Consider the following 72,089-nt stretch of genomic DNA (forward strand, 5'->3'; position numbering starts at 1 on the left):
AATCTCGAAGCAATTTGAGTGTTCCATCATCATTAGGAGGACTTGAACGTTACAATTAACTATCAGTTTTGCGTCGGATTCGAAAATCTAGAGTCACAGGAGGATGACCATATAAAGCCCGAGGCAGCAATAGACCCTTGGAGACAAGTCGGCTGAAGGACAATATATTGAATCACGACGCAATTTGAGTGTTCCATCGTCATTAGGAGGCCCTGACGTTACAATTAACTATCTGTCTTGCGTCGGATTCGACAAACTAGACTCACAGGAGAACGACAAAAATGTGCCCGAGGCAGCAATAGACCCTTGGAGACAAGTCAGCTGGAGTACGATGTGTTGTATCTCGACGCAATTTGAGTGTTCCATCGTCATTAGGAGGCCCTGACGTTACAAATAACTATCTGTTTTGCGTCGGATTCGACAAACTAGACTCACAGGAGAACGACAAAAATGTGCCCGGGCAGCAATAGACCCTTGGAGACAAGTCGGCTGGAGGACGATGTATTGAATCTCGACGCAATCTGAGAGTTCCATCGTCATTAGGAGGACCTGAACGTTTTAATTAACTAACAGTTTTGCGTCGGACTCGCGAATGTAGAGTCACAGGAGAACGACCATAAGGTGCTCGAGGCAGCAATAGACCCTTGGAGACAAGTAGGCTAAAGGACGATGTATTGAATCTCGACGCAATTTGAGTGTTCCATCGTCATTAGGAGGCCCTGATCGTTACAATTAACTATCAATTTTGCGTCGGATTCGATAATCTAGACTCAAAGTATCACGATCAGAAGGCGCCCGAGGCAACAATAGACCCTTGGAGACATGTCGGCTGAAGGACGAAGTATTGAATCTCGACGCAATTTGAGTGGTCCATCGTCATTAGGAGACCCTGAACGTTACAATTAACTATCAGTTTCGCTTCGGATACGAAAATCTGGACTAACAGGAGACTGACCATATGGTGCCCGAGGCAGCAACGTCCCCTTGGAGACAAGTCGCCTGGAGGACGATGTATTGAATCTCGAAGCAATTTGAGTGATCCATTGCCATTAGGAGGCCTTGAACGTTACAATTAACTATCAGTTTTGCGTCGGACTCGGAAATCTAGACTCACAGGAGGACGACAATAGGTGCCCGAGGCAGCAATAGACCCTCGGAGACAAGTCGGCTGGAGGACGATGTATTGAATCGCGACGCAATGTGAGTGTTCCATCGTCATTAGGAGACCCTGAACGTTACAATTAACTATCAGTTTCGCTTCGGATACGAAAATCTGGACTAACAGGAGACTGACAATATGATGCCCGAGGCAGCAATATTGCCTTGGAGACAAGTCGGCTGCAGGAAGATGTATTGAATCTCGAAGCAATTTGAGTGTTCCATCGTCATTAGGAGGACTTGAACGTTACAAGTAACTATCAGTTTTGCGTCGGATTCGAAAATCTAGAGTCACAGGAGAACGACCATAAGGTGCCCGAGGCAGCAATAGACCCTTGGAGACAAGTCGGCTGAAGGACAATGTATTGAATCTCGACGCAATTTGAGTGTTCCATCGTCATTAGGAGGCCCTGACGTTACAATTAACTATCAGTTTGACGTCGGATTCGACAATCTAGACTCACAGGAGAACAACCATAAGGTGCCCGAGGCAGCAATATCCCCATGGAGACAAGTCGGCTGCTGGACGATGTATTGAATCTTAACGCAAATTGAGTGTTCCATCGTCATTAGGAGGCCCTGAACGTAATTAACTATCAGCTATGGGTCGGATTCGAAAATCTAGACTCACAGGAGAACGACCACAAGGGATCCTGAGGTAGCAATAGACCCTTGGAGACAAGTCGGCTGGAGGCCGATGTATTGCATCTCGACGCAATTTGAGTGTTCCATCGTCATTAGGATTCCTGGTCTTTACAATTAACCATCTGTTTTGCGTCGGATTCGAAAATCTAGACTCACAGGAGAACGACCATGAGGTGCCCGAGGCAGCAATAGACCCTTGGAGACAAGTCGGCTGGAGGAAGATGTATTGAATCTCGAAGCAATTTGAGTGTTCCATCGTCATTAGGAGGACTTGAACGTTACAATTAACTATCAGTTTTGCGTCGGATTCGAAAATCTACACTCACAGGAGAACGACTATAAGGTGCCCGTGACAGCAATATCCCCTTGGAGACAAAACGGCTGGAGGACGGTGTATTGAATCTCGACGCAATTTGAGAGTTCCATCGTCATTAGGAGGCGCTGAACGTTACAAATAATTATCAGTTTTGCGTCGGATTCAAAAATCTAGAGTCACAGGAGAACGACCATAAGGTGCCCGAGGCAGCAATATCCCCTTGGAGACAAGTAGGCTATAGGATGATGTATTCAATCTGAATGCAATTTGAGTGTTCCATCGTCATTAGGAGGCCATGAACGTTACAATTAACCATCAGTTTTGCGTCGGATCCGAAAATCGAGACACACAGGAGAACGACCATAAGGTGCCCGAGGCAGCAATATCCCCTTGGAGACAAGTCGGCTGGACGACGATGTATTGAATCTTGACGCAATTTGAGTGTTCCATCGTCATTAGGAGGCCCTGTACGTAATTAACTATCAGTTATGCGTCGGATTCGAAAATCTAGACTCACAGGATAACGACCATAAGGTGCCCGAGGCAGCAATAGACCCTTGGGGACAAGTCGGCTGAAGGACAATGTATTGAATCTCGACGCAATTATAGAGTTCCATCGTCATTAGGAGGCCCTGACGTTACAATTAACTATCAGTTTGGCGTCGAATTCGACAAACTACACTCACAGGAGAACGTCAATAAGGTGCCCGAGGAAGCAATAGACCCTTGGAGACAAGTCGGCTGGAGGACGATGTATTGTATCTCGACGCAATTTGAGAGTTCCATCGTCATTAGGAGGACCTGAACGTTTAAATTATCTATCAGTTTTGCGTCGGATTCCATAATCTAAACTCACAGGATAACGACCATAAGGTGCCCGAGGCAGCAATAGACACTTGGAGACAAGTCGGCTGGAGGACGATGTATTGAATCTCGACGCAATTTGAGTGTTGCATCGTCATTAGGAGGCCCTCAACGTTACATTTAACTATCAGTTTCGCGTCGGGTACGAAAATCTAGACTCACAGGAGACGGACCATATGGGGCCCGAGGCAGCAATATCCCCTTGGAAATATGTCGGCTTGAGGACGATGTATTGAATCTCGACGCAATTTGAGAGTTCCATCGTCATTAGGAGGACCTGAACGTTTAAATTATCTATCAGTTTTGCGTCGGACTAGAGAATCTAGAGTCACAGGAGAACGACCATAAGGTGCTCGAGGCAGCAATAGACCCTTGGAGACAAGTCGGCTGAAGGACGACGTATTGAATCTCGACGCAGTTTGAGTGTTCCATCGTCATTAGGAGGCCCTGAACGTTACAATTAACTATCAGTTTCGCTTCGGATATAAAAATCTAGACTAACAGGAGACTGACCATATGGTGATCGAGGCAGCAATATCCCCTTGGAGACAAGTCGGCTGGAGAGCGATATATTGAATCTCGTTGCATTTTGAGTGTTCCGTTGTCATTAGGAGGCCATGATCGTTGCAATTAACCATCAGTTTTGCGTCGGATCCGAAAATCGAGACACACAGGAGAACGACCATAAGGTGCCCGAGGCAGCAATATGCCCTTGGAGACGAGTCGGCTGGAAGACGATGTATTGATGCCTCGACGCAATTTGCGTGTTCCATCTTCATCAGGAGGCCTTGAACGTTACAATTAACTATCAGTTTTGCGTCGGATTCGAAAATGTAGACTCACAGGAGAACGACCATAAGGTGCCCGAGGTAGCAATATCCCCTTGGAGACAAGTCGGCTGGACGACGATGTATTGAATCTTGACGCAATTTGAGTGTTCCATCGTCATTAGGAGGCCCTGTACGTAATTAACTATCAGTTATGTGTCGGATTCGAAAATCTAGACTCACAGGAGAACGACCAAAAGATGCCCGAGGCAGCAATAGACCCACGGAGAAAAGTCGGCTGGAGGCCGAAGTATTAAATCTCGACGTAATTTGAGTGTTCCATCGTCAATAGGAGGCCCTGATCGTTACAATTAACTATCAGTTTTGCTACGGATTCGAAAGTCTAGACTCACAGGAGACGGAACATAAGGTGCCCGAGGCAGCAGTAGACCCTTGGAGACAAGTCGGCTGATGGATAATGTATTGAGTCGCGGGGCAATTTGAGTGTTCCATCGTCATTAGGAGACCCTGAACGTTACAATTAACCATCAGTTTCGCTTCGGATACGAAAATCTAGACTAACAGGAGACTGACCATATGGTGCCCGAGGCAGCAATATAGCCTTGGAGACAAGTCGGCTGGAGGAAGATGTATTGAATCTCGAAGCAATTTGAGTGTTCCATCGTCATTAGGAGGACTTGAACGTTACAATTAACTATCAGTTTTGCGTCGGATTCGAAAATCTAGAGTCACAGGAGAACGACAATAAGGTGCCCGAGGCAACAATAGACCCTTGGAGACAAGTCGGCTGGACGACGATGTATTGAATCTCGACGCAATTTGAGTGTTGCATCGTCATTAGGAGGCCCTGAACGTTACAATTAACTATCAGTTTCGTGGCGGGTACGAAAATCTAGACTCACATGAGACGGACCATATGGGGCCCGAGGCAGCAATATCCCCTTGGAGATATGTCGGCTTGAGGACGATGTATTGAACCTCGACGCAATTTGAGAGTTCCATCGTCTTTAGGAGGACCTGAACGTTTAAATTATCTATCAGTTTTGCGTCGGACTCGAGAATCTAGAGTCACAGGAGAACGACCATAAGGTGCTCGAGGCAGCAATTGACCCTTGGAGACAAGTCGGCTGAAGGACGACGTATTGAATCTCGACGCAATTAGAGTGTTCCATCGTCATTAGGAGGCCCTGAACGTTACAATTAACTATCAGTTTCGCATCGGATATAAAAATCTAGACTAACAGGAGACTGACCATATGGTGATCGAGGCAGCAATATCCCCTTGGAGAAGTCGGCTGGAGAGCGATGAATCTCGTTGCATTTTGAGTGTTCCGTCGTCATTAGGAGGCCTTGAACGTTACAATTAGCTATCATTTTTTCGTCGGATTCGAAAATCTAGACTCACAGGAAAACGACCGCAAGGTGCCCGAGGCAGCAATATCCCCATGGAGACAAGTCGGCTGGAGGACGATGTATTGAATCTTAACGCAATTTGAGTGTTCCATCGTCATTAGGAGGCCCTGAACGTAATTAACTATCAGTTATGCGTCGGATTCGAAAATCTAGACTCACAGGAGAACGACCACAAGGTTCCTGAGGCAGCAATAGACCCTTGGAGACAAGTCGGCTGGAGGCCGATGTATTGAATCTCGACGCAATTTGAGTGTTCCTTCGTCATTAGGATTCCCTGATCTTTACAATTAACTATCAGTTTTGCGTCGAATTCGAAAATCTAGACTCACAGGAGAACGATCATGAGGTGCCCGAGGCAGCAATAGACCCTTGGAGACAAGTCGGCTGGACGACGATGTATTGAATCTCGACGCAATGTGAGTGTTCCATCGTCATTAGGAGGCCCTGAACGTTACAAATAACTATCAGTTTGGCGTCGGACTCGAAAATCTAGACTCACAGGAGAACGACCATTATGTGCCCGTGGCAGCAATATCCCCTTGGAGACAAGTCGGCTGGAGGACGGTGTATTGAATCTCGACGCAATTTGAGTGTCCCATCGTCATTAGGAGGCCCTGATCGTTACAATTAACTATCAGTTTGGCTACGGATTCGAAAGTCTAGACTCACAGGAGACGGAACATAAGGTGCCCGAGGCAGCAGTAGACCCTTGGAGACAAGTCGGCTGATGGATAATGTATTGAATCGCGGGGCAATTTGAGTGTTCCATCGTCATTAGGAGGCCCTGAACGTTACAATTGACTATCAGTTTTGCGTCGGATTCGAAAATGTAAACTCAGAGGAGAACGATCTTAAGGTGCCCGAGGCAGCAATAGATCCTTGGAGACAAGTCAGCTGGAGTACGATGTATTGAATCTCGACGCAATTTGATTGTTCCATCGTCAGTAGGAGGCCCTGAACGTTACAATTAACGATCAGTATAGCGTCGGATTCAAAAATCTAGACTCACAGGAGCCGGATTGTATGGTGCCCGAGGCAGCAAAATCCCCTTGGAGACAAGTCGGCTGGAGGACGATGTATTGAATCTCGACGCAATTTGAGTGTTCCATCGTCATTAGGAAGCCCTTAACGGTACAATTAACTATCAGTTATGCGTCGGATTCGAAAATCTTGACTCACAGGAGTACGACCAAAAGACGCCCGAAGCAACAATAGACCCTTGGAGACAAGTCGGTTGCAGGACGATGAATTGAATCGCGACGCAATTTGAATGTTCCATCGTCATTCGTAGGCCCTAAACGTTGGAATTAAGTATCAGTTTGGCGTCGGATTCGATAATCTAGACTCACAGGAGAACGATCATGAGGTGCCCGAGGCAGCAGTAGATCCTTGAAGACAAGTCGGCTGAAGGACGACGTATTCAATCTTTACGCAATTTGAGTGTTCCATCGTCATTAGGAGGCCCTGAACGTTACAATTAACTATCAGTTTCGCTTCGGATATAAAAATCTAGACTAACAGGAGACTGACCATATGGTGATCGAGGCAGCAATATCCCCTTGGAGACAAGTCGGCTGGAGACCGATATACTGAATCTCGTCGCATTTTGAATGTTCCATCGTCATTAGGAGGCCTTGAACGTTACAATTAACTATCAGTTTTGCGTCGGATTCGAAAATCTACACTCACAGAAGAACGACCGTAAGGTGCCCGAGGCAGCAATAACCCCATGGAGACAAGTCGGCTGGAGGACGATGTATTGAATCTTAACGCAATTTGAGTGTTCCATCGTCATTAGGAGGCCCTGAACGTAATTAACTATCAGTTATGCGTCGGATTCGAAAATCTAGACTCACAGGAGAACGACCACAAGGTTCCTGAGGCAGCAATAGACCCTTGGAGACAAGTCGGCTGGAGGCCGATGTATTGAATCTCGACGCAGTTTGAGTGTTTCATCGTCATTAGGATTCCCTGATCTTTACAATTAACAATCAGTTTTGCTTCGGATTCGAAAATCTAGACTCACAGGAGAACGACCATGAAGTGCCCGAGGCAGCAATAGACCCTTGGAGACAAGTCGGCTGGACGACGCTGTATTGAATCTCGACGCAATGTGAGTGTTCCATCGTCATTAGGAGGCCCTGAACGTTACAAATAACTATCAGGTTTGCGTCGGACTCGAAAATCTAGACTCACAGGAGAACGACCATAAGGTGCCCGTGGCAGCAATATCCCCTTGGAGACAAGTCGGCTGGAGGACGGTGTATTGAATCTCGACGCAATTTGAGAGTTCCATCGTCATTAGGAGGCGCTGAACGTTACAAATAATTATCAGTTTTGCGTCGGATTCAAAAATCTAGAGTCACAGCAGAACGACCATAAGGTGCCCGAGGCAGCAATATTCCCTTGGAGACAAGTAGGCTATAGGACGATGTATTCAATCTCGATGCAATTTGAGTGTTCCATCGTCATTAGGAGGCCATGAACGTTACAATTAACCATCAGTTTTGCGTCGGATCCGAAAATCGAGACACACAGGAGAACGACCATAAGGTGCCCGAGGCAGCAATATGCCCTTGGAGACGAGTCGGCTGGAAGACGATGTATTGAACCTCGACAGAATTTGATTGTTCCATCGCCATTAGGAGGCCTTGAACGTTACAATTAACTATCAGTTTTGCGTCGGATTCGAAAATGTAGCCTCAGAGGAGAACGATCCTAAGGTGCCCAAGGCAGCAATAGATCCTTGGAGACAAGTCGGCTGGAGGATGATGTATTGAATCTCGACGCAAATTGATTGTTCCATCGTCATTAGGAGGCCCTGAACGTGACAATTAACGATCAGTTTCGCGTCGGATTCTAAAATCTAGACTCACAGGAGCCGGATTATATGGTGTCCGAGGCAGCAAAATCCCCTTGGGGACAAGTCGGCTGGAGGACGATGTATTGAATCTCGACGCAATTTTCGTGTTCCATCGTCGTTAGGAAGCCCTTAGCGGTACAATTGACTATCAGTTTTGCGTCGGATTCGAAAATGTAGACTCAGAGGAGAACGATCTTAAGGTGCCCGATGCAGCAATGGATCCTTGGAGACAAGTCGGCTGGCGGACGATGTATTGAATCTCGACGCAATTTGATTGTTTCATCGTCATTCGTAGGCCCTAAAAGTTGGAATTAAGTATCAGTTTGGCGTCGGATTCAATAATCTAGACTCACAGGAGAACGATCATGAGATGCCCGAGGCAGCAGTAGATCCTTGAAGACAAGTCGGCTGGACGACGATGTATTGAATCACGACGCCATGTGAGTGTTCCATCGTCATTAGGAGGCCCTGAACGTTCCAATTAACTATCAGATTCGCTTCGGATACGAAAATCTAGACTAACAGGAGACTGACCATTTTGTGCCCGAGCCAGCAATATCCCCTTGGAGACAAGTCGGCTGGAGGACGATGTATTGAATCTTGACGCAATTTGAGTGTTTCATCGTCATTAGGAGGCCCTGAACGTAATTAACTATCAGTTATGCGTCGGATTCGAAAATCTAGACTCACCGGAGAACGACCACAAGGTTCCTGAAGCAGCAATAGACCCTTGGAGAAAAGTCGGCTGGAGGTCGAAGTATTGAATCTCGACGCAATTTGAGTGTTCCATCGACATTGGTAGTCCCTGAACGTTACAATTAACTATCAGTTTCGCGTCGAATTCGAAAATCTAGACTCACAGGAGAACTACCATAAGGTGCCCGAGACAGCGATAACCCCTTGGAGACAAGTCGGCTGGAGGACGATGTATTGAATCTCGACGCAATTTGAGTGTTCCATCGTCATTAGGAGGCCATGAACGTTACAATTAACCATCTGTCTTGCGTCGGATTCGAAAATGAAGCCTCACAGGAAACGGACCATATGGTGGCCGAGGCAGCAATATTGCCTTGGAGACAAGTCGGCTGGTGGAAGATGTATTGAATCTCGAAGCAATTTGAGTGTTCCATCGTCATTAGGAGGACTTGAACGTTACAATTAACTATCAGTTTTGCGTCGGATTCGAAAATCTAGAGTCACAGGAGAACGACCATAAGGTGCACGAGGCAGCAATTGACCCTTGGAGACAAGTCGGCTGAAGGACAATGTATTGAATCTCGACGCAATTTGAGTGTTCCATCGTCATTAGGAGGCCCTTACGTTACAATTAACTATCAGTTTGGCGTCGGATTCGACAATCTAGACTCACAGGAGAACGACAATAAGGTGCCCGAGGCAGCAATATCCCCTTGGAGACATGTCGGCTGGAGGACGATGTATTGAATCTTGACGCAATTTGAGTGTTCCATCGTCATTAGGGGGCCCTGTACGTAATTAACTATCAGTTATGTGTCGGATTCGAAAATCTAGACTCACAGGGGAACGACCAAAAGGTGCCCGAGGGAGCAATAGACCCATGGAGAAATGTCGGCTGGAGGCCGATGTATTAAATCTCGACAGAATTTGAGTGTTCCATCGTCATTAGGAGGCCCTGATCGTTACAATAAACTATCAGTCCTGCTACGTATTCGAAAATCTAGACTCACAGGAGACGGAACATAAGGTGCCCGAGGCAGCAGTAGACCCTTGGAGACAAGTCGGCTGAAGGACAATGTATTGCATCTCGACGCAATTTGAGTGTTCCATCGTCATTAGGAGGTCCTGAACGTTACAATTAACTATCAGTTTTGCGTCGGATTCGACAATGTAGACTCACAGGAGATCGACAAAAAGGTGCCCGAGGCAGCAATAGACCCTTGGAGACAAGTCGGCTTGAGGACGATGTATTGACTCTCGACGCAATTTGAGTGTTCCTTCGTCATTAGGAGGCCCTGAGCGTTACAATTAACTATCAGTTTTGCGTCGGATTCCATAATGTAGACTCACAGGAGAACGACCAAAAGGCGCCCGAGACAACAATCGACCGTTGGAGACAAGTCGGCTGGAGGACGATGTATAGAATCTCGACGCAATTTGAGTGTTCCATCGTCATTAGGAAGCCCTGAACGGTACAATTAACTATCAGTTATGCGTCGGATTCGAAAAATCTTGACTCACAGGAGGACGACCAAAAGACGCCCGAAGCAACAATAGACCCTTGGAGACAAGTCGGCTGGAGGACGATGAATTGAATCGCGACGCAATTTGAATGTTCCATCGTCATTCGTAGGCCCTAAACGTTGGAATTAAGTATCAGTTTGGAGTCGGATTCGATAATCTAGACTGACAGGAGAACGTCCATGAGGTGCCCGAGGCAGCAGTAGACCCTTGAAGACAAGTCGGCTGGACGACGATGTATTGAATCTCGACGCAATGTGAGTGTTCCATCGTCATTAGGAGGCCCTGAACGTTACAATTAACTATCAGATTCGCTTCGGATACGAAAATCTAGAATAACAGGAGACTGACCATATGGTGCCGGAAGCAGCAATATCCCCTTGGAGGCAAGTCGGCTGGAGGACGATGTATTGAATCTATAAGCAATTTGAGTGTTCCGTCGTCATTAGGAGGCCTTGAACGTTACAAATAAATATCAGTTTTGCGTCGGATTCAAATATCTAGAGTCACAGGAGAACGAACATAAGGTGCCCGAGGCAGCAATATCCCCTTGGAGACAAGTCGGCTGGAGGACGCTGTATTCAGTCTCGATGCAATTTGAGTGTTCCATCGTCATTAGGAGGCCATGAACGTTACAATTAACCATCAGTTTTGCGTCGGATCCGAAAATCGAGACAAACAGGAGAACGACCCTGAGGTGCCCGAAGCAGCAATATGCCCTGGGAGACGAGTCGGCTGGAGGACGATGTATTTAATCTCGGCGCAATTTGAGTGTTCCATCGTCATTAGGAGGCCCTGAAAGTCACAATTAATTATCAGTTTTGCGTCGGATTCGACAATCTAGACTCACAGGAGAACGACAATAAGGTGCCCGAGGCAGCAATAGACCCTTGGAGACAAGTTGGCTTGAGGACGATGTATTGAATCTCGACGCAATTTGAGTGTTCCTTCGTAATTAGGAGGCCCTGAACGTTACAATTAATTATCAGTTATGCGTCGGATTCGAAAATGTAGACAAAGAGGAGAACGATCTTAAGGTGCCCGAGGCAGCAATAGATTCTTGGAGACAAGTCGGCTGGAAGACGATGTATTGATTCTCGACGCAAATTGATTGTTCCATCGTCATTAGGAAGCCCTGAACGGTACAATTAACTATCAGTTATGCGTCGGATTCGAAAATCTTGACTCACAGGAGGACGACCAAAAGGCACCCGAAGCAACAATAGACCCTTGGAGACAAGTCGGTTGGAGGACGATGAATTGAATCGCGACGCAATTTGAATGTTCCATCGTCATTCGTAGGCCCTGAACGTTAGAATTAAGTATCAGTTTTGCGTCGGATTCGATAATCTAGACTCACAGGAGAACGACAATAAGGTGCCCGAGGCTGCAATAGACCCTTGGAGACAAGTCGGCTGAAGGACGATGTATTGAATCTCGACGCGATTTGAGTGTTCGATCGCCATTAGGAGGCCCTGAACGTTACAATTAACTATCAGTTTTGCGTCGGATTCCATAATCTAAACTCACTGGATAACGACTATGAGGTGCCCGAGGCAGCAATAAACACTTGGAGGCAAGTCGCCTGCAGGACGATGTATTGAATCTCGACGCAATTTGAGTGTTCCATCGTCATTAGGAGGCCCTGAACGTTACAATTAACTATCAGTTTCGCTTCGGATACGAAAATCTAGAGTAACAAGAGACTGACAATATGGTGCCCGAGGCAGCAATATCCCCTTGGAGACAAGTCGGCTGAAGGACGATGTATTGAATCTCGTCGTAATTTGAGTGTTCCATCGTCATTAGGAGGCCCTGAATGTTACAATTATCTATCAGTTTCGCGTCGGATACGAAAATCTAGACTCACAGGAGACGGACCATATGGTGCCCGAGGCAGCATTATCCCCTTGGAGACAAGTCGGCTGGAGGCTGATGTATTGAATCTCGTCGCAATTTGAGTGTTCCATCGTCATTAGGAGGCCCTGAAAATTACAATTAACTATCAGTTTTGCGTCGGATTCGATAATCTAGGCTCACAGGATTACGACCAAAAGGCGCCCGAGGCAACAGTAGACCCTTAGAGACAAGTCGGCTGGAGGACTCCTATGAGTCTAGATACATAGGACGATGTATTGAATCTCGACGCAATTTGAGTGATCCATCGTCATTAGGAGGCCCTGTACGTTACAATTAACTATCAGTTTCACTTCGGATACGAAAATCTAGACTAACAGCAGACTGACCATATGGTGCCCAAGGCAGCAATATCCCTTTGGAGACAAGTCGGCAGGAGGACGATGTATTGAATCTTGACGCAATTTGAGTGTTCCATCGTCATTAGGAGGCCCTGAACGTTACAATTAACTATCAGTTTCGCGTCGGAGACGAAAATCTAGACTCACAGGAGACGGACCATATGGTGCCCGAGGCAGAAATATCCCCTTGGAGACAAGTCGGCTGGAGGACGATGTATTGAATCTAGACTAACAGGGGAACGACCATAAGGTGCCCGAGACAGCAATAGTCCCTTGGAGACCAGTCGGCTGAAGGACGATGTATTGAATCTCGACGCAATTTGAGTGTTCCATCGTCATTAGGAGGCCCTGAACGTTACAATTAACTATCAGTTTCGCGTCGGATACGAAAATCTAGACTCATAGGAGTTCTCCAGCCGACTTGTCTCTAAGGGTCTACTGTTGCCTCGGGCGCCTTTTGGTCGTAATCCTGTGAGCCTAGATTATCGAATCCGACGCAAAACTGATAGTTAATTGTAATTTTCAAGGCCTCCTAGTAGACGGACCATATGGTGCCCGAGGCAGAAATATCCCCTTGGAGACAAGTCGGCTGGAGGACGATGTATTGAATCTCGAAGCAATTTGAGTATTCCATCGTCATTAGGAGGCTCTGACCGTTACAATTTACTGTCAGTTTTGCGTCGTATTCGAAAATCTAGAGTCACAGGAGAACGACCATAAGGTGCCCGAGGCAGCAATATCCCCTTGGAGACAAGTCGGCTGGAGGACGATGTATTGAATCTCGACGCAATTTGAGTGTTCCATCGTCATTAGGAGGCCATGAACGTTACAATTAACCATCTGTTTTGCGTCGGATTCGAAAATCAAGACTCACAGGAGAACGACGAAAAGGCGCCCGAGGCAACAATAGACCCTTGGAGACAAGTCGGTTGGAGGACGATGCATTGAATCGCGACGCAATTCGGGTGTTCCATCGTTATTCGTAGGCCCTAAACGTTTCAATTAAGGATCAGATTTGCGTCGGACTCGAAAATCTAGACTCACAGGAGAACGACCACACGGTGCCCGTGGCAGCAATAGACCCTTAGAGACAAGTCGGCTGAAGGACGATGTTATGAATCTCGACGCAATTTGAGTGTTCCATCGTCATTAGGAGGCCCTGAACGTTACAATTAACTATCAGTTTCGCGTCGGATACGAAAATCTAGACCCACAGGAGACGGACCATATGGTGCCCGAGGCAGCAATATCCCCTTGGAGACAAGTCGGCTGGAGGACGATGTATCGAATTTCGAAGCAATTTGAGTGTTCCATCGTCATTAGGAGGCTCTGAACGTTACAATTTACTATCAGTTTTGCGTCGTATTCGAAAATCTAGAGTCACAGGAGAACGACCATAACGTGCCCGAGGCAGCAATATCCCCTTGGAGACAAGTCGGCTGGAGGACGATGTATTGAATCTCGACGCAATTTGAGTGTTCCATCGTCATTAGGAGGCCGAGAACGTTACAATTAACCATCTGTTTTGCGTCGGATTCGAAAATCAAGACTCACAGGAGACGGACCATATGGTGCCCGAGGCAGCAATATTCCCTTGGAGGCAAGTCGGCTGGAGGAAGATGTATTGAATCTCGAAGCAATTTGAGTGTTCCATCTTCATTAGGAGGACTTGAACGTTACAATAAACTATCAGTTTAGAGTCCGATTCGAAAATCTTGAGTCACAGGAGAACGACCATAAGGTGCCCGAGACAGCAATAGTCCCTTGGAGACCAGTCGGCTGAAGGACGATGTATTGAATCTCGACGCAATTTGCGTGTTCCATCGTCATTAGGAGTCCATGAACCAAGACAAGTCGGCTGGACGACGATGTATTGAATCTCGACGCAATGTGGTGTTCCATCGTCATTAGGAGGCCCTGAACGTTACAATTAACTATCAGATTTGCGTCGGATTCGAAAATCTAGAGTCACAGGAGAACGACCATAAGGTGCCAGAGGCAGCAATAGACCCTTGGAGACAAGTCGGCTGAAGGACGATGTATTGAATCTCGATGCAATTTGAGTGTTCCATCGTCATTAGGAGGCCCTAAACGTTACAATTAACTATCAGTTTCGCGTCGGATACGAAAATCTAGACCCACAGGAGGCGGAACATATGGTGCCCGAGGCAGCAATAGACACTAGGAGGCAAGTCGCCTGGAGGACGATGTATTGAATCTCGACGCAATTTGAGTGTTCCATCGTCATTAGGAGGCCCTGAACGTTACAATTAACTATCAGTTTCGCTTCGGATACGACAATCTAGACTATTAGGAGACTGTCCATATGGCGCCCGAGGCAGCAATATCCCCTTGGAGACAAGTCGGCTGGAGGCTGATGTACTGAATCTCATCGCAATTTGAGTGTTCCATCGTCATTAGGAGGCCCTGAAAGTTACAATTAACTATCAGTTTTGCGTCGGATTCGAGAATCTAGATTCACAGGATTACGACCAACAGGCGCCGGAGGCAACAGTAGACCCTTGGTGACAAATCGGCTGGAGGACTATGTATTGAATTGCGACGGAATTTGAGTGTTCCATCGTCATTAGGAGGCCCTGAACGTTACAATTAACTATCAGTTTCGCTTCGGATACGAAAATCTAGACTAACAGCAGACTGACCATATGGTGCCCAAGGCAGCAATATCCCTTTGGAGACAAGACGGCTGGAGGACGATGTATTGAATCTTGACGCAATTTGAGTGTTCCATCGTCATTAGGAGGCCCTGAACGTTACAATTAACTATCAGTTTCGCGTCGGATACGAAAATCTAGACTCATAGGAGTCCTCCAGCCGACTTGTCTCTAAGGGTCTACTGTTGCCTCGGGCGCCTTTTGGTCGTAATTCTGTGAGCCTAGATTATCGAATCCGACGCAAAACTGATAGTTAATTGTAATTTTCTAGGCCTCCTAGGAGACGGACCATATGGTGCCCGAGGCAGAAATATCCCCTTGGAGACAAGTCGGCTGGAGGACGATGTATTGAATCTCGAAGCAATTTGAGTATTCCATCGTCATTAGGAGGCTCTGACCGTTACAATTTACTATCAGTTTTGCGTCGTATTCGAAAATCTAGAGTCACAGGAGAACGACCATAAGGTGCCCGAGGCAGCAATATCCCCTTGGAGACAAGTCGGCTGGAGGACGATGTATTGAATCTCGACGCAATTTGAGTGTTCCATCGTCATTAGGAGGCCATGAACGTTACAATTAACCATCTGTTTTGCGTCGGATTCGAAAATCAAGACTCACAGGAGAACGACGAAAAGGCGCCCGAGGCAACAATAGACCCTTGGAGACAAGTCGGTTGGAGGACGATGCATTGAATCGCGACGCAATTCGGGTGTTCCATCGTTATTCGTAGGCCCTAAACGTTTCAATTAAGTATCAGATTTGCGTCGGACTCGAAAATCTAGACTCACAGGTGAACGACCACACGGTGCCCGTGGCAGCAATAGACCCTTAGAGACAAGTCGGCTGAAGGACGATGTTATGAATCTCGACGCAATTTGAGTGTTCCATCGTCATTAGGAGGCCCTGAACGTTACAATTAACTATCAGTTTCGCGTCGGATACGAAAATCTAGACCCACAGGAGACGGACCATATGGTGCCCGAGGCAGCAATATCCCCTTGGAGACAAGTCGGCTGGAGGACGATGTATCGAATTTCGAAGCAATTTGAGTGTTCCATCGTCATTAGGAGGCTCTGAACGTTACAATTTACTATCAGTTTTGCGTCGTATTCGAAAATCTAGAGTCACAGGAGAACGACCATAACGTGCCCGAGGCAGCAATATCCCCTTGGAGACAAGTCGGCTGGAGGACGATGTATTGAATCTCGACGCAATTTGAGTGTTCCATCGTCATTAGGAGGCCGAGAACGTTACAATTAACCATCTGTTTTGCGTCGGATTCGAAAATCAAGACTCACAGGAGACGGAACATATGGTGCCCGAGGCAGCAATATTCCCTTGGAGGCAAGTCGGCTGGAGGAAGATGTATTGAATCTCGAAGCAATTTGAGTGTTCCATCTTCATTAGGAGGACTTGAACGTTACAATAAACTATCAGTTTAGAGTCCGATTCGAAAATCTTGAGTCACAGGAGAACGACCATAAGGTGCCCGAGACAGCAATAGTCCCTTGGAGACCAGTCGGCTGAAGGACGATGTATTGAATCTCGACGCAATTTGCGTGTTCCATCGTCATTAGGAGTCCATGAACCAAGACAAGTCGGCTGGACGACGATGTATTGAATCTCGACGCAATGTGGTGTTCCATCGTCATTAGGAGGCCCTGAACGTTACAATTAACTATCAGATTTGCGTCGGATTCGAAAATCTAGAGTCACAGGAGAACGACCATAAGGTGCCAGAGGCAGCAATAGACCCTTGGAGACAAGTCGGCTGAAGGACGATGTATTGAATCTCGATGCAATTTGAGTGTTCCATCGTCATTAGGAGGCCCTAAACGTTACAATTAACTATCAGTTTCGCGTCGGATACGAAAATCTAGACCCACAGGAGGGGGTACATATGGTGCCCGAGGCAGCAATAGACACTAGGAGGCAAGTCGCCTGGAGGACGATGTATTGAATCTCGACGCAATTTGAGTGTTCCATCGTCATTAGGAGGCCCTGAACGTTACAATTAACTATCAGTTTCGCTTCGGATACGACAATCTAGACTATCAGGAGACTGTCCATATGGCGCCCGAGGCAGCAATATCCCCTTGGAGACAAGTCGGCTGGAGGCTGATGTACTGAATCTCATCGCAATTTGAGTGTTCCATCGTCATTAGGAGGCCCTGAAAGTTACAATTAACTATCAGTTTTGCGTCGGATTCGAGAATCTAGATTCACAGGATTACGACCATCAGGCGCCGGAGGCAACAGTAGACCCTTGGTGACAAATCGGCTGGAGGACTATGTATTGAATTGCGACGGAATTTGAGTGTTCCATCGTCATTAGGAGGCCCTGAACGTTACAATTAACTATCAGTTTCGCTTCGGATACGAAAATCTAGACTAACAGCAGACTGACCATATGGTGCCCAAGGCAGCAATATCCCTTTGGAGACAAGACGGCTGGAGGACGATGTATTGAATCTTGACGCAATTTGAGTGTTCCATCGTCATTAGGAGGCCCTGAACGTTACAATTAACTATCAGTTTCGCGTCGGATACGAAAATCTAGACTCACAGGAGACGGACCATATGGTGCCCGAGGCAGAAATATCCCCTTGGAGACAAGTCGGCTGGAGGACGATGTATTGAATCTCGAAGCAATTTGAGTATTCCATCGTAATTAGGAGGCTCTGACCGTTACAATTTACTATCAGTTTTGCGTCGTATTCGAAAATCTAGAGTCACAGGAGAACGACCATAAGGTGCCCGAGGCAACAATAGACCCTTGGAGACAAGTCGGTTGGAGGACGATGTATTGAATCGCGACGCAATTCGGGTGTTCCATCGTTATTCGTAGGCCCTAAACGTTTCAATTAAGTATCAGTTTTGGGTCGGATTCGATAATCTAGGCTCACAGGAGAACGACCATGAGATGCCCGAGGCAGCAATAAACACTTGAAGACAATCCGGCTGGACGACGATGTATTGAATCTCGACGCAATGTGGTGTTCCATCGCCATTAGGAGGCCCTGACCGTTACAATTTACTATCAGATTTGCGTCGGACTCGAAAATCTAGACTCACAGGAGAACGACCACACGGTGCCCGTGGCAGCAATAGACCCTTGCAGACAAGTCGGCTGAAGGACGATGTATTGAATCTCGACGCAATTTGAGTGTTCCATCGTCATTAGGAGGCCCTGAACGTTACAATTAACTATCAGTTTCGCGTCGGATACGAAAATCTAGACCCACAGGAGACGGACCATATGGTGCCCGAGGCAGCATAATCCCCTTGGAGACAAGTCGGCTGGAGGACGATGTATCGAATCTCGAAGCAATTTGAGTGTTCCATCGTCATTAGGAGGCTCTGAACGTTACAATTTACTATCATTTTTGCGTCGTATTCGAAAATCTAGAGTCACAGGAGAACGACCATAACGTGCCCGAGGCAGCAATATCCCCTTGGAGACAAGTCGGCTGGAGGACGATGTATTGAATCTCGACGCAATTTGAGCGTTCCATCGTCATTAGGAGGCCCAGAACGTTACAATTAACCATCTGTTTTGCGCCGGATTCGAAAATCAAGACTCACAGGAGACGGACCATATGGTGCCCGAGCAGCAATAGACCCTTGGAGTCAAGTCGGCTGAAGGACAATGTATTGATTCTCGACGCAATTTGAGTGTTCCATCGTCTTTAGGAGGCCCTGACGTTACAATTAACTATCAGTTTTGCGTCGGATACGACATTCTAGACTCACAGGAGAACGACAATGAGGTGCCCGAGGCAGCAATAGACACTTGGGGAGAAGTCGGCTGGAGGACGATGTATTGTTTCTCGACGCAATTTGAGTGTTCCACCGTAATTAGGTAGCCCTGAACGTTAAAATTAATTATCGTTTTTGCGTCGGATTCGAAAATCTAGAGTCACAGTTTAACGACCATAATGTGCTCGAGGCAGCAATAGTCCCTTGGAGACAAGTCGACTGAAGGACGATGTATTGAATCTGGACGCAATTTGAGTGTTCCATCGCCATTAGGAGGCCCTGAACGTTACAATTAACTATCAGTTTCGCTTCGGATACGAAAAACTAGACTAACAGGAGACTGGCCCTATGGTGCCGACTCAGAAATATCCCCTTGGAGACAAGTCGGCTGGAGGCCGATGTATTGAATCTCGTCGCAGTTTGAGTGTTCCATCGTCATTAGGAGGCCCTGAAAGTTACAATTAACTATCAGTTTTGCGGCGTATTCGATAATCTAAACCCACAGGATAACGACCAAAAGGCGCCCGAGGCAACAGTAGACCCTAGGAGACAAGTCGGCTGGAGGACTATGTATTGAATCTTGACGCAATTTGAGTGTTCCATCGACATTAGGAGGCCCTGAACGTAATTAACTATCAGTTATGCGTCGGATTCGAAAATCTAGACTCACAGGAGAACGGCCACAAGGTGCCCGAGGCAGCAATAAACCCTTGGACAAAAGTCGGCTGGAGGCCGAAGTATTGAATCTCGATGCAATTTGAGTGTTCCGTCGTCATTAGGAGGCCCTGAACATTACAATTAACCATCAGTTTTGCTACGGATTCGAAAATCTAGACTCACAGGAGACGGACCATAAGGTGCACGAGGCAGCAGTAGATCCTTGGAGACACGTCGGCTGAAGGACAATGCATTGAATCTAGATGCAATTTGAGTGTTCCATCGTCATTAGGAGGTCCTGAACGTTACAATTAACTATTAGTTTTGCGTCGGATTCGACAATCAAGACTCTCAGGAGAACGACAATAAGGTGCCCGAGGCAGCGATAGACCCTTGGAGACAAGTCGGCTGTAGGACGATGTATTGAATCTCGACGCAATTTGAGTGTTCCATCGTCATTAGGAAGTCCTGAACCTTACAATTAACTATCAGTGTTGCGTCGGAATCGAAATTCTAGACTCACAGGAGACGGACCATATGGTGACCGAGGCAGCAATATCTCCTTGTAGACAAGTAGGCTGGAGGACGGAGTATTGAATCTCGACGCAATTTGAATGTTCCATCGTCATTAGGAGGCCCTGAACGTCACAATTAACTATGAGTTTTGCGTCGGATTCGAAAATCTAGACTCACAGGCAGCAATCGACCCTTGGAGACAAATCGGCTGGAGAACGATGTATTGAATTGCGATGCAATTTGAGTGTTTCATCGTCATTAGGAGGCCCTGAACATTACAATTAACCATCAGTTTTGCGTCGGATTCGAAAATCTAGACTCACAGGAGATGGACCATATGGTGCCCGAGGCAGAAATATCCCCTTGGAGACAAATCGGCTGGAGAACGATGTATTGAATTGCGATGCAATTTGAGTGTTCCATCGTCGTTAGGAGGCCCTGAAAATTACAATTAACTATCAGTTTTGCGTCGGATTCGATAATCTAGTCTCACAGGATTACGACCAAAAGGCGCCCGAGGCAACAGTAGACCCTTGGAGACAAGTCGGCTGGAGGACTATGTATTGAATTGCGACGGAATTTGAGCGTTCCATCGTCATTAGAAGGCCCTGAACGATACAATTAACTGTCAGTTTTGCGTCGGATTCGAAAATCTAGACTCACAGGAGAACGACCATAAGGTGCCCGAGACAGCAATAGTCCCTTGCAGACCAGTCGGCTGAAGGACGATGTATTGAATCTCGACGCAATTTGAGTGTTCCATCGTCATTAGGAGGCCCTGAACGTTACAATTAACTATCAGTTTCGCTTCTGATACGAAAATCTAGACTAAAGGCAGAGTGACCATGTGGTGCCCAAGGCAGCAATATCGGTTTGGAGACAAGACGGCTGGAGGACGATGTATTGAATCTTGACGCAATTTGAGTGTTCCATCGTCATTAGGAGGCCCTGAACGTTACAATTAACTATCAGTTTCGCGTCGGATACGAGAATCTAGACTCACAGGAGACGGACCATATGGTGCCCGAGGCAGAAATATCCCCTTGGAGACAAGTCGGCTGGAGGACGATGAATCGAATCTCGAAGCAATTTGAGTATTCCATCGTCATTAGGAGGCTCTGACTGTTACAATTTACTATCAGTCTTGCGTCGTATTCGAAAATCTAGAGTCACAGGAGAACGACCATAAGGTGCCCGAGGCAGCATTATCCCCTTGGAGACAAGTCGGCTGGAGGTCGATGTATTGAATCTCGACGCAATTTGAGTGTTCCATCGTCATTAGGAGGCCATGAACGTTACAATTAACCATCTGTTTTGCGTCGGATTCGAAAATCAAGACCCACAGGAGAACGACGAAAAGGCGCCCGAGGCAACAATAGACCCTTGGAGACAAGTCGGTTGGAGGACGATGTATTGAATCGCGACGCAGTTCGAATGTTCCATCGTGATTCGTAGGCCCTAAACGTTTCAATTAAGTATCAGTTTTGCGTCGGAATCGATAATCTAGACTCACAGGAGAACGACCATGAGGTGCCCGAGGTAGCAATAGACCCTTGAAGAAAAGTCGGCTGGACGACGATGTATTGAATATCGACGCAATGTGGTGTTCCATCGTCATTAGGAGGCCCTCAACGTTACAAGTAACTATCAGATTTGCGTCGGATTCGAAAATCTAGAGTCACAGGAGAACGACCATAAGGTGCCAGAGGCAGCAATATCCCCTTGGAGACAAGTCGGCTGGAGGACGATGTATTGAATCTCGACGAAATTTGAGTGTTCCATCGTCATTAGGAGGCCCTGAACGTTACAATTAACTATCAGTTTTGCGTCGGATTCCATAATGTAAACTCACAGGATAACGACCATAAGGTGCCCGAGGCAGCAATAGACACTAGGAGGCAAGTCGCCTGGAGGACGATGTATTGAATTTCGACGCAATTTGAGTCTTCCATCGTCATTAGGAGACCCTGAAAGTAACAATTAACTATCAGTTTTGCGTCGGATTCGATAATCTAGACTCACAGGATTACGACCAAAAGGCGCCCGAGGCAACAGTAAACCCTTGGAGACAAGTTGGCTCGAGGACTATGTATTGAATTGCGACGGAATTTGAGCGTTCCATCGTCATTAGAAGGCCCTGAACGATACAATTAACTGTCAGTTTTGCGTCGGATTCGAAAATCAAGACTCACAGGAGACGGACCATATGGTGCCCGAGGCAGCAATAGTCCCTTGGAGACAAGTCGACTGATGGACGATGTATTGAATCTGGACGCAATTTGAGTGTTCCATCGTCATTAGGAGGCCCTGAACGTTACAATTAACTATCAGTTTCGCTTCGGATACGAAAATCTAGACTAACAGGAGACTGACCATATGGTGCCGACTGAGCAATAACCCCTTGGAGAGAAGTCGGCTGGAGGCCGATGTATTGAATCTCGTCGCAGTTTGAGTGTTCCATCGTCATTAGGAGGCCCTGAAAGTTACAATTAACTATCAGTTTTGCGGCGTATTCGATAATCTAAACCCACAGGATAACGACCAAAAGGCGCCCGAGGCAACAATAGGCCCTAGGAGACAAGTCGGCTGGAGGACTATGTATCGAATTGCGACGGAATTTGGGCGTTCCATCATCATTAAAAGGCCCAGAACATTACAGTTAACTATCAGTTTTGCGTCGGATTCGAAAATCTAGACTCACAGTAGAACGACCATAAGGTGCCCGAGACAGCAATAGACCCTTGGAGACAAGTCGGCTGATGGACGACGTATTGTATCTCGATGCAATTTGAGTGGTCCATCGTCATTAGGAGGCCCTGAACGTTACAATTAACTATCAGTTTCGCTTCGGATACGAAAATCTAGACTAACAGGAGACTGACCATATGGTGCCCGAGGCAGCAATAGCCCCTTGGAGACAAGTCAGCTGGAGGACGATGTATTGAATCTCGACGAAATTTGAGTGTTCCATCGTCATTAGGAGGCCCTAAACGTTACAATTAACTATCAGTTTTGCGTCGGATTCCATAATGTAAACTCACAGGATAACGACCATAAGGTACCCGAGGCAGCAATAGACACTAGGAGGCAAGTCGCCTGGAGGACGATGTATTGAATCTCGACGCAATTTGAGTCTTCCATCGACATTAGGAGGCCCTGAACGTTACAATTAACTATCAGTTTCGCTTCGGATACGAAAATCTAGACTAACAGGAGACTGACCATATGGTGCCCGAGGCAGCAATATCCCCATGGAGACAAGCCGGCTCGAGGCTGATGTATTGAATCTCGTCGCAATTTGTGTGTTCCATCGTCATTAGGAGACCCTGAAAGTAACAATTAACTATCAGTTTTGCGTCGGATTCGATAATCTAGACTCACAGGATTACGACCAAAAGGCGCCCGAGGCAACAGTAGACCCTTGGAGACAAGTCGGCTCGAGGACTATGTATTGAATTGCGACGGAATTTGAGCGTTCCATCGTCATTAGAAGGCCCTGAACGATACAATTAACTGTCAGTTTTGCGTCGGATTCGAAAATCAAGACTCACAGGAGACGGACCATATGGTGCCCGAGGCAGCAATAGACCCTTGGAGACAAGTCGGCTAAAGGACGACGTATTGTATCTCGACGCAATTTGAGTGGTCCATCGTCATTAGGAGGCCCTGAACGTTACAATTAACTATCAGTTTCGCTTCGCATACGAAAATCTAGACTAACAGGAGACTGACCATATGGTGCCCGAGGCAGCAATAGCCCCTTGGAGACAAGTCAGCTGGAGGACGATGTATTGAATCTCGACGCAATTTGCGTGTTCCATCGTCATTAGGAGGCCATGATCGTTACAATTAACCATCTGATTTGCGTTGGATTCGAAAATCTAGACTCACAGGAGACGGACCATACGGTGCCCGAGGCAGCAATAGGCCCTTGGAGACAAGTCGGCTGGTGTACGATGTATTGAATCTCGACGCAATTTGCGTGTTCCATCGTCATTAGGAGGCCATGAACGTTACAATTAAACATCTGTTTTGCGTTGGATTCGAAAATCTAGACTCACAGGAGACGGACCATAAGGTGCCCGAGGCAGCAATGGGCCCTTGGAGAAGGGTCGGCTGGAGGACGATGTATTGAATCTTGACGCAATTTGAGTGTTCCATCGACATTAGGAGGCCCTGAACGTAATTAACTATCAGTTATGCGTCGGAGTCGAAAATCTAGACTCACAGGAGAACGGCCACAAGGTGCCCGAGGCAGCAATAAACCCTTGGACAAAGGTCGGCCGGAGGCCGAAGTATTGAATCTCGATGCAATTTGAGTGTTCCGTCGTCATTAGGAGGCCCTTAACGTTACAATTAACTATAAGTTTTGCGTCGTATTCCATAATCTAGTCTCACAGGAGAACGACCAAAAGGCGCCCGAGGCAACAATAAACCCTTGGAGACAAGTCGGCTGGAGGACGATGTTGTGAATCGCGGGGCCATTTGAGTATTCCATCGTCATTAGGAGGCCCTGAACGTTACAATTAACTATCAGTTTAGCGACGGATTCGAAAATGTAGACTCACAGGAGAACGATCTTAAGGTGCCGGAGGCAGCAATACATCCATGGAGACAAGTCGGCTGGAGGACGATGTATTGTATCTCGACGCAATTTGAGTGTTCCATCGTCATTAGGAGGCCATAAACGTTACAATTAATTATCTGTTTTGCGTCGGAATCAAAAATCAAGACTCACAGGAGACGGACCATATGGTGCCCGACGCTGAAATATCCACTTGGAGAAAAGTTGGCTAGAGGAAGATGTATTGAAACTCGAAGCAACTTGTGTGTTCCATCGTCATTAGGAGCCCCTGAACGTTACAATTAACTATCAATTTTGCGTCGGATTCGAAAATCTAGAGTCACAGGAGAACGACCATAAGGTGCCCAAGGCAGCAATAGTCCCTTGGAGACAAGTCGGCTCAAGGACAATGTATTGAATCTCGACGCAATTTGAGTGTTTCATATTCATTAGGAGGCCATGAAGTTACAATTAACTATCAGTTTCGCGTCGGATACGAAAATCTAGACTCACAGGAGACGGACCATATGATGCCCGAGGCAGCAATAGACACTAGGAGGCAAGTCGCCTGGAGGACGATGTATTGAATTTCGACGCAATTTGAGTCTTCCATCGTCATTAGGAGACCCTGAAAGTAACAATTAACTATCAGTTTTGCGTCGGATTCGATAATCTAGACTCACAGGATTACGACCAAAAGGCGCCCGAGGCAACAGTAGACCCTTGGAGACAAGTTGGCTCGAGGACTATGTATTGAATTGCGACGGAATTTGAGCGTTCCATCGTTATTAGAAGGCCCTGAACGATACAATTAACTGTCAGTTTTGCGTCGGATTCGAAAATCAAGACTCACAGGAGACGGACCATATGGTGCCCGAGGCAGCAATAGTCCCTTGGAGACAAGTCGACTGATGGACGATGTATTGAATCTGGACGCAATTTGAGTGTTCCATCGTCATTAGGAGGCCCTGAACGTTACAATTAACTATCAGTTTCGCTTCGGATACGAAAATCTAGACTAACAGGAGACTGACCATATGGTGCCGACTGAGCAATAACCCCTTGGAGAGAAGTCGGCTGGAGGCCGATGTATTGAATCTCGTCGCAGTTTGAGTGTTCCATCGTCATTAGGAGGCCCTGAAAGTTACAATTAACTATCAGTTTTGCGGCGTATTCGATAATCTAAACCCACAGGATAACGACCAAAAGGCGCCCGAGGCAACAATAGGCCCTAGGAGGCAAGTCGGCTGGAGGACTATGTATCGAATTGCGACGGAATTTGGGCGTTCCATCGTCATTAAAAGGCCCAGAACATTACAGTTAACTATCAGTTTTGCGTCGGATTCGAAAATCTAGACTCACAGTAGAACGACCATAAGGTGCCCGAGACAGCAATAGACCCTTGGAGACAAGTCGGCTGATGGACGACGTATTGTATCTCGATGCAATTTGAGTGGTCCATCGTCATTAGGAGGCTCTGAACGTTACAATTAACTATCAGTTTCGCTTCGGATACGAAAATCTAGACTAACAGGAGACTGACCATATGGTGCCCGAGGCAGCAATAGCCCCTTGGAGACAAGTCAGCTGGAGGACGATGTATTGAATCTCGACGAAATTTGAGTGTTCCATCGTCATTAGGAGGCCCTAAACGTTACAATTAACTATCAGTTTTGCGTCGGATTCCATAATGTAAACTCACATGATAACGACCATAAGGTACCCGAGGCAGCAATAGACACTAGGAGGCAAGTCGCCTGGAGGACGATGTATTGAATCTCGACGCAATTTGAGTCTTCCATCGTCATTAGGAGGCCCTGAACGTTACAATTAACTATCAGTTTCGCTTCGGATACGAAAATCTAGACTAACAGGAGACTGACCATATGGTGCCCGAGGCAGCAATATCCCCATGGAGACAAGCCGGCTCGAGGCTGATGTATTGAATCTCGTCGCAATTTGTGTGTTCCATCGTCATTAGGAGACCCTGAAAGTAACAATTAACTATCAGTTTTGCGTCGGATTCGATAATCTAGACTCACAGGATTACGACCAAAAGGCGCCCGAGGCAACAGTAGACCCTTGGAGACAAGTCGGCTCGAGGACTATGTATTGAATTGCGACGGAATTTGAGCGTTCCATCGTCATTAGAAGGCCCTGAACGATACAATTAACTGTCAGTTTTGCGTCGGATTCGAAAATCAAGACTCACAGGAGACGGACCATATGGTGCCCGAGGCAGCAATAGTCCCTTGGAGACAAGTCGACTGATGGACGATGTATTGAATCTGGACGCAATTTGAGTGTTCCATCGCCATTAGGAGGCCCTGAACGTTACAATTAACTATCAGTTTCGCTTCGCATACGAAAATCTAGACTAACAGGAGACTGACCATATGGTGCCGACTCAGCAATAACCCCTTGGAGAGAAGTCGGCTGGAGGCCGATGTATTGAATCTCGTCGCAGTTTGAGTGTTCCATCGTCATTAGGAGGCCCTGAAAGTTACAATTAACTATCAGTTTTGCGGCGTATTCGATAATCTAAACCCACAGGATAACGACCAAAAGGCGCCGGAGGCAACAATAGGCCCTAGGAGACAAGTCGGCTGGAGGACTATGTATCGAATTGCGACGGAATTTGGGCGTTCCATCGTCATTAAAAGGCCCAGAACATTACAGTTAACTATCAGTTTTGCGTCGGATTCGAAAATCTAGACTCACAGTAGAACGACCATAAGGTGCCCGAGACAGCAATAGACCCTTGGAGACAAGTCGGCTAAAGGACGACGTATTGTATCTCGACGCAATTTGAGTGGTCCATCGTCATTAGGAGGCCCTGAACGTTACAATTAACTATCAGTTTCGCTTCGGATACGAAAATCTAGACTAACAGGAGACTGACCATATGGTGCCCGAGGCAGCAATAGCCCCTTGGAGACAAGTCAGCTGGAGGACGATGTATTGAATCTCGACGCAATTTGCGTGTTCCATCGTCATTAGGAGGCCATGATCGTTACAATTAACCATCTGATTTGCGTTGGATTCGAAAATCTAGACTCACAGGAGACGGACCATAAGGTGCCCGAGGCAGCAATAGGCCCTTGGAGACAAGTCGGCTGGTGTACGATGTATTGAATCTCGACGCAATTTGCGTGTTCCATCGTCATTAGGAGGCCATGAACGTTACAATTAACCATCTGTTTTGCGTTGGATTCGAAAATCTAGACTCACAGGAGACGGACCATAAGGTGCCCGAGGCAGCAATGGGCCCTTGGAGAAGGGTCGGCTGGAGGACGATGTATTGAATCTTGACGCAATTTGAGTGTTCCATCGACATTAGGAGGCCCTGAACGTAATTAACTATCAGTTATGCGTCGGATTCGAAAATCTAGACTCACAGGAGAACGGCCACAAGGTGCCCGAGGCAGCAATAAACCCTTGGACAAAGGTCGGCCGGAGGCCGAAGTATTGAATCTCGATGCAATTTGAGTGTTCCGTCGTCATTAGGAGGCCCTTAACGTTACAATTAACTATAAGTTTTGCGTCGTATTCCATAATCTAGTCTCACAGGAGAACGACCAAAAGGCGCCCGAGGCAACAATAAACCCTTGGAGACAAGTCGGCTGGAGGACGATGTTGTGAATCGCGGGGCCATTTGAGTATTCCATCGTCATTAGGAGGCCCTGAACGTTACAATTAACTATCAGTTTAGCGACGGATTCGAAAATGTAGACTCACAGGAGAACGATCTTAAGGTGCCGGAGGCAGCAATACATCCATGGAGACAAGTCGGCTGGAGGACGATGTTTGTATCTCGACGCAATTTGAGTGTTCCATCGTCATTAGGAGGCCATAAACGTTACAATTAATTATCTGTTTTGCGTCGGAATCAAAAATCAAGACTCACAGGAGACGGACCATATGGTGCCCGAGGCTGCAATATCCACTTGGAGAAAAGTTGGCTAGAGGAAGATGTATTGAAACTCGAAGCAACTTGTGTGTTCCATCGTCATTAGGAGCCCCTGAACGTTACAATTAACTATCAATTTTGCGTCGGATTCGATAATCTAGAGTCACAGGAGAACGACCATAAGGTGCCCAAGGCAGCAATAGTCCCTTGGAGACAAGTCGGCTCAAGGACAATGTATTGAATCTCGACGCAATTTGAGTGTTTCATATTCATTAGGAGGCCATGAAGTTACAATTAACTATCGGTTTCGCGTCGGATACGAAAATCTAGACTCACAGGAGACGGACCATATGGTGCCCGAGGCAGCAATATTCCCTTGGAGACAAGTCGGCTGGAGGACGGTGTATTGAATCTCGACGCAATTTGTGTGTCCCATCGTCATTAGGAGGCCCTGAACGTTACAGTTAGCTATCAGATTTGCGTCGGATTCGATAATCTAGACTCACAGGAGAACGACCATACGGTGCCCGAGACAGCAATATCCCCTTGGAGACAAGTCGGCTGGAGGACGATGTATTGAATCTCGACGCAATTTGAGTGTTCCATCCATTAGGAGGCCCTGAACGTTACAATTAACTATCAGTTTCGCGTCGGATACGAAAATCTAGACTCACAGGAGAAGGACCGTATGGTGCCCGAGGCAGCAATATCCCCTTGGAGACAAGTCGGCTGGAGGACGGTGTATTGTATCTCGACGTAATTTGAGAGTTCCATCGTCATTAGGAGGCCCTGAACGTTACAATTAACTATCATTTTCACGTCGTATTCGAAAATCTAGAGTCACAGGAGAACGACCATAAGGTGCCCGAGGCAGCAATATCCCCTTGGAGACAAGTCGGCTGGAGGACGATGTATTCAATCTCGACGCAATTTGAGTCTTCCATCATCATTAGGAGGCCATTAACGTTACAATTAACCATCACTTTTGCGTCGGATTCGAAAATCTAGACTCACAGGAGAGCGACCATAAGGTGCCCGAGGCAGCAATATCCCCTTGGAGACAAGTCGGCTGGACGACGATGTATTGAATCTTGACGCAATTTGAGTGTTCCAGCGTCATTAGGAGGCCCTGAACGTAACTACCTATCAGTTATGCGTCGGATTCGAAAATCTAGACTCACAGGAGAACGACCACAAGGTGCCCGAGGCAGCAATAGACCCTTGGAGAAAAGTCGGCTGGAGGCCGAAGTATTGATTCTCGACGCAATTTGAGTGATCCATCGTCATTAGGAGGCCCTAATCGTTACAATTAACTATCAGTTTTGCGTCGGATTCGAAAACCTAGACACACAGGAGTCGGACCATATGGTGCCCGAGGCAGCAATATCCCCCTGGAGACAATTCGGCTGGGGGACGATGTATTGAATCTCGACGCAATTTGAGTGTTCCATCGTCATTAGGAGGCCCTGAACGTCGCATTTAACTATCAGTTTTGCGTCGGATTCGAAAAACTAGACTCACAGGAGACGGACCATAAGGTGCCCGAGGCAGCAATATCCCCTTGGAGACCATTCGGCTGGAGGACGATGTATTCAATCTCGACGCAATTTGAGTGTTCCATTGTCATTAGGAGGCCCTGATCGTTACACTTAATTATCAGTTTTGCGTCGGATTCGAAAATCTAGACTCACAGGAGACGGACCATATTGTGCCCGAGGCAGCAATATCCCCTTGGAGACAAGTCGGCTGGACGACGATGTATTGAATCTTGTCGCAATTTGAGTGTTCCAGCGTCATTAGGAGGCCCTGGACGTAATTAACTATCAGTTATGCGTCGGATTCGAGAATCTAGACTCACAGGAGAACGACCACAAGGTGCCCGAGGCAGCAATAGACCCTTGGAGACAAGTCGGCTGGACGACGATGTATTGAATCTCGACGCAATGTGAGTGTTCCATCGTCATTAGGAGGCCCTAAATGTTACAATTAACTATCAGTTTCGCGTCGGATACGAAAATCTAGACTCACAGGAGACGGACCATATGGTGCCCGAGGCAGCAATATCCCCTTGGAGACAAGTCGGCTGGAGGACGGTGTATTGAATCTCGACGCAATTTGAGAGTTCCATCGTCATTAGGAGGCCCTGAACGTTACAATTAACTATCATTTTCACGTCGTATTCGAAAATCAAGAGTCACAGGAGAACGACCATAAGGTGCCCGAGGCAGCAATATTCCCTTGGAGACAAGTCGGCTGGAGGACGATGTATTCAATCTCGACGCAATTTGAGTCTTCCATCATCATTAGGAGGCCATGAACGTTACAATTAACCATCAGTTTTGCGTCGGATTCGAAAATCTAGACTCACTGGAGAACGACCATTAGGTGCCCGAGGCAGCAATATCCCCTTGGAGACAAGTCGGCTGGAGGACGAATTTTTGAACCTCGACGCAATTTGAGTGTTCCATCGTTATTAGGAGGCCTTGAACGTTACAAATAACTGTCAGTTTTGCGTCGGATTCGAAAATCTAGACTCACAGGAGAACGAGCATAAGGTGCCCGAGACAGCAATATCCCCTTGGAGACAAGTCGGCTGGACGACGATGTATTGAATCTCGACGCAATTTGAGAGTTCCATCGTCATTAGGATCCCCTTAACGTTACAATTAACTATCATTTTTACGTCGTATTCGAAAATCTAGAGTCACAGGAGAACGACCATAAGGTGCCCGAGGCAGCAATTCCCCTCGGAGACAAGTCGGCTGGAGGACGATGTATTCATTCTCGACGCAATATGAGTCTTCCATCATCATTAGGAGGCCATGAACGTTACAATTAACCATCAGTTTTGCGTCGGATTCGAAAATCTAGACTCACAGGAGAACGACCATGAGGTGCCCGACGCAGCAATATCCCCTTGGAGACAAGTCGGCTGGAGGACGAAATATTGAACCTCAGCGCAATTTGAGTGTTCCATCGTCATTAGGAGGTCTTGAACGCTACAATTAACTATCAGTTTTGCGTCGGATTCGAATATCTAGACTCACAGGAGAACGACCACAAGGTGCCCGAGGCAGCAATAGACCGTTGGAGAAAAGTCAGCTGGAGGCCGAAATATTGAATCTCGACGCAATGTGAGTGTTCCATCGTCATTAGGAGGCCCTGATCGTTACAATTAACTATCAGTTTTGTGTCGGATTCGAAAATCTTGACACACAGGAGACGGACCATATGGTGCCCGAGGCAGCAATATCCCCCTGGGGACAAGTCGGCTGGAGGACGATGTATTGAATCTCGACAAAATTTGAGTGTTCCATCGTCATTAGGAAGCTCTGAACGTTATAATTAACTATCAGTTATGCGTCGGATTCGAAAATCTAGACTCACAGGAGGACGACCAAAAGACGCCAGAAGCAACAATAGATCCTTGGAGGGAAGTCGGTTGGAGGACGATGTATTGAATCTCGAAGCAATTTGAGTGTTCCATCGTCATTAGGAGGCCCCGAACGTTACAATTAACCATCAGTTACACGAAAATCTAGATTCACAGGAGACGCACCATATGGTGCCCGAGGCAGCAATATCCCCCTGGAGACAATTCGGCTGGAGGACGATGTATTGAATCTCGACGCAATTTGAGTCTTCCATCGTCATTAGGAGGCCATGAACGTCACCATTAACTATCAGTTTTGCATCGGATTCGAAAATTTAGACTCACAGGAGAACGACCATAAGGTGCCCGAGGCAGCAATTCCCCTCGGAGACAAGTCGGCTGGAGGACGATGTATTCATTCTCGACGCAATATGAGTCTTCCATCATCATTAGGAGGCCATGAACGTTACAATTAACCATCAGTTTTGCGTCGGATTCGAAAATCTAGACTCACAGGAGAACGACCATGAGGTGCCCGACGCAGCAATATCCCCTTGGAGACAAGTCGGCTGGAGGACGAAATATTGAACCTCAGCGCAATTTGAGTGTTCCATCGTCATTAGGAGGTCTTGAACGCTACAATTAACTATCAGTTTTGCGTCGGATTCGAATATCTAGACTCACAGGAGAACGACCACAAGGTGCCCGAGGCAGCAATAGACCCTTGGAGACAAGTCGGCTGGACGATGATGTATTGAATCTCGACGCAATATGAGTGTTCCATCGTCATTAGGAGGCCCTAAACGTTACATTTAACTATCAGTTTCGCGTCGATTACGAAAATCTAGACTCACAGGAGACGGACCATATGGTGCCTGAGGCAGCAATATCCCCTTAGAGACAAGTCGGCTGGAGGACGGTGTATTGAATCTCGACGCAATTTGAGAGTTCCAACGTCATTAGGAGGCCCTGAAAGTTACAATTAACTATCATTTTCACGTCGTATTCGAAAATCTAGAGTCACAGGAGAACGACCATAAGGTGCCCGAGGCAGCAATATCCCCTTGGAGACAAGTCGACTGGAGGACGATGTATTCAATCTCGACGCAATTTGAGTCTTCCATCATCATTAGGAGGCCATGAACGTTACAATTAACCATCAGTTTTGCGTCGGATTCGAAAATCTAGCCTCACAGGAGAACAACCATAAGGTGCCCGAGGCAGCAATATCCCCTTGGAGACAAGTCGGCTGGAGGACGAAATATTGAACCTCGACGCAATTTGGGTGTTCCATCGTCATTAGGAGGCCTTGAACGTTACAATTAACTATCAGTTTTGCGTCGGATTCGAAAATCTAGACTCACAGGATATCGACCACAAGGTGCCCGAAGCAGCAATAGACCCTTGGAGAAAAGTCAGCTGGAGGCCGAAGTATTGAATCTCGACGCAATTTGAGTGTTCCATCGTCATTAGGAGGCCCTGGTCGTTACAATTAACTATCAGTTTTGCGTCGGATTCGAAAATGTAGTCACACAGGAGACGGACCATATGGTGCCCGAGGCAGCAATATCCCCCTGGAGACAATTCGGCTGGGGGACGATGTATTCAATCTCGACGCAATTTGAGTCTTCCATCATCATTAGGAGGCCATGAACGTTACAAATAACCATCAGTTTTGCGTCGGATTCGAAAATCTAGACTCACAGGAGAACGACCATAAGGTGCCCGAGGCAGCTATATCCCCTTGGAGACAAGTCGGCTGGAGGACGAAATATTGAACCTCGACGCAATTTGAGTGTTCCATCGTCATTAGGAGGCCTTGAACGTTACAATTAACTATCAGTTTTGCGTCGGATTCGAAAATCTAGACTCACAGGAGAACGACCACAAGGTGCCCGAGGCACCAATAGACCCTTGGAGAAAAGTCAGATGGAGGCCGAAGTATTGAATCTCGACGCAATTTGAGTGTTCCATCGTCATTAGGAGGCCCTGAACGTTACAATTAGCTATCAGTTCTGCGTCGGATTCGAAAATCTAGTCGCACAGGAGACGGACCATATGGTGCCCGAGGCAGCAATATCCCCCTGGAGACAATTCGGCTGGGGGACGATGTATTCAATCTCGACGCAATTTGAGTCTTCCATCATCATTAGGGGGCCATGAACGTTTCAATTAACCATCAGTTTTGCGTCGGATTCGAAAATCTAGACTCACAGGAGAACGACCATAAGGTGCCCGAGGCAGCAATATCCCCTTTGAGACGGCTGGAGGACGAAATATTGAACCTCGACGCAATTTGAGTGTTCCATCGTCATTAGGAGGCCTTGAACGTTACAATTAACTATCAGTTTTGCGTCGGATTCGAAAATCTAGACTCACAGGAGAACGACCACAAGGTGCCCGAGGCAGCAATAGACCCCTGGAGAAAAGTCAGCTGGAGGCCGAAGTATTGAATCTCGACGCAATTTGAGTGTTCCATCGTCATTAGGAGGCCCTGATCGTTACAATTAACTATCAGTTTTGCGTCGGATTCGAAAATCTAGACACACAGGAGACGGACCATATGGTGCCCGAGGCAGCAATATCCCCCTGGAGACAATTCGGCTGGGGGACGATGTATTGAATCTCGACGCAATTTGAGTGTTCCATAGTCATTAGGAGGCCCTGAACGTTACAGTTAACTATCAGTTTTGCGTCGGATTCGAAAATCTAGATTCACAGGAGAACGACCATATGGTGCCCGAGACAGCAATATCCCCTTGGAGACAAGTCGGCTGGACGACGATGTACTGAATCTCGACGCAATTTGAGTGTTCCATCGTCATTAGGAGGCCCTGAACGTTACAATTAACGATCAGTATCGCGTCGTATTCGAAAATTCAGAGTCACAGGAGAACGACCATAAGGTGCCCGAGGCAGCAATATCCCCTTGGAGACAAGTCGGCTGGAGGACGATGTATTCAATCTCGACGCAATTTGAGTCTTCCATCATCATTAGGAGGCCATGAACGTTACAATTAAGCATCAGTTTTGCGTCGGATTCGAAAACCTAGACTCACAGGAGAACGACCATAAGGTGCCCGAGGCCGCAATATCCCCTTGGAGACAAGTCGGCTGGTGGACGAAATATTGAATCTTGACGCAATTTGAGTGTTCCAGCGTCATTAGGAGGCCCTGAACGTAATTAACTATCAGTTATGCGTCGGATTCGAAAATCTAGACTCACAGGAGAACGACCACAAGGTGCCCGAGGCAGCAATAGACCCTAGGAGAAAAGTCGGCTGGAGGCCGAAGTATTGAATCTCGACGCAATTAGGGTGTTCCATCGTCATTAGGATTCCCTGATCGTTACAATTAACTATCAGTTTTGCTTTGGAAACCATAATCTAAACTCACAGGATAACGACCATAAGGTGCCCGAGGCAGCAATAGATACTTGGAGACAAGTCGTCTGAAGGACGATGTATTGAATATCGACGCAATTTAAGTGTTCCATCGTCATTAGAAGGCCCTGAACGTTACAATTAACTATCAGTTTCGCGTCGGATACGAAAATCTAGACTCACAGGAGACGGACCATATGGTGCTCGAGGCAGCAATATCCCCTTCGAGTCAAGTCGGCTGGAGGACGATGTATTGAATCTCGGCGCAATTTGCGAGTTCCATCGCCATTAGGAGGACCTGAACGTTACAATTAACTATCAGTTTTGCGTCGGTCTCGAGAATCTAGAGTCACTGGAGAACGACCATAAGGTGCCCGAGGCAGCAATAGACCCTTGGAGACAAGTCGGCTGAAGCACGATGTATTGAATCTCGACGCAATTTGAGTGTTCCATCGTCATTAGGAGGTCCTGAACGTTACAATTAACTATCAGTTTTGCGTCGGATTCGAAAATCTTGACTGACAGGGGCCGGATTATATGGTAACCGAGGCAGCAATATCCCCTTGGAGACAAGTCGGCTGGAGGACGATGTATTTGATCTCGACGCAATTTGAGTGTTCCGTCGACATTAGGAGGCCATGAACGTTACAATTAACAATCTGTTTTTCGTCGTATACGAAAATATAGACTCACAGGAGACGGAACATAAGGTGCCCGAGGCAGCAATATCCCCTTGGAGACAAGTCGGCTGGAGGACGATGTACTGAATCTCGACAAAATTTGAGTGTTCCATCGTTATTAGGAAGCCCTGAACGTTATAATTAACTATCAGTTATGCGTCGGATTCGAAAATCTAGACTCACAGGAAGACGACCAAAAGGCGCCCGAAGCAACAATAGATCCTTGGAGACAAGTCGTTTGGAGGACGATGTATTCAATCTCGATGCAATTTGAGTGTTCCATCGTCATTAGAAGGCCCTGAACGTTACAATTAAATATCAGTTTTGCGTCGGATTCGACAATCTAGATTCACAGGAGAACGACAATAAGGTGCCCGAGGCAGCAATAGACCCTTGGAGAGAAGTCGGCTGGAGGACGATGTATTGAATGTCGACGCAATTTGAGTGTTCCATTGTCATTAGGAGGCCCTGAACGTTACAATTAAATATCAGTTTTGCGTCGTATTGCATAATCTAAACTCACAGGATAACGACCATACGGTGCCCGAGGCAGCAATATCCCCTTGGAGACAAGTCGGCTGGAGGACGATGTATTCAATCTCGACGCAATTTGAGTGTTCCATCGTCATTAGGAGGCCCTGATCGTTACAATTAACTATCAGTTTTGCGTCGGATTCGAAAATCTAGACTCACAGGAGACGGACCATATGGTGCCCGAGGCAGCAATATCCCCCTGGAGACAATTCGGCTGGAGTGCGATGTATTGAATCTCGACTCAATTTGAGTCTTCCATCGTCATTAGGAGGCCATGAACGTCGATATTAACTATCAGTTTTGCGTCGGATTCGAAAATCCAGACTCACAGGTGAACGACCATGAGGTGCCCGAGGCAGCAGTAGACCCTTGGAGACAAATCGGCTGGACGACGATGTATTGAATGTCGACGCAATGTGAGTGTTCCATCGTCATTAGGAGGCCCTAAACGCTATAATTAACTATCAGTTTTGCATCGGACGCGAAAATCTAGACTCACAGGAGAACGACCATAAGGTGCCCGTGGCAGCATTAGACCCTTGGAGACAAGTCGGCTGAAGGACGATGTATTGAATCTCGACGCAATTTGAGTGTTCCATCGTCATTAGGAGGCCCTGAACGTTACAATTAAGTATCAGTTTCGCGTCGGATACGAAAATCTAGACTCACAGGAGACGGACCATATGGTGCCCGAGGCAGCAATATCCCCTTGGAGACAAGTCGGCTGGATGACGATGTATTGTATCTCGAAGCAATTTGAGTGTTCCATCGTCATTAGAAGGCCCTGAACGTTACAATTGACCATCAGTTTTGCGTCGGATTCGAAAATGTAGACTCAGAGGAGAACGATCTTAAGGTGCCCGAGGCAGCAATAGATCCTTGGAGACAAGTCGGCTGGAGGACGATGTATTGAATCTCGACGCAATTTGATTGTTCCATCGTCAGTAGGAGGCCCTGAACGTTACAATTAACGATCAGTATCGCGTCGGATTCAAAAATCTAGACTCGCAGGGGCCGGATTATATTGTGCCCGAGGCAGCAATATCCCCTTGGAGACAAGTCGGCTGGAGGGCGATGAATTTAGTCTCGACGCAATTTGAGTGTTCCGTCGACATTAGGTGGCCATGAACGTTACAATTAACAATCTGTTTGGCGTCGTATACGAAAATATAGACTCACAGGAGACGGAACATATGGTGCCCGAGGCAGCAATATCCACTTGGAGACAAGTCGGCTGGAGGACGATGTATTGAATCTCGACAAAATTTGAGTGTTCCATCGTTATTAGGAAGCCCTGAACGTTATAATTAACTATCAGTTATGCGTCGGATTCGAAAATCTAAACTCACAGGAAGACGACCAAAAGGCGCCCGAAGCAACAATAGATCCTTGGAGATAAGTCGGTTGGAGGACGATGTATTCAATCTCGATGCAATTTGAGTGTTCCATCGTCATTAGGAGGCCCTGAACGTTACTATTAACTATCAGTTTTGCGTCGGATTCGACAATCTAGATTCACAGGAGAACGACAATAAGGTGCCCGAGGCAGCAACTGACCCTTGGAGAGAAGTCGGCTGGAGGACGATGTATTGAATGTCGACGCAATTTGAGTGTTCCATCGTCATTAGGAGGCCCTGAACGTTACAATTAAATATCAGTTTTGCGTCGTATTGCATAATCTAAACTCACAGGATAACGACCTTAAGGTGCCCGAGGCAGCAATAGACCCTTGGAGACATGTCGGCTGGAGGACGATGTATTGAATCTCGACGCAATTTGAGTGTTCCATCGTCATTAGGAGGCCCTGAACGTTACAATAAACTATCAGTTATACGAAAATCTAGACTCACAGGAGACAGACCATATGTTGCCCGAGGCAGCAATATCCCCTTGGAGACAAGTCGGCTGGAGGAAGGTGTATTGAATCTCGACGCAATTTGAGAAATCCATCGTCATTAGGAGGCCCTGAACGTTACAATTAACTATAATTTTTGCGTCGGATTCAAAAATCTAGAATCACAGAAGACGGACCATATGGTGCCCGAGGCAGCAATATCCCCCTGGAGACAATTCGGCTGGAGTACGATGTATTGAATCTCGACTCAATTTGAGTCTTCCATCGTCATTAGGAGCACATGAACGTCACCATTAACTATCAGTTTTGCGTCGGATTCGAAAATCTAGACTCACAGGAGAACGACCATAAGGTGCCCGTGGCAGCAATAGACCCTTGGAGACAAGTCGGCTGAAGGACGATGTATTGAATCTCGACGCAATTTGAGTGTTCCATCGTCATTAGGAGGCCCTGAACGTTACAATTAAATATCAGTTTCGCGTCGGATACGAAAATCTAGACTCACAGGAGACGGACCATATGGTGCCCGAGGCAGCAATATCCCCATGGAGACAAGTCGGCTGGAGGACGATGTATTGTATCTCGAAGCAATTTGAGTGTTCCATCGTCATTAGAAGGCCCTGGACGTTACAATGTACTATCAGTTTTGCGTCGTATTCGAAAATCTAGAGTCACAGGAGAACGACCGTAAGGTGCCCAAGGCAGCAATAAAATCTTGGAGACAAGTCGGCTGGAGGACGATGTATTGAATCTCGACGCAATTTGAGTGTTCCATCGTCATTAGGAGGCCCTGAGCGTTACAATTAACAATCAGTTTTGCGTCGGATTCCATAATCTAAACTCACAGGATAACGACCATAAGGTGCCCGAAGCAGCAATAGACACTTGGAGACAAGTCAGCTGGCGGACGATGTATTGAATCTCGACGCAATATGAGAGTTCCATCGTCATTAGGAGGACGTGAACGTTACAATTGACTATCAGTTTTGCGTCGGATTCGAAAATCTAGAGTCACTGGAGAACGACCATAAGGTGCCCAAGGCAGCAATAGACACCTTGGAGATAAGTCGGCTGAAGGACGATGTATTGAATCTCGACGCAATTTGAGTGTTCCGTCGTCATTAGAAACCGCTGAACGTTACAATTAGGTAACAGTTTCGCTTCGGATACGAATATCTAGACTAACAGGAGACTGACCATATGGTGCTTGAGGCAGCAATATCCCCTTGGAGACAAGTCGGCTGGAGGCCGATGTATTGAAACTCGTCGCAATTTGAGTGTTCCATCGTCATTAGGAGGCCCTGATCGTTACAATTAACTATCAGATTTGCGTCGGATTCGAAAATCTTGACTCACAGGGGCCGTATTATATGGTGCCCGAGGCAGCAATATCCCCTTGGAGACAAGTCGGCTGGAGGACGATGTATTTAATCTCGACGCAATTTGAGTGTTCCGTCGTCATTAGGAGGCCATGAACGTTACAATTAACAATCTGTTTTGCGTCGTATACGAAAATATAGACTCACAGGAGACGGAACATAAGGTGCCCGAGGCAGCAATATCCCCTTGGAGACAAGTCGGCCGGAGGACGTTGTATTGAATCTCGACACAATTTGAGTGTTCCATCGTCATTAGGAAGCCCTGAACGTTATAATTAACTATCAGTTATGTGTCGGATTCGAAAATCTAGACTCACAGGAGGACGACCAAAAGGCGCCCGAAGCAACAATAGATCCTTGGAGACAAGTCGGTTGGAGGACGATGTATTGAATTGCGACGCAATTGGAATGTTCCATCGTCATTCGTAGGCCCTAAACGTTACAATTAATTATCAGTTATGCGTCGGATTCGATAATCTAGACTCACAGGAGAACGACCATGAGGTGCCCGTGGCAGCAATAGACCCTTGGACACAAGTCGGTTGGAGGACGATGTATTGAATCTCGATGCAATTTGAGTGTTCCATCGTCATTAGGAGGCCCTGAACGTTACAAGTAACTATCAGTTTTGCGTCGGATTCGACAATCTAGATTCACAGGAGAACGACAATAAGGTGCCCGAGGCAGCAATAGACCCTTGGAGACAAGTCGGCTGGAGGACGATGTATTGAATCTCGACGCAATTTGAGTGTTCCATCGGCATTAGGAGGCCCTGAACGTTACAATTAAATATCAGTTTTGCGTCGTATTGCATAATCTAAACTCACAGGATAACGACAATAAGGTGCCGAGGCAGCAATAGACCCTTGGAGACATGACTCCTGGAGGACGATGTATTGAATCTCGACGCAATTTGAGTGTTCCATCGTCATTAGGAGGCCCTGAACGTTACAATTAACTATCAGTTTTACGAAGATCTAGACTCACAGGAGACGGACCATATGTTTTCCGAGGCAGCAATATCCCCTTGGAGACAAGTCGGCTGGAGGACGGTGTATTGAATCTCGACGCAATTTGAGAGTTCCATCGTCATTTGGAGGCCCTGAACGTTACAATTAACAATAATTTTTGCGTCGGTTACGAAAATCTAGAGTCACAGGAGAACGACCATAAGGTGCCCGAGGCAGTAATATCCCCTTGGAGACAAGTCGGCTGGAGGACGATGTATTCAATCTCGACGCAATTTGAGTGTTCCATCGTCATTAGGAGGCCCTGATCGTTACAATTAACTATCAGTTTTGCGTCGGATTCGAAAATCTAGACTCACAGGAGACGGACCATATGGTGCCCGAGGCAGCAATATCCCCCTGGAGACAATTCGGCTGGAGGACGATATATTGAATCTGGACGCAATTTGAGTGTCCCATGGTCATTAGTAAGCCCTGAACGTTATAATTAACTATCAGTTATGCGTCGGGTTCGAAAATCTAGACTCACAGGAGGACGACCAACAGGCGCCCGAATCAACAATAAACCCTTGGAGACAAGGCGGTTGGAGGACGATGTATTGAATCACGACGCAATTTGAGTGTTCCATCGTCATTAGGAGGTCCTAAACATTACAATTAACTATCAGTTCTGCACCGGATTCGACAATCTATACTCACAGGAGAACGACAATAAGGTGCCCGAGGCTGCAATAGACCCATGGAGACAAGTCGGCTGGAGGACGATGTATTGAATCACGAAGCAATTTGAGTGTTCCATCGTCATTAAGAGGCCCTGAATGTTACAATTAACTATCACTTTAGCACCGGATTCGAAAATCTAGAGTCACAGGAGAACGACCATAAGGTGCCCGAGGCAGCAATAAACCCTTGGAGATAAGTCGGCTTAAGGACGATGTATTCAATCTCGACGCAATTTGAGTGTTCCATCGTCATTACTAGGCCATGAACGTTACAATTAACCATCAGTTTTGCGTCGTATTCGAAAATCTAGACTCACAGGTGAACGACCATGAGGTGCCCGAGGCAGCAATAGACCCTTGGAGACAAGTCGGCTGTACGACGATGTATTGAATGTCGACGCAATGTGAGTGTTCCATCGTCATTAGGAGGCCCTAAACGCTATAATTAACTATCAGTTTTGCATCGGACGCGAAAATCTAGACTCACAGGAGAACGACCATAAAGTGCCCGTGCCAGCAATAGACCCTTGGAGACAAGTCGGCTGAAGGACGATGTATTTAATCTCGACGCAATTTGAGTGTTCCATCGTCATTAGGAGGCCCTGAACGTTACAATTAAATATCAGTTTCGCGTCGGATACGAAAATCTAGACTCACAGGAGACGGACCATATGGTGCCCGAGGCAGCAATATCCCCATGGAGACAAGTCGGCTGGAGGACGATGTATTGTATCTCGAAGCAATTTGAGTGTTCCATCGTCATTAGAAGGCCCTGGACGTTACAATGTACTATCAGTTTTGCGTCGTATTCGAAAATCTAGAGTCACAGGAGAACGACCGTAAGGTGCCCAAGGCAGCAATAAAATCTTGGAGACAAGTCGGCTGGAGGACGATGTATTGAATCTCGACGCAATTTGAGTGTTCCATCGTCATTAGGAGGCCCTGAGCGTTACAATTAACAATCAGTTTTGCGTCGGATTCCATAATCTAAACTCACAGGATAACGACCATAAGGTGCCCGAAGCAGCAATAGACACTTGGAGACAAGTCAGCTGGCGGACGATGTATTGAATCTCGACGCAATATGAGAGTTCCATCGTCATTAGGAGGACGTGAACGTTACAATTGACTATCAGTTTTGCGTCGGATTCGAAAATCTAGAGTCACTGGAGAACGACCATAAGGTGCCCAAGGCAGCAATAGACACCTTGGAGATAAGTCGGCTGAAGGACGATGTATTGAATCTCGACGCAATTTGAGTGTTCCGTCGTCATTAGAAACCGCTGAACGTTACAATTAGGTAACAGTTTCGCTTCGGATACGAATATCTAGACTAACAGGAGACTGACCATATGGTGCTTGAGGCAGCAATATCCCCTTGGAGACAAGTCGGCTGGAGGCCGATGTATTGAAACTCGTCGCAATTTGAGTGTTCCATCGTCATTAGGAGGCCCTGATCGTTACAATTAACTATCAGATTTGCGTCGGATTCGAAAATCTTGACTCACAGGGGCCGTATTATATGGTGCCCGAGGCAGCAATATCCCCTTGGAGACAAGTCGGCTGGAGGACGATGTATTTAATCTCGACGCAATTTGAGTGTTCCGTCGTCATTAGGAGGCCATGAACGTTACAATTAACAATCTGTTTTGCGTCGTATACGAAAATATAGACTCACAGGAGACGGAACATAAGGTGCCCGAGGCAGCAATATCCCCTTGGAGACAAGTCGGCCGGAGGACGTTGTATTGAATCTCGACACAATTTGAGTGTTCCATCGTCATTAGGAAGCCCTGAACGTTATAATTAACTATCAGTTATGTGTCGGATTCGAAAATCTAGACTCACAGGAGGACGACCAAAAGGCGCCCGAAGCAACAATAGATCCTTGGAGACAAGTCGGTTGGAGGACGATGTATTGAATTGCGACGCAATTGGAATGTTCCATCGTCATTCGTAGGCCCTAAACGTTACAATTAATTATCAGTTATGCGTCGGATTCGATAATCTAGACTCACAGGAGAACGACCATGAGGTGCCCGTGGCAGCAATAGACCCTTGGACACAAGTCGGTTGGAGGACGATGTATTGAATCTCGATGCAATTTGAGTGTTCCATCGTCATTAGGAGGCCCTGAACGTTACAAGTAACTATCAGTTTTGCGTCGGATTCGACAATCTAGATTCACAGGAGAACGACAATAAGGTGCCCGAGGCAGCAATAGACCCTTGGAGACAAGTCGGCTGGAGGACGATGTATTGAATCTCGACGCAATTTGAGTGTTCCATCGGCATTAGGAGGCCCTGAACGTTACAATTAAATATCAGTTTTGCGTCGTATTGCATAATCTAAACTCACAGGATAACGACAATAAGGTGCCGAGGCAGCAATAGACCCTTGGAGACATGACTCCTGGAGGACGATGTATTGAATCTCGACGCAATTTGAGTGTTCCATCGTCATTAGGAGGCCCTGAACGTTACAATTAACTATCAGTTTTACGAAGATCTAGACTCACAGGAGACGGACCATATGTTTTCCGAGGCAGCAATATCCCCTTGGAGACAAGTCGGCTGGAGGACGGTGTATTGAATCTCGACGCAATTTGAGAGTTCCATCGTCATTTGGAGGCCCTGAACGTTACAATTAACAATAATTTTTGCGTCGGTTACGAAAATCTAGAGTCACAGGAGAACGACCATAAGGTGCCCGAGGCAGTAATATCCCCTTGGAGACAAGTCGGCTGGAGGACGATGTATTCAATCTCGACGCAATTTGAGTGTTCCATCGTCATTAGGAGGCCCTGATCGTTACAATTAACTATCAGTTTTGCGTCGGATTCGAAAATCTAGACTCACAGGAGACGGACCATATGGTGCCCGAGGCAGCAATATCCCCCTGGAGACAATTCGGCTGGAGGACGATATATTGAATCTGGACGCAATTTGAGTGTCCCATGGTCATTAGTAAGCCCTGAACGTTATAATTAACTATCAGTTATGCGTCGGGTTCGAAAATCTAGACTCACAGGAGGACGACCAACAGGCGCCCGAATCAACAATAAACCCTTGGAGACAAGGCGGTTGGAGGACGATGTATTGAATCACGACGCAATTTGAGTGTTCCATCGTCATTAGGAGGTCCTAAACATTACAATTAACTATCAGTTCTGCACCGGATTCGACAATCTATACTCACAGGAGAACGACAATAAGGTGCCCGAGGCTGCAATAGACCCATGGAGACAAGTCGGCTGGAGGACGATGTATTGAATCACGAAGCAATTTGAGTGTTCCATCGTCATTAAGAGGCCCTGAATGTTACAATTAACTATCACTTTAGCACCGGATTCGAAAATCTAGAGTCACAGGAGAACGACCATAAGGTGCCCGAGGCAGCAATAAACCCTTGGAGATAAGTCGGCTTAAGGACGATGTATTCAATCTCGACGCAATTTGAGTGTTCCATCGTCATTACTAGGCCATGAACGTTACAATTAACCATCAGTTTTGCGTCGTATTCGAAAATCTAGACTCACAGGTGAACGACCATGAGGTGCCCGAGGCAGCAATAGACCCTTGGAGACAAGTCGGCTGTACGACGATGTATTGAATGTCGACGCAATGTGAGTGTTCCATCGTCATTAGGAGGCCCTAAACGCTATAATTAACTATCAGTTTTGCATCGGACGCGAAAATCTAGACTCACAGGAGAACGACCATAAAGTGCCCGTGCCAGCAATAGACCCTTGGAGACAAGTCGGCTGAAGGACGATGTATTTAATCTCGACGCAATTTGAGTGTTCCATCGTCATTAGGAGGCCCTGAACGTTACAATTAAATATCAGTTTCGCGTCGGATACGAAAATCTAGACTCACAGGAGACGGACCATATGGTGCCCGAGGCAGCAATATCCCCTTGGAGACAAGTCGGCTGGAGGACGATGTATTGTATCTCGAAGCAATTTGAGTGTTCCATCGTCATTAGAAGGCCCTGAACGTTACAATTGACTATCAGTTTTGCGTCGGATTCGAAAATGTAGACTCAGAGGAGAACGATCTTAAGGTGCCGGAGGCAGCAATAGATCCTTGGAGACAAGTCGGCTGGAGGACGATGTATTGAATCTCGACGCAATTTGATTGTTCCGTCGTCAGTAGGAGGCCCTGAACGTTACAATTAACGATCAGTATCGCGTCGGATTCAAAAATCTAGATTTATAGGGGCCGGATTATATGGTGCCCGAGGCAGCAATATCCCCTTGGAGACAATTCGGCTGGAGTACGATGTATTGAATCTCGACTCAATTTGAGTCTTCCATCGTCATTAGGAGCACATGAACGTCACCATTAACTATCAGTTTTGCGTCGGATTCGAAAACCTAGACTCACCGGTGAACGACCATAAAGTGCCCGTGCCAGCAATAGACCCTTGGAGACAAGTCGGCTGGAGGACGATGTATTTAATCACGACGCAATTTGAGTGTTCCGTCGACATTAGGTGGCCATGAACGTTACAATTAACAATCTGTTTGGCGTCGTATACGAAAATATAGACTCACAGGAGACGGAACATAAGGTGCCCGAGGCAGCAATATCCACTTGGAGACAAGTCGGCTGGAGGACGATGTATTGAATCTCGACAAAATTTGAGTGTTCCATCGTTATTAGGAAGCCCTGAACGTTATAATTAACTATCAGTTATGCGTCGGATTCGAAAATCTAGACTCACAGGAAGACGACCAAAAGGCGCCCGAAGCAACAATAGATCCTTGGAGATAAGTCGGTTGGAGGACGATGTATTCAATCTCGATTCAATTTGAGTGTTCCATCGTCATTAGGAGGCCCTGAACGTTACAATTAACTATCAGTTTTGCGTCGGATTCGACAATCTAGATTCACAGGAGAACGACAATAAGGTGCCCGAGGCAGCAATAGACCCTTGGAGAGAAGTCGGCTGGAGGACGATGTATTGAATGTCGACGCAATTTGAGTGTTCCATCGTCATTAGGAGGCCCTGAACGTTACAATTAAATATCACTTTTGCGTCGTATTGCATAATCTAAACTCACAGGATAACGACCATAAGGTGCCCGAGGCAGCAATAGACCCTTGGAGACATGTCGGCTGGAGGACGATGTATTGAATCTCGACGCAATTTGAGTGTTCCATCGTCATTAGGAGGCCCTCAACGTTACAATTAACTATCAGTTATACGAAAATCTAGACTCACAGGAGACGGACCATATGGTGCCCGAGGCAGCAATATCCCCATGGAGACAAGTCGGCTGGAGGACGATGTATTGTATCTCGAAGCAATTTGAGTGTTCCATCGTCATTAGAAGGCCCTGAACGTTACAATGTACTATCAGTTTTGCGTCGGATTCGAAAATCTAGAGTCACAGGAGAACGACCGTAAGGTGCCCAAGGCAGCAATAAAATCTTGGAGACAAGTCGGCTGGAGGACGATGTATTGAATCTCAACGCAATTTGAGTGTTCCATCGTCATTAGGAGGCCCTGAACGTTACAATTAACAATCAGTTTTGCGTCGGATTCCATAATCTAAACTCACAGGATAACGACCATAAGGTGCCCGAAGCAGCAATAGACACTTGGAGACAAGTCAGCTGGAGGACGATGTATTGAATCTCGACGCAATTTGAGAGTTCCATCGTCATTAGGAGGACGTGAACGTTACAATTGACTATCAGTTTTGCGTCGGATTCGAAAATCTAGAGTCACAGGAGAACGACCATAAGGTGCCCAAGGCAGCAATAGACACCTTGGAGATAAGTCGGCTGAAGGACGATGTATTGAATTGCGACGGAATTTGAGCTTTTCATCGTCATTGGAAGGCCCTGAACGTTACAATTAACTATCAGTTTTGCGTCGGAATCGAAAATCTAGACTAACGGGAGAACGACCACAAGGTGCCCGAGGCAGCTATAGACCCTTGGAGACAAGTCGGCTGGAGGCCGATGTATTGAATCTCGACGCAATTTGAGTGTTCCATCGTCATTAGGAGGCCCTGAACGTTACAATTAACTATCAGTTTTGCGTCGGATACGAATATCTAGACTAACAGGAGACTGACCATGTGGTGCTTGAGGCAGCAATATCCCCTTGGAGACAAGTCGGCTGGAGGCCGATGTATTGAATCTCGTCGCAATTTGAGTGTTCCATCGTCATTAGGAGGCCCTGATCGTTACAATTAACTATCAGTTATGTGTCGGATTCGAAAATCTAGACTCACAGGAGGACGACCAAAAGGCGCCCGAAGCAACAATAGATCCTTGGAGACAAGTCGGTTGGAGGACGATGTATTGAATCGCGACGCAATTGGAATGTTCCATCGTCATTCGTAGGCCCTAAACGTTACAATTAATTATCAGTTATGCGTCGGATTCGATAATCTAGACTCACAGGAGAACGACCATGAGGTGCCCGAGGCAGCAATAGACCCTTGGACACAAGTCGGTTGGAGGACGATGTATTGAATCTCGATGCAATTTGAGTGTTCCATCGTCATCAGGAGGCCCTGAACGTTACAATTAACTATCAGTTTTGCGTCGGATTCGACAATCTAGATTCACAGGAGAACGACAATAAGGTGCCCGAGGCTGCAATAGACCCTTGGAGACAAGTCGGCTGGAGGACGATGTATTGAATCTCGACGCAATTTGAGTGTTCCATAGTCATTAGGAGGCCCTGATCGTTACAATTAAGTATCAGTTTCGCTTCGGATACGAAAATCTAGACTAACAGGAGACTGACCATATGGTGCCCGAGCCAGCAATATCCCCTTGTTGACAAGTCGGCTGGAGGACGATGTATTGATTCACGAAGCAATTTGAGTGTTCCATCGTCATTAAGAGGCCCTGAACGTTACAATTAACTATCACTTTAGCGCCGGATTCGAAAATCTAGAGTCACAGGAGAACGACCATAAGGTGCCCGAGGCAGCAATAAACCCTTGGAGATAAGTCGGCTTAAGGACGATGTATTCAATCTCGACGCAATTTGAGTGTTCCATCGTCATTAGGAGGCCCTGAACGTTACAATTAACTATCAGTTATACGAAGATCTAGACTCACAGGAGACGGACCATATGTTGCCCGAGGCAGCAATATCCCCTTGGAGACAAGTCGGCTGGAGCACGATGTATTAAATCTCGACGCAATTTGAGTGTTCCATCGTCATTAGGAGGCCCCGAACGTTACAATTAAATATCAGTTTTGCGTCGTATTGCATGATCTAAACTCACAGGATAACGACAATAAGGTGCCCGAGGCAGCAATAGACCTTTGGAGATATGACTCCTGGAGGACGATGTATTGAATCTCGACACAATTTGAGTGTTCCATCGTAATTAGGAGGCCCTGAACGTTACAATTAACTATCAGTTATACGAAGATCTAGACTCACAGGAGACGGACCATATGTTGCCCGAGGCAGCAATATCCCCTTGGAGACAAGTCGGCTGGAGGACGGTGTATTGAATCTCGACGCAATTTCAGAGTTCCATCGTCATTTGGAGGCCCTGAACGTTTCAATTAACAATAATTTTTGCGTCGGTTACGAAAATCTAGAGTCACAGGAGAACGACCATAAGGTGCCCGAGGCAGCAATATCCCCTTGGAGACAAGTCGGCTGGAGGACGATGTATTGAAACTCGAAGCAATTTGAGTGTGCCATCGTCATTAGGAGGCCCTGATCGTTACAATTAACTATCAGTTTTGCGTCGGATTCAAAAATCTAGACTCACAGGAGACGGACCATATGGTGCCCGAGGCAGCACTATCCCCCTGGAGACAATTCGGCTGGAGGACGATATATTGAATCTCGACGCAATTTGAGTGTTCCATCGTCATTAGGAGGCCCTGAACGTTACAATTAACTATCAGTTTCGCGTCAGAGACGAAAGTCTAGACTCACAGGAGACGGACCATATGGTGCCCGAGGCAGCAATATCCCCTTGGAGGCAAGTCGGCTGGAGGACGATGTATTGAATTTTGACGCAATTTGAGAGATCCATCGTCATTAGGAGGACGTGAACGTTACAATTGACTATCAGGTTTGCGTCGGACTCGAGAATCTAGAGTCACAGGAGATCGACCATAAGGTGCCCGAGGCAGCAATGGACCCTTGGAGAGAAGTCGGCTGAAGGACGATGTATTGAATCTCGATGCAATTTGAGTGTTCCGTCGTCATTAGAAGGCGCTGAACGTTACAAGTAGGTATCAGTTTCGCTTCGGATACGAATATCTAGACTAAGAGGAGACTGACCATATGGTGCCCGAGACAGCAATATCCCCTTGGAGACAAGTCGGCAGGAGGCCGATGTATTGAAACTCGCCGCAATTTGAGGGGTTCATCGTCTTTAGGTGGCCCTGAAACTTACAACTATCTAACAGATTTGCGTCGGATTCGATAATCGAGACTCACAGGATAACGACCAAAAGGCGACCGAGACAACAATAGACCCTTGGAGACAAGTCGGCTAGAGGACTATGTATTGAATTGCGACGGAATTTGAGCTTTTCATCGTCATTAGAAGGCCCTGAACGTTACAATTAACTATCAGTTTTGCGTCGGAATCGGAAATCTAGACTCACGGGAGAACGACCACAAGGTGCCCGAGGCAGCAATAGACCCTTGGAGACAAGTCGGCTGGAGGCCTATGTATTGAATCTCGACGCAATTTGAGTGTTCCATCGTCATTAGGAGGCCCTGATCGTTACAATTAACTATCAGTTATGCGTCGGATTCGAAAATCTAGACTCACAGGAGGACGACCAACAGGCGCCCGAATCAACAATAGACCCTTGGAGACAAGGCGGTTGGAGGACGATGTATTGAATCGTGACGCAATTTGAGTGTTCCATCGTCATTAGGAGGTCCTGAACATTACAATTAACTATCAGTTCTGCGTCGGATTCGACAATCTATACTCACAGGAGAACGACAATAAGGTGCCCGAGGCTGCAATAGACCCTTGGAGACAAGTCGGCTGGAGGACGATGTATTGAATCTCGACGCAATTTGAGTGTTCCAAAGTCATTAGGAGGCCCTGATCGTTACAATTAACTATCAGTTTCGCTTCGGATACGAAAATCTAGACTAACAGGAGACTGACCATATGGTGCCCGAGCCAGTATTATCCCCTTGGTGACAAGTCGGCTGGAGGACGATGTATTGAATGACGAAGCAATTTGAGTGTTCCATCGTCATTAAGAGGCCCTGAACGTTACAATTAACTATCACTTTAGCGCCGGATTCGAAAATCTAGAGTCACAGGAGAACGACCATAAGGTGCCCGAGGCAGCAATAAACCCTTGGAGACAAGTCGGCTTAAGGACGATGTATTCAATCTCGACGCAATTTGAGTGTTCCATCGTCATTACTAGGCCATGAACGTTACAATTAACCATCAGTTTTGCGTCGGATTCGAAAATCTAGACTCACAGGTGAACGACCATGAGGTGCCCGAGGCAGCAATAGACCCTTGGACACAGGTCGGTTGGAGGACGATGTATTGAATCTCGATTCAATTTGAGTGTTCCATCGGCATTAGGAGGCCCTGAACGTTACAATTAACTATCAGTTTTGCGTCGGATTCGACAATCTAGATTCACAGGAGAACGACAATAAGGTGCCCGAGGCAGCAATCGCCCCCTTGGAGACAAGTCGGCTGGAGGACGATGTATTAAATCTCGACGCAATTTGAGTGTTCCATCGTCATTAGGAGGCCCTGAACGTTACAATTAAATATCAGTTTTGCGTCGTATTGCATAATCTAAACTCACAGGATAACGACAATAAGGTGCCCGAGGCAGCAATAGACCCTTGGAGACATGACTCCTGGAGGACGATGTATTGAATCTCGACGCAATATGAGAGTTCCATCGTCATTTGGAGGCCCTGAACGTTTCAATTAACAATAATTTTTGCGTCGGTTACGAAAATCTAGAGTCACAGGAGAACGACCATAAGGTGCCCGAGGCAGCAATATCCACTTGGAGACAAGTCGGCTGGAGGACGATGTATTGAAACTCGAAGCAATTTGAGTGTGCCATCGTCATTAGGAGGCCCTGATCGTTACAATTAACTATCAGTTTTGCGTCGGATTCAAAAATCTAGACTCACAGGAGACGGAACATATGGCGCCCGAGGCAGCAATATCCCCCTGGAGTCAATTCGGCTGGAGGACGATGTATTGAATCTCGACGCAATTTGAGTGTTCCATCGTCATTAGGAGGCCCTGAACGTTACAATTAACTATCAGTTTCGCGTCAGAGACGAAAGTCTAGACTCACAGGAGACGGACCATATGGTGCCCGAGGCAGCAATATCCCCTTGGAGGCAAGTCGGCTGGAGGACGATGTATTGATTTTTGACGCAATTTGAGAGTTCCATCGTCATTAGGAGGACGTGAACGTTACAATTGACTATCAGGTTTGCGTCGGACTCGAGAATCTAGAGTCACAGGAGATCGACCATAAGGTGCCCGAGGCAGCAATGGACCCTTGGAGAGAAGTCGGCTGATGGACGATGTATTGAATCTCGACGCAATTTGAGTGTTCCGTCGTCATTAGAAGGCGCTGAACGTTACAAGTAGGTATCAGTTTCGCTTCGGATACGAATATCTAGCCTAAGAGGAGACTGACCATATGGTGTCCGAGGCAGCAATATCCCCTTGGAGACAAGTCGGCAGGAGGCCGATGTATTGAAACTCGCCGCAATTTGAGGGGTTCATCGTCTTTAGGTGGCCCTGAAACTTACAACTATCTAACAGATTTGCGTCGGATTCGATAATCGAGACTCACAGGATAACGACCAAAAGGCGACCGAGACAACAATAGACCCTTGGAGACAAGTCGGCTAGAGGACTATGTATTGAATTGCGACGGAATTTGAGCTTTTCATCGTCATTAGAAGGCCCTGAACGTTACAATTAACTATCAGTTTTGCGTCGGAATCGGAAATCTAGACTCACGGGAGAACGACCACAAGGTGCCCGAGGCAGCAATAGACCCTTGGAGACAAGTCGGCTGGAGGCCGATGTATTGAATCTCGACCCAATTTGAGTGTTCCATCGTCATTAGGAGGCCCTGATCGTTACAATTAACTATCAGTTATGCGTCGGATTCGAAAATCTAGACTCACAGGAGGACGACCAACAGGCGCCCGAATCAACAATAGACCCTTGGAGACAAGGCGGTTGGAGGACGATGTATTGAATCGTGACGCAATTTGAGTGTTCCATCGTCATTAGGAGGTCCTGAACATTACAATTAACTATCAGTTCTGCGTCGGATTCGACAATCTATACTCACAGGAGAACGACAATAAGGTGCCCGAGGCTGCAATAGACCCTTGGAGACAAGCGGCTGGAGGACGATGTATTGAATCTCGACGCAATTTGAGTGTTCCAAAGTCATTAGGAGGCCCTGATCGTTACAATTAACTATCAGTTTCGCTTCGGATACGAAAATCTAGACTAACAGGAGACTGACCATATGGTGCCCGAGCCAGTATTATCCCCTTGGTGACAAGTCGGCTGGAGGACGATGTATTGAATGACGAAGCAATTTGAGTGTTCCATCGTCATTAAGAGGCCCTGAACGTTACAATTAACTATCACTTTAGCGCCGGATTCGAAAATCTAGAGTCACAGGAGAACGACCATAAGGTGCCCGAGGCAGCAATAAACCCTTGGAGACAAGTCGGCTTAAGGACGATGTATTCAATCTCGACGCAGTTTGAGTGTTCCATCGTCATTACTAGGCCATGAACGTTACAATTAACCATCAGTTTTGCGTCGGATTCGAAAATCTAGACTCACAGGAGAACGACCATGAGGTGCCCGAGGCAGCAATAGACCCTTGGACACAGGTCGGTTGGAGGACGATGTATTGAATCTCGATTCAATTTGAGTGTTCCATCGTCATTAGGAGGCCCTGAACGTTACAATTAACTATCAGTTTTGCGTCGGATTCTACAATCTAGATTCACAGGAGAACGACAATAAGGTGCCCGAGGCAGCAATCGACCCTTGGAGACAAGTCGGCTGGAGGACGATGTATTAAATCTCGACGCAATTTGAGTGTTCCATCGTCATTAGGAGGCCCTGAACGTTACAATTAAATATCAGTTTTGCGTCGTATTGCATAATCCAAACTCACAGGATAACGACAATAAGGTGCCCGAGGCAGCAATAGACCCTTGGAGACATGACTCCTGGAGGACGATGTATTGAATCTCGACGCAATATGAGAGTTCCATCGTCATTTGGAGGCCCTGAACGTTTCAATTAACAATAATTTTTGCGTCGGTTACGAAAATCTAGAGTCACAGGAGAACGACCAAAAGGTGCCCGAGGCAGCAATATCCCCTTGGAGACAAGTCGGCTGGAGGACGATGTATTGAAACTCGAAGCAATTTGAGTGTGCCATCGTCATTAGGAGGCCCTGATCGTTACAATTAACTATCAGTTTTGCGTCGGATTCAAAAATCTAGACTCACAGGAGACGGAACATATGGTGCCCGAGGCAGCAATATCCCCCTGGAGACAATTCGGCTGGAGGACGATGTATTGAATCTCGACGCAATTTGAGTGTTCCATCGTCATTAGGAGGCCCTGAACGTTACAATTAACTATCAGTTTCGCGTCAGAGACGAAAGTCTAGACTCACAGGAGACGGACCATATGGTGCCCGAGGCAGCAATATCCCCTTGGAGGCAAGTCGGCTGGAGGACGATGTATTGAATTTTGACGCAATTTGAGAGTTCCATCGTCATTAGGAGGACGTGAACGTTACAATTGACTATCAGGTTTGCGTCGGACTCGAGAATCTAGAGTCACAGGAGATCGACCATAAGGTGCCCGAGGCAGCAATGGACCCTTGGAGAGAAGTCGGCTGAAGGACGATGTATTGAATCTCGACGCAATTTGAGTGTTCCGTCGTCATTAGAAGGCGCTGAACGTTACAAGTAGGTATCAGTTTCGCTTCGGATACGAATATCTAGCCTAAGAGGAGACTGACCATATGGTGCTCGAGGCAGCAATATCGCCTTGGAGACAAGTCGGCTGGAGGCCGATGCATTGAAACTCGCCGCAATTTGAGGGGTTCATCGTCTTTAGGTGGCCCTGAAACTTACAACTATCTAACCGATTTGCGTCGGATTCGATAATCGAGACTCACAGGATAACGACCAAAAGGCGACCGAGACAACAATAGACCCTTGGAGACAAGTCGGCTAGAGGACTATGTATTGAATTGCGACGGAATTTGAGCTTTTCATCGTCATTGGAAGGCCCTGAACGTTACAATTAACTATCAGTTTTGCGTCGGAATCGGAAATCTAGACTCACGGGAGAACGACCACAAGGTGCCCGAGGCAGCAATAGACCCTTGGAGACAAGTCGGCTGGAGGCCGATGTATTGAATCTCGACGCAATTTGAGTGTTCCATCGTCATTAGGAGGCCCTGATCGTTACAATTAACTATCAGTTATGCGTCGGATTCGAAAATCTAGACTCACAGGAGGACGACCAACAGGCGCCCGAATCAACAATAGACCCTTGGAGACAAGGCGGTTGGAGGACGATGTATTGAATCGCGACGCAATTTGAGTGTTCCATCGTCATTAGGAGGTCCTGAACATTACAATTAACTATCAGTTCTGCGTCGGATTCGACAATCTATACTCACAGGAGAACGACAATAAGGTGCCCGAGGCTGCAATAGACCCTTGGAGACAAGTCGGCTGGAGGACGATGTATTGAATCTCGACGCAATTTGAGTGTTCCAAAGTCATTAGGAGGCCCTGATCGTTACAATTAACTATCAGTTTCGCTTCGGATACGAAAATCTAGACTAACAGGAGACTGACCATATGGTGCCCGAGCCAGTATTATCCCCTTGGTGACAAGTCGGCTGGAGGACGATGTATTGAATGACGAAGCAATTTTAGTGTTCCATCGTCATTAAGGGGCCCTGAACGTTACAATTAACTATCACTTTAGCGCCGGATTCGAAAATCTAGAGTCACAGGAGAACGACCATAAGGTGCCCGAGGCAGCAATAAACCCTTGGAGACAAGTCGGCTTAAGGACGATGTATTCAATCTCGACGCAATTTGAGTGTTCCATCGTCATTACTAGGCCATGAACGTTACAATTAACCATCAGTTTTGCGTCGGATTCGAAAATCTAGACACACAGGAGAACGACCATGAGGTGCCCGAGGCAGCAATAGACCCTTGGACACAGGTCGGTTGGAGGACGATGTATTGAATCTCGATTCAATTTGAGTGTTCCATCGTCATTAGGAGGCCCTGAACGTTACAATTAACTATCAGTTTTGCGTCGGATTCGACAATCTAAATTCACAGGAGAACGACAATAAGGTGCCCGAGGCAGCAATCGACCCTTGGAGACAAGTCGGCTGGAGGACGATGTATTAAATCTCGACGCAATTTGAGTGTTCCATCGTCATTAGGAGGCCCTGAACGTTACAATTAAATATCAGTTTTGCGTCGTATTGCATAATCTAAACTCACAGGATAACGACAATAAGGTGCCCGAGGCAGCAATAGACCCTTGGAGACATGACTCCTGGAGGACGATGTATTGAATCTCGACGCAATATGAGAGTTCCATCGTCATTTGGAGGCCCTGAACGTTTCAATTAACAATAATTTTTGCGTCGGTTACGAAAATCTAGAGTCACAGGAGAACGACCATAAGGTGCCCGAGGCAGCAATATCCCCTTGGAGACAAGTCGGCTGGAGGACGATGTATTGAAACTCGAAGCAATTTGAGTGTGCCATCGCCATTAGGAGGCCCTGATCGTTACAATTAACTATCAGTTTTGCGTCGGATTCAAAAATCTAGACTCACAGGAGACGGAACATATGGTGCCCGAGGCAGTAATATCCCCCTGGAGACAATTCGGCTGGAGGACGATGTATTGAATCTCGACGCAATTTGAGTGTTCCATCGTCATTAGGAGGCCCTGACGTTACAATTAACTATCGGTTGTGCGTCGGATTCGACAACCTAGACTCACAGGAGAACGACAATAAGGTGCCCGAGGCAGCAATAGACACTTGGAGACAAGTCGGCTGGAGGCCGATGTATTGAATTTTGACGCAATTTGTGAGTTCCATCGTCATTAGGAGGCCCTGATCGTCACAATTAACTATCAGGTTTGCGTCGGACTCGAGAATCTAGAGTCACAGGAGATCGAAAATAAGGTGCCCGAGGCAGCAATGGACCCTTGGAGAGAAGTCGGCTGAAGGTCGATGTATTGAGTCTCGACGCAATTTGAGTATTCCGTCGTCATTAGGAGGCCCTGATCGTTACAATTAACTATGGGTTTTGCGTCGGATTCGAAAATCTAGACTCACAGGAGACGGACCGTAAGGTGGCCGAGGCAGCAATATCCCCTTGGAGACAAGTCGGCTGGAGGACGATATATTGAATCTGGACGCAATTTGAGTGTCCCATGGTCATTAGTAAGCCCTGAACGTTATAATTAACTATCAGTTATGCGTCGGATTCGAAAATCTAGACTCACAGGAGGACGACCAACAGGCGCCCGAATCAACAATAGACCCTTGGAGACAAGGCTGTTGGAGGACGATGTATTGAATCGCGACGCAATTTGGGTGTTCAGTCGTCATTAGGAGGTCCTGAACATTACAATTAACTATCAGTTCTGCGTCGGATTCGACAATCTATACTCACAGGAGAACGACAATAAGGTGCGCGAGGCAGCAATAGACCCTAGGAGAAAAGTCGGCTGGGTCCGACGTATTGAATCTCGACGCAATTTGAGTGTTCCATCGTCATTAGCAGGCCCTGAACGTTACAATTAACTATCAGTTTTGCGTCGGACTCGAAAATCTAGACTCACAGGAGAACGACCATAAGGTGCCCGTGGCAGCAATAGACACTTGGAGACAAGTCGGCTGAAGGACGATGTATTGAATCTCAACGCAATTTGAGTGTTCCATCGTCATTAGGAGACCCTGAACGTTACAATTAACTATCAGTTTCGCGTCGGATACGAAAATCTAGACCCACAGGAGACTGACCATATGGTGCCCGAGGCAGCAATATCCCCTTGGAGACAAGTCGGCTGGAGGAAGATGTATTGAAACTCGAAGCAATTTGAGTGTTCCATCGTCATTAGGGGGCCCCGAACGTTACAATTAACTATCAGTTTCGCTTCGGATACGAAAATCTAGACTAACAGGAGACTGACCATATGGTGCCCGATGCAGCAATATCCCCTTGGAGACAAGTCGGCTGGAGGACGATGTATTGAAACTCGAAGCAATTTGAGAGTTCCTTCGTCATTACGAGGCCCTGAACGTCACAATTAGCTATCAGTTTTGCGTCGGATTCGAAAATCAAGACTCACAGGAGACGGACCATATGGTGCCTGAGGCAGCAATATCCCCTTGGAGACAAGTCGGCTGCAGGAAGTTGTATTGAAACTCGAAGCAATATGAGTGTTCCATCGTCATTAGGAGGCCCTGAACGTTACAATTAACTGTTAGTTTTGTCACAGGAGAACGACCATAAGGTGTTCATGGCAGCAATAGACCCTTGGAAACAAGTCGGCTGAAGGACAATTTATTGAATCTCGACGCAATTTGAGTGTTCCATCGTCATTAGGAGGCCCTGACGTTACAATTAACTATCGGTTGTGCGTCGGATTCGACAACCTAGACTCACAGGAGAACGACAATAAGGTGCCCGATGCAGCAATAGACACTTGGAGACAAGTCGGCTGGAGGCCGATGTATTGAATCTCGACTCAATTTGAGTGTTCCTTGTCATTAGGAGGCCCTGAACGTCACACTTGACTATCAGTTTTGCGTCGGATTAGAAAATCTAGACTCACAGGAGTACGACTATTAGGTGCCACAGGCAGCAATAGACCCTTGGAGACAAATCGGCTAGAGGACGTTGTATTGTTTCGCGACGCAATTTGAGTGTTCCATCGCCATTAGGAGGCACTTAACATTACAATTAACCATCGGTTTTGCGTCGGACTCGAAAATCTAGACTCACAGGAGAACGACCATAAGGTGCCCGTGGCAGCAATAGACCCTTGGAGACAAGTCGGCTGAAGGACGATGTATTGAATCTCAACGCAATTTGAGTGTTCCATCGTCATTAGGAGGCCCTGAACGTTACAATTAACTATCAGTTTCGCGTCGGATACGAAAATCTAGACTCACAGGAGACTGACCATATGGTGCCCGAGGCAGCAATATCCCCTTGGAGACAAGTCGGCTGGAGGAAGATGTATTGAAACTCGAAGCAATTTGAGTGTTCCATCGTCATTAGGAGGCCCTGAACGTTACAATTAACTATCAGTTTCGCTTCGGATACGAAAATCTAGACTAACAGGAGACTGACCATATGGTGCCCGAGGCAGCAATATCCCCTAGCAGACAAGTCGGCTGGAGGACGATGTTTTGAAACTCGAAGCAATTTGAGCGTTCCATCGTCATTAGGGGGTCCTGAACGTTACAATTAACTATCAGTTTTGCGTCGTATTCGACAATCTATACTCACAGGAGAAAGAGAATATGGTGCCCGAGGCTGCAATAGACCCTTGGAGACAAGTCGGCTGGAGGACGATGTATTGAATCTCGACGCAATTTGAGTGTTCCATCGTCATTAGGAGGCCCTGAACGTTACAGTTAACTATCAGTTTTGCATCCGATTCGAAAATCTAGACTCACAGGAGAACGACTATAAGGTGCCCGAGACAGCAATATCCCCTTGGGGACAAGTCGTCTGGAGGACGATGTATTGAATCTCGACGCAATTTGAGTGTTCCATCGTCATTAGGAGGCCACGAACGTTACAATTAACCATCTGTTTTGCGTTGGATTCGAAAACCTAGACAGACCATAAGGTGCCCGAGGCAGCAATATCCCCTTCGAGACAAGTCGGCTGGATGCCGATGTATTGAATCTCGACGCAATTTGAGTGTTCTATTGTCATTGGGAGGCCCTGTTCGTTACAATTAACTATCAGTTTTGCGTCGGATTCGAAAATCTAGACTCACAGGAGACGGACCATATGGTGCCCGAGGCAGCAATATCCTCCTGGAGACAATTTGGCTGGAGGACGATGTATTGAATCTCGACGCAATTTGAGTGTTCCATCGTCATTAGGATTCCCTGAACGTTACAATTAACTATCAGTTTTGCGTCGGATTCGAAAAACTAGACTCACAGGAGACTGACCATATGGTGCCCGAGGCAGCAATATCCCCTTGGAGACAAGTCGGCTGGTGGACGATGTATTGAAACTCGAAGCAATTTGAGTGTTCCTTCGTCATTAGGAGGCCCTAAACGTCACAATTAGCTATCAGTTTTGCGCCGGATTCGAAAATCAAGACTCACAGGAGACGGACCATATGGTGCCCGAGGCAGCACTATCCCCTTGGAGACAAGTCGGCTGCAGGAAGATGTATTGAAACTCGAAGCAATTTGAGTGTTCCATCGTCATTAGGAGGCCCTTAACATTACAATTAACCATCAGTTTTGCGTCGGATTCGAAAATGTAGACTCACAGGAGACGGACCATAAGGTGCCCGAGGCAGCAGTAAACCCTTGGAGACAAGTCGGCTGAAGGACAATGTATTTAATCTCGACGCAATTTGAGTGTTTCCTCCTCATTAGGGGGTCCTGAACGTTACAATTAACTATCAGTTTTGCGTCGTATTCGACAATCTATACTCACAGGAGAACGACAATAAGGTGACCGAGGCTGCAATAGACCCTTGGAGACAAGTCGGCTGGAATACGATGTATTGAATCTCGACGCAATTTGAGTGTTCCATCGTCATTAGGAGGCCCTGAACGTTACAGTTAACTATCAGTTTTGCATCCGATTCGAAAATCTAGACTCACAGGAGAACGACCATAAGGTGCCCAAGACAGCAATATCCCCTTGGAGACAAGTCGGCTGGAGGACGATGTATTGAATCTCGACGCAATTTGAGTGTTCCATCGTCATTAGGAGGCCACGAACGTTACAATTAACCATCTGTTTTGCGTTGGATTCGAAAATCTAGACAGACCATAATGTGCCCGAGGCAGCAATATCCCCTTGGAGACAAGTCGGCTGGAGGACGATGTATTGAAACTCGAAGCAATTTGAGTGTTCCTTCGTCATTAGGAGGCCCTGAACGTCACAATTAGCTATCAGTTTTGCGTCGGATTCGAAAATCAAGACTCACAGGAGACGGACCATATGGTGCCTGAGGCAGCAATATCCCCTTGGAGACAAGTCGGCTGCAGGAAGTTGTATTGAAACTCGAAGCAATATGAGTGTTCCATCGTCATTAGGAGGCCCTGAACGGTACAATTAACTGTTAGTTTTGCGTCGGATTCGAAAATCTAGAGTCACAGGAGAACGACCATAAGGTGTTCATGGCAGCAATAGACCCTTGGAAACAAGTCGGCTGAAGGACAATTTATTGAATCTCGACGCAATTTGAGTGTTCCATCGTCATTAGGAGGCCCTGACGTTACAATTAACTATCAGTTTTGCGTCGGATTCGACAACCTAGACTCACAGGAGAACGACAATAAGGTGCCCGAGGCAGCAATAGACACTTGGAGACAAGTCGGCTGGAGGCCGATGTATTGAATCTCGACGCAATTTGAGTGTTCCATCGTCATTAGGAGGCCCTTAACATTACAATTAACCATCAGTTTTGCGTCGGATTCGAAAATCAAGACTCACGGGAGACGGACCATAAGGTGCCCGAGGCAGCAGTAGACCCTTGGAGACAAGTCGGCTGAAGGACAATGTATTTAATCTCGACGCAATTTGAGCGTTCCATCGTCATTAGGGTGTCCTGAACGTTACAATTAACTATCAGTTTTGCGTCGTATTCGACAATCTATGCTCACAGGAGAACGACAATAATGTGCCCGAGGCTCCAATATACCCTTGGAGACAAGTCGGCTGGAGGACGATGTATTGAATCTCGACGCAATTTGAGTGTTCCATCGTCATTAATAGGAACTGAACGTTACAGTTAACTATCAGTTTTGCATCCGATTCGAAAATCTAGACTCACAGGACAACGATCATAAGGTGCCCGAGACAGCAATATCCCCTTGGAGACAAGTCGTCTGGAGGACGATGTATTGAATCTCGACGCAATTTGAGTGTTCCATCGTCATTAGGATTCCCTGAACGTTACAATTAACTATCAGTTTGGCGTCGGATTCGAAAATCTAGACTCACAGGAGAAAGACTATAAGGTGCCCAAGGCAGCAATAGACAAATCGGTTGAAGGACAATGTAGTGAATGTCGACGCAATTTGAGTGTTCCATCCTCATTAGGAGCCCCTGATCGTTACAATTAACTATCAGTTTTGCGTCGGATTCAAAAATCTAGACTCACAGGAGAACGACCATAAGGTGCCCGTGGCAGCAATAGACCCTTGGAGACAAGTCGGCTGAAGGACGATGTATAGAATCTCGACGCAATTTGAGTGTTCCATCGTCATTAGGAGGCCCTGAACGTACAATTAACTATCTGTTTTGCGTCGGACTCGAAAATCTAGACTCACAGGAGAACGACTATAAGGTGCCCGTGGCAGCAATAGACCCTTGGAGACAAGTCGGCTGAAGGACGATGTATTGAATCTCGACGCAATTTGAGTGTTCCATCGTCATTAGGAGGCCCTGAACGTTACAGTTAACTATCAGTTTTGCATCCGATTCGAAAATCTAGACTCACAGGAGAACGACCATAAGGTGCCCGAGACAGCAATATCCCCTTGGAGACAAATCGGTTGGAGGACGATGTATTGAATCTCGACGCAATTTGAGTGTTCCATCGTCATTAGGAGGCCACGAACGCTACAATTAACCATCTGTTTTGCGTTGGATTCGAAAATCTAGACAGACCATAATGTGCCCGAGGCAGCAATATCCCCTTGGAGACAAGTCGGCTGGAGGACGATGTATTGAAACTCGAAGCAATTTGAGTGTTCCTTCGTCATTAGGAGGCCCTGAACGTCACAATTAGCTATCAGTTTTGCGTCGGATTTGAAAATCAAGACTCACAGGAGACGGACCATATGGTGCCTGAGGCAGCAATATCCCCTTGGAGACAAGTCGGCTGCAGGAAGATGTATTGAAACTCGAAGCAATATGAGTGTTCCATCGTAATTAGGAGGCCCTGAACGTTACAATTAACTGTTAGTTTTGCGTCGGATTCGAAAATCTAGAGTCACAGGAGAACGACCATAAGGTGTTCATGGCAGCAATAGACCCTTGGAAACAAGTCGGCTGAAGGACAATTTATTGAATCTCGATGCAATTTGAGTGTTCCATCGTCATTAGGAGGCCCTGACGTTACAATTAACTATCAGTTTTGCGTCGGATTCGACAACCTACACTCACAGGAGAACGACAATAAGGTGCCCGAGGCAGCAATAGACACTTGGGGACAAGTCGGCTGGAGGCCGATGTATTGAATCTCGACGCAATTTGAGTGATCCATCGTCATTAGGAGGCCCTTAACATTACAATTAACCATCAGTTTTGCGTCGGATTCGATAATCAAGACTCACGGGAGACGGACCATAAGGTGCCCGAGGCAGCAGTAGACCCTTGGAGACAAGTCGGCTGAAGGACAATGTATTGAATCTCGACGCAATTTGAGTGTTCCATCGTCATTAGGAGGCCCTGAACGTTACAGTTAACTATCAGTTTTGCATCCGATTCGAAAATCTAGACTCACAGGAGAACGACCATAAGGTGCCCGAGACAGCAATATCCCCTTGGAGAAAAGTCGTCTGGAGGACGATGTATTGAATCTCGACGCAATTTGAGTTTTCCATCGTCATTAGGAGGCCACGAACGTTACAATTAACCATCTGTTTTGCGTTGGATTCGAAAATCTAGACAGACCATAAGGTGCCCGAAGCAGCAATATCCCCTTCGAGACAAGTCGGCTGGATGCCGATGTATTGAATCTCGACGCAATTTGAGTGTTCCATCGTCATTGGGAGGCCCTGTTCGTTACAATTAACTATCAGTTTTGCGTCGGATTCGAAAATCTAGACTCACAGGAGACGGACCATATGGTGCCCGAGGCAGCAATATCCTCCTGGAGGCAATTTGGCTGGAGGACGATGTATTGAATCTCGACGCAATTTGAGTGTTCCATCGTCATTAGGAGGCCCTAACGTCACAATTAACTATCAGTTTTGCGTCGGATTCGACAATCTAGACTCACAGGAGAACGACAATAATGTGCCACAGGCAGCAATAGACCCTTGGAGACTAGTCGGCTGGAGGACGATGTATTGAATCGCGACGCAATTTGAATGTTCCATCGTCATTAGGAGGCCCTGAACGTTCCAATTAACTATCAGTTTCGCGTCGGATACGAAAATCTAGACTCACAGGAGACGGACCATATGGTGCCCGGGGCAGCAATATCTCCTTGGAGACAAGTCGGCTGGAGGACGATGTATTTAATCCCGAAGGAATTTGAGTGTTCCATCGTCATTAGGATTCCCTGAACGTTACAATTAACTATCAGTTTTGCGTCGGATTCGAAAACCTAGACTCACCGGAGAACGACTATAAGGTGCCGAGGCAGCAATAGACCCTTGGAGGCAAGTCGGTTGAAGGACAATGCAGTGAATGTCGACGCAATTTGAGTGTTCCATCCTCATTAGGAGCCCCTGATCGTTACAATTAACTATCAGTTTTGCGTCGGATTCAAAAATCTAGACTCACAGGAGAACGACCATAAGGTGCCCGTGGCAGCAATAGACCCTTGGAGACAAGTCGGCTGAAGGACGATGTATAGAATCTCGACGCAATTTGAGTGTTTCATCGTCTTTAGAGGCCCTGAACGTACAATTAACTATCAGTTTTGCGTCGGACTCGAAAAACTAGACTCACAGGAGAACGACCATAAGGTGCCCGTGGCAGCAATAGACCCTTGGAGACCAGTCGGCTGAAGGACGATGTATTGAATCTCGACGCAATTTGAGTGTTCCATCGTCATTAGGAGGCCCTGAACGTTACAATTAACTATCAGTTTCGCGTCGGATACGAAAATTTAGACTCACAGGCGACTGACCATATGGTGCCCGATTCAGCAATATCCCCTTGGAGACAAGTCGGCTGGTGGCCGATGTATTGAAACTCGAAGCAATTTGAGTGTTCCTTCGTCATTAGGAGGCCCTAAACGTCACAATTAGCTATCAGTTTTGCGTCGGATTCGACAATCAAGACTCACAGGAGACGGACCATATGGTGCCTGAGGCAGCAATATCCCCTTGGAGACAAGTCGGCTGCAGGAAGTTGTATTGAAACTCGAAGCAATATGAGTGTTCCATCGTCATTAGGAGGCCCTGAACGGTACAATTAACTGTTAGTTTTGCGTCGGATTCGAAAATCTAGAGTCACAGGAGAACGACCATAAGGTGTTCATGGCAGCAATAGACCCTTGGAAACAAGTCGGCTGAAGGACAATTTATTGAATCTCGACGCAATTTGAGTGTTCCATCGTCATTAGGAGGCCCTGACGTTACAATTAACTATCAGTTTTGCGTCGGATTCGACAACCTAGACTCACAGGAGAACGACAATAAGGTGCCCGAGGCAGCAATAGACACTTGGAGACAAGTCGGCTGGAGGCCGATGTATTGAATCTCGACGCAATTTGAGTGTTCCATCGTCATTAGGAGGCCCTTAACATTACAATTAACCATCAGTTTTGCGTCGGATTCGAAAATCAAGACTCACGGGAGACGGACCATAAGGTGCCCGAGGCAGCAGTAGACCCTTGGAGACAAGTCGGCTGAAGGACAATGTATTTAATCTCGACGCAATTTGAGCGTTCCATCGTCATTAGGGTGTCCTGAACGTTACAATTAACTATCAGTTTTGCGTCGTATTCGACAATCTATGCTCACAGGAGAACGACAATAATGTGCCCGAGGCTGCAATATACCCTTGGAGACAAGTCGGCTGGAGGACGATGTATTGAATCTCGACGCAATTTGAGTGTTCCATCGTCATTAATAGGAACTGAACGTTACAGTTAACTATCAGTTTTGCATCCGATTCGAAAATCTAGACTCACAGGACAACGATCATAAGGTGCCCGAGACAGCAATATCCCCTTGGAGACAAGTCGTCTGGAGGACGATGTATTGAATCTCGACGCAATTTGAGTGTTCCATCGTCATTAGGATTCCCTGAACGTTACAATTAACTATCAGTTTGGCGTCGGATTCGAAAATCTAGACTCACAGGAGAAAGACTATAAGGTGCCCAAGGCAGCAATAGACAAATCGGTTGAAGGACAATGTAGTGAATGTCGACGCAATTTGAGTGTTCCATCCTCATTAGGAGCCCCTGATCGTTACAATTAACTATCAGTTTTGCGTCGGATTCAAAAATCTAGACTCACAGGAGAACGACCATAAGGTGCCCGTGGCAGCAATAGACCCTTGGAGACAAGTCGGCTGAAGGACGATGTATAGAATCTCGACGCAATTTGAGTGTTCCATCGTCATTAGGAGGCCCTGAACGTACAATTAACTATCTGTTTTGCGTCGGACTCGAAAATCTAGACTCACAGGAGAACGACTATAAGGTGCCCGTGGCAGCAATAGACCCTTGGAGACAAGTCGGCTGAAGGACGATGTATTGAATCTCGACGCAATTTGAGTGTTCCATCGTCATTAGGAGGCCCTGAACGTTACAGTTAACTATCAGTTTTGCATCCGATTCGAAAATCTAGACTCACAGGAGAACGACCATAAGGTGCCCGAGACAGCAATATCCCCTTGGAGACAAATCGGTTGGAGGACGATGTATTGAATCTCGACGCAATTTGAGTGTTCCATCGTCATTAGGAGGCCACGAACGCTACAATTAACCATCTGTTTTGCGTTGGATTCGAAAATCTAGACAGACCATAATGTGCCCGAGGCAGCAATATCCCCTTGGAGACAAGTCGGCTGGAGGACGATGTATTGAAACTCGAAGCAATTTGAGTGTTCCTTCGTCATTAGGAGGCCCTGAACGTCACAATTAGCTATCAGTTTTGCGTCGGATTTGAAAATCAAGACTCACAGGAGACGGACCATATGGTGCCTGAGGCAGCAATATCCCCTTGGAGACAAGTCGGCTGCAGGAAGATGTATTGAAACTCGAAGCAATATGAGTGTTCCATCGTAATTAGGAGGCCCTGAACGTTACAATTAACTGTTAGTTTTGCGTCGGATTCGAAAATCTAGAGTCACAGGAGAACGACCATAAGGTGTTCATGGCAGCAATAGACCCTTGGAAACAAGTCGGCTGAAGGACAATTTATTGAATCTCGATGCAATTTGAGTGTTCCATCGTCATTAGGAGGCCCTGACGTTACAATTAACTATCAGTTTTGCGTCGGATTCGACAACCTACACTCACAGGAGAACGACAATAAGGTGCCCGAGGCAGCAATAGACACTTGGGGACAAGTCGGCTGGAGGCCGATGTATTGAATCTCGACGCAATTTGAGTGATCCATCGTCATTAGGAGGCCCTTAACATTACAATTAACCATCAGTTTTGCGTCGGATTCGATAATCAAGACTCACGGGAGACGGACCATAAGGTGCCCGAGGCAGCAGTAGACCCTTGGAGACAAGTCGGCTGAAGGACAATGTATTGAATCTCGACGCAATTTGAGTGTTCCATCGTCATTAGGAGGCCCTGAACGTTACAGTTAACTATCAGTTTTGCATCCGATTCGAAAATCTAGACTCACAGGAGAACGACCATAAGGTGCCCGAGACAGCAATATCCCCTTGGAGAAAAGTCGTCTGGAGGACGATGTATTGAATCTCGACGCAATTTGAGTTTTCCATCGTCATTAGGAGGCCACGAACGTTACAATTAACCATCTGTTTTGCGTTGGATTCGAAAATCTAGACAGACCATAAGGTGCCCGAAGCAGCAATATCCCCTTCGAGACAAGTCGGCTGGATGCCGATGTATTGAATCTCGACGCAATTTGAGTGTTCCATCGTCATTGGGAGGCCCTGTTCGTTACAATTAACTATCAGTTTTGCGTCGGATTCGAAAATCTAGACTCACAGGAGACGGACCATATGGTGCCCGAGGCAGCAATATCCTCCTGGAGGCAATTTGGCTGGAGGACGATGTATTGAATCTCGACGCAATTTGAGTGTTCCATCGTCATTAGGAGGCCCTAACGTCACAATTAACTATCAGTTTTGCGTCGGATTCGACAATCTAGACTCACAGGAGAACGACAATAATGTGCCACAGGCAGCAATAGACCCTTGGAGACTAGTCGGCTGGAGGACGATGTATTGAATCGCGACGCAATTTGAATGTTCCATCGTCATTAGGAGGCCCTGAACGTTCCAATTAACTATCAGTTTCGCGTCGGATACGAAAATCTAGACTCACAGGAGACGGACCATATGGTGCCCGGGGCAGCAATATCTCCTTGGAGACAAGTCGGCTGGAGGACGATGTATTTAATCCCGAAGGAATTTGAGTGTTCCATCGTCATTAGGATTCCCTGAACGTTACAATTAACTATCAGTTTTGCGTCGGATTCGAAAACCTTGACTCACCGGAGAACGACTATAAGGTGCCGAGGCAGCAATAGACCCTTGGAGGCAAGTCGGTTGAAGGACAATGCAGTGAATGTCGACGCAATTTGAGTGTTCCATCCTCATTAGGAGCCCCTGATCGTTACAATTAACTATCAGTTTTGCGTCGGATTCAAAAATCTAGACTCACAGGAGAACGACCATAAGGTGCCCGTGGCAGCAATAGACCCTTGGAGACAAGTCGGCTGAAGGACGATGTATAGAATCTCGACGCAATTTGAGTGTTTCATCGTCTTTAGAGGCCCTGAACGTACAATTAACTATCAGTTTTGCGTCGGACTCGAAAAACTAGACTCACAGGAGAACGACCATAAGGTGCCCGTGGCAGCAATAGACCCTTGGAGACCAGTCGGCTGAAGGACGATGTATTGAATCTCGACGCAATTTGAGTGTTCCATCGTCATTAGGAGGCCCTGAACGTTACAATTAACTATCAGTTTCGCGTCGGATACGAAAATTTAGACTCACAGGCGACTGACCATATGGTGCCCGATTCAGCAATATCCCCTTGGAGACAAGTCGGCTGGTGGCCGATGTATTGAAACTCGAAGCAATTTGAGTGTTCCTTCGTCATTAGGAGGCCCTAAACGTCACAATTAGCTATCAGTTTTGCGCCGGATTCGAAAATCAAGACTCACAGGAGACGGACCATATGGTGCCCGAGGCAGCACTATCCCCTTGGAGACAAGTCGGCTGCAGGAAGATGTATTGAAACTCGAAGCAATTTGAGTGTTCCATCGTCATTAGGAGGCCTGAACGTTACAATTAACTATCAGTTTTGCGTCGGATTCGAAAATCTAGAGTCACAGGAGAACGACCATAAGGTGCCCGAGGCAGCAATAGACACTTGGAGAAAAGTCGGCTGAAGGACAATTTATTGAATCGCGACGCAATTTGAGTGTTCCATCGTCATTAGGAGGCCCTTAACATTACAATTAACCATCAGTTTTGCGTCGGATTCGAAAATCTAGACTCACAGGAGACGGACCATAAGGTGCCCGAGGCAGCAGTAAACCCTTGGAGACAAGTCGGCTTAAGGACAATGTATTTAATCTCGACGCAATTTGAGTGTTTCCTCCTCATTAGGGGGTCCTGAACGTTACAATTAACTATCAGTTTTGCGTCGTATTCGACAATCTATACTAACAGGAGAACGACAATAAGGTGCCCGAGGCTGCAATAGACCCTTGGAGACAAGTCGGCTGGAGGACGATGTATTGAATCTCGACGCAATTTGAGTGTTCCATCGTCATTAGGAGGCCCTGAACGTTACAGTTAACTATCAGTTTTGCATCCGATTCGAAAATCTAGACTCACAGGAGAACGACCATAAGGTGCCAGAGACAGCAATATCCCCTTGGAGACAAGTCGGCTGGAGGACGATGTATTGAATCTCGACGCAATTTGAGTGTTCCATCGTCATTAGGAGGCCACGAACGTTACAATTAACCATCTGTTTTGCGTTGGATTCGAAAATCTAGACAGTCCATAATATGCCCGAGGCAGCAATATCCCCTTGGAGACAAGTCGGCTGGAGGACGATGTATTGAAACTCGAAGCAATTTGAGTGTTCCTTCGTCATTAGGAGGCCCTGAACGTCACAATTAGCTATCTGTTTTGCGTCGAATTCGAAAATCAAGACTCACAGGAGACGGACCATATGGTGCCTGAGGCAGCAATATCCACTTGGAGACAAGTCGGCTGCAGGAAGATGTATTGAAACTCGAAGCAATATGAGTGTTCCATCGTCATTAGGAGGCCCTGAACGGTACAATTAACTGTTAGTTTTGCGTCGGATTCGAAAATCTAGAGTCACAGGAGAACGACCATAAGGTGTTCATGGCAGCAATAGACCCTTGGAAACAAGTCGGCTGAAGGACAATTTATTGAATCTCGATGCAATTTGAGTGTTCCATCGTCATTAGGAGGCCCTGACGCTACAATTAACTATCAGTTTTGCGTCGGATTCGACAACCTACACTCACAGGAGAAAGACAATAAGGTGCCCGAGGCAGCAATAGACACTTGGAGACAAGTCGGCTGGAGGCCGATGTATTGAATCTCGACGCAATTTGAGTAATCCATCGTCATTAGGAGGCCCTTAACATTACAATTAACCATCAGTTTTGCGTCGGATTCGATAATCAAGACTCATGGGAGACGGACCATAAGGTGCCCGAGGCAGCAGTAGACCCTTGGAGACAAGTCGGCTGAAGGACAATGTATTGAATCTCGACGCAATTTGAGTGTTCCATCGTCATTAGGAGGCCCTGAACGTTACAGTTAACTATCAGTTTTGCATCCGATTCGAAAATCTAGACTCACAGGAGAACGACCATAAGGTGCCCGAGACAGCAATATCCCCTTGGAGAAAAGTCGTCTGGAGGACGATGTATTGAATCTCGACGCAATTTGAGTTTTCCATCGTCATTAGGAGGCCACGAACGTTACAATTAACCATCTGTTTTGCGTTGGATTCGAAAATCTAGACAGACCATAAGGTGCCCGAAGCAGCAATATCCCCTTCGAGACAAGTCGGCTGGATGCCGATGTATTGAATCTCGACGCAATTTGAGTGTTCCATCGTCATTGGGAGGCCCTGTTCGTTACAAATAACTATCAGTTTTGCGTCGGATTCGAAAATCTAGACTCACAGGAGACGGACCATATGGTGCCCGTGGCAGCAATATCCTCCTGGAGACAATTTGGCTGGAGGACGATGTATTGAATCTCGACGCAATTTGAGTGTTCCATCGTCATTAGGAGGCCCTGACGTCACAATTAACTATCAGTTTTGCGTCGGATTCGTCAATCTAGACTCACAGGAGAACGACAATAATGTGCCACAGGCAGCAATAGACCCTTGGAGACTAGTCGGCTGGAGGACGATGCATTGAATCGCGACGCAATTTGAATATTCCATCGTCATTAGGAGGCCCTGAACGTTCCAATTTACTATCAGTTTCGCGTCGGATACGAAAATCTAGACTCACAGGAGACGGACCATATGGTGCCCGAGGCAGCAATATCTCCTTGGAGACAAGTCGGCTGGAGGACGATCTATTTAATCCCGAAGGAATTTGAGTGTTCCATCGTCATTAGGATTCCCTGAACGTTACAATTAACTATCAGTTTTGCGTCGGATTCGAAAATCTAGACTCACCGGAGAACGACTATAAGGTGCCGAGGCAGAAATAGACCCTTGGAGGCAAGTCGGTTGAAGGACAATGCAGTGAATGTCGACGCAATTTGAGTGTTCCATCCTCATTAGGAGCCCCTGATCGTTACAATTAACTATCAGTTTTGCGTCGGATTCAAAAATCTAGACTCACAGGAGAACGACCATAAGGTGCCCGTGGCAGCAATAGACCCTTGGAGACAAGTCGGCTGAAGGACGATGTATAGAATCTCGACGCAATTTGAGTGTTCCATCGTCATTAGCGGCCCTGAACGTACAATTAACTATCAGTTTTGCGTCGGACTCGAAAAACTAGACTCACAGGAGAACGACCATAAGGTGCCCGTGGCAGCAATAGACCCTTGGAGACCAGTCGGCTGAAGGACGATGTATTGAATCTCGACGCAATTTGAGTGTTCCTTCGTCATTAGGAGGCCCTAAACGTCACAATTAGCTATCAGTTTTGCGCCGGATTCGAAAATCAAGACTCACAGGAGACGGACCATATGGTGCCCGAGGCAGCACTATCCCCTTGGAGACAAGTCGGCTGCAGGAAGATGTATTGAAACTCGAAGCAATTTGAGTGTTCCATCGTCATTGGGAGGCCTGAACGTTACAATTAACTATCAGTTTTGCGTCGGATTCGAAAATCTAGAGTCACAGGAGAACGACCATAAGGTGCCCAAGGCAGCAATA

Source organism: Schistocerca serialis, unplaced genomic scaffold (genome assembly GCF_023864345.2).
Source record: "Schistocerca serialis cubense isolate TAMUIC-IGC-003099 unplaced genomic scaffold, iqSchSeri2.2 HiC_scaffold_1393, whole genome shotgun sequence".
Lineage (NCBI taxonomy): Eukaryota > Metazoa > Arthropoda > Insecta > Orthoptera > Acrididae > Schistocerca > Schistocerca serialis.